Genomic DNA, 68,998 nt, shown 5'->3' with positions numbered 1-68,998 from the left:
TCGACTTGCGCAACTGCCATTGCTCAAAGGCAGCATGCATTCCGCAGGTTTAACCGACATAAGTCCAGTTCAAACAGACAAAAGTACATAGAAGCTAGAAGTAACGTTAAGAAAGAAATAGCGACAGCTAAGAGGGAATTTACGGAAACCACTAAAAAACGCATCGAAGCACAAAAATTAGGAACTCGTGACTTCTGGAAAATCTACAACAGTGTAGTAAATAATGGGCAATCAACAATTCCCCCACTAACCAACAATCACGAGGTTCTTTGCTCAGCAACCGAGAAGGCTAACATGCTTGCCAGTCGGTTTGCCTCCAACTCTACACTGGACCCTCTAAACCACCCCCTACCTGACTTTCCTATGCGGACAGACGCCACGCTAGACGATCTGGAAATCACCCCTGCTCAGGTGCATGCTATCATAAAAAACCTTGACACTTCCAAAGCATGTGGACCCGACCTCATCCCAGCTGTGCTATTAAAAAAGTGCTCAGCCGAAGTAGCTCCAGTTCTCTCCAAACTCTACAACAAATGCCTTAATGAAGCTTGCTTTCCGAGCTGTTGGAAAACTGCTTCTGTGGTACCAGTATTCAAGAATTCTGGCGAAAGAACTGACCCATTAAATTATCGCCCTATTAGCCTCCTCCCACTTTTTGCCAAAATATTTGAGACCTTAATTAACCATGCTCTAGTCCAGCACCTTACAGATGCTAAACTTCTGACCGACCATCAATATGGATTTAGACAAGCCCGTTCCACGGCAGACATCCTCACTGTAATCTCTGAACGCATATACCTTTCACTGGACAAAGCGGGAGAGGGCAGAGCGGTAGCTCTAGATATATCTAAGGCTTTTGACAGGGTATGGCATGAGGGTCTCCTCAGGAAGATTAGATCTTGCGGTATCACTGGTAGAATACTTAACATAATTAAATCCTTCTTAGATAAGAGAAAAATCCAGGTTGTCCTCGACGGTCGTACGTCTAAACAATATAATATAAATGCGGGAGTGCCCCAGGGATCTATCCTTGGTCCTCTGCTGTTCCTGATATTCATAAATGACCTCCCCGACAAAATTGCCTCTGAGATGGGTATATATGCTGATGACACCACACTCTATAGCAGGCACGACAGGAAAACAAATGAACATATATCTAAAGTAATGGCAGAAACACTAGAGGATGACCTCAAATCAGTAGTGGAATGGGGACAAAAATGGATGGTAACGTTCAATGCCACCAAGACAAAACTGGTTTCATTCAATAATTACAAGAAACCTTCTCTACCACCTATAGCAATGGCCAACAACTCTTTAGCTGAGAGTACGTCTTTCAAGCTCCTTGGCCTAACGTTCACAGGAAACATGAGCTGGAACAATTACATCGAGGGCATTGCCAGGGCCGCTGCGAGGAAGGTGGGCTCTCTCTACCGTGCTAGAAAACTTCTAACACCCGAAAGTATCCTGTACCTCTATAAGGCCACTATTCGCCCATGTATGGAGTATTGCTGTCATATTTGGGCCGGTGCATTGGCTACTAGTCTCTCGCTCCTTGACAGGGTTCAAAAGAGAGTCGCAAATCTGATAGGCCCTAAACTGGCATCAAAACTTCAGCCTCTGTCCCATCGTCGAAACGTTGCATCCCTCTGCCTGTTCTACAAGTATTATAATGGTGAATGCTCTGAAGAACTGCAAGCACTTGTGCCCCCACGACGTGAACACCCTCGACAGACCCGACAAGCTACAAAATCCCACCCCCACACTGTAGAGATCCCTAGATGTAAAAGATCTTTCTACTCCAGTAGTTTCTTCCCCAGAACTGCTAGACTTTGGAATTCCATTCCAGGTCACTGCTTCCCCAACTGTACTGACATGCATAAGTTCAAGTGCAACGTGAACCAACATCTCGCTGCCCTAATCCCTACATAGTACCCCAGTAGATGTTTCCCCTGATAGTAGCCCCCTACATTAAAGTGGCAATGTGCCTTGTTTGGGGTGAAAATGTAATAAAAAAAAATTTAAAAAAAATAAAAATTTTGTCTAGTTTATTATTTATAACACCTTTTCCCGAACTTACCGTGTTTAAGAGAGAGTCAGCCGCCATTTTGAATTTTCTAATACATCGGTAAACACTGCATGTTTTTCGAGCTGAATAAACATGTTAAATTGAATAAAAACACGAGAATTATATCCAGTTTGGTAGAAAAGTAACTTATCTTGCCTTTGATAACATTTATTTGTTATATATTTGTTTTTTAACTACTTTTTCGAATCTATGTGTACAGCAATACAAACCCAAATTTTAATATTTTTTAAAATATAATTAAGAGATGGGGGGGGGGGGTTAAAACTATATCTCCCTCCGAAAAACAACAACAAAAAATGAAATTAAAAAGATTCTTGATAAACGATAGCGGAGTTTTCAATAAAATTGATGAATAAATTTATTTAGTGATTACTTTTTCTCTGAATGATTGATTTTAGAATTTTGAAGTAAAAATTTAAAAAATTAAAAATGAGTTAACGAGAGATTGTTAGCACGCCACATGGCATCTCTCGCGCCAAAAAAATATTTCGCTTTTAATTTATTAGTTAATTTTTACAAAATTTGACAGGACGACAATAAATGTGGATAATTGATAAAATTATTATTTTAAATAACGCATGAGTGCATTTGGTATGAGAGAAAACGAAAACATAACAACAAAAAACTATCATAATTAAAAAACCAAAACAAAAAAGTAACGCTCCCAGTTTTTAAATTTTTTGTTTTGTTTTTTATTATTGTTTTTATGACTCCAAAAAACATCGTTAAAATAAGAACCAAAAAAATTGTAATTAACTTTGTATGAACATAATAAACGCTTTAAAATAAGTGAAACCACTAAGAACTTAGCCAGTTAGGTAGAAAAAAAAAACAAAAAAAACATTAAACAAATAAAAATATTTTTTTTTTAAATATTATGGGGGGGGGCTATAGTCTATTTAAAAAAAAACAATATCTCCTTCAAGAACGATCATAAAATGTGTTTTCAATCGATATTTATTCAATACGGGCCCAGTTTTCCTACCTAGCGTAAGGGGACGAGTTTTCCCGAGACGAGTTTTCCCGGGACGAGTTTTCCGGGCACCTCCCAAATCATATCATGTGTGTGCTTATTTTTATTTTTTTTAATTTTTTATAAACAATAAAATAAATTTGTAAACATAAAATGTTATAAAAGATCGTTTGTTTAATTTTATTTCATTGGCTTGGGTGGGGAAAAAAGTCCAAAAAATAGAATCAAAATGTTAGTAAAACGCTCCCAAACCTCTCTAGGTGATAGAATACCCACTGTTTTCCGGCTCGGTGTTGACCGAAAACAAACAAGTTCATCCCTATATGGGGTGAAATTCTAGGCAGGAGCAAAGAAACTGGGGGTGGGAGGTATGTTTTTTTTTTTATATGGGGGGTCACCACTTATCAAGGCCCGAAGGCCACTCAGGGATAAGGGTTATTGCGTGTACAGTAATCAGTGAGATAGTATTGTAGTAATCATTAGTATTGGGGGTTTTGATAGAGTGTCTTACTTAAGGGGGCGGTTTGTCAGGAGTTTGTTTATGTTGGACTTGAAGACGTCCAAGTTGTAGTCAGATGGGAAACAGGCAAGCGGCAGAGAGTTCCACTGGCGTGCAGTTCTAAGAAAGAAACTTTGCTCATGGAATCTACATTTGGATTTAGGCACAGATACAGAGTGGGTAAAATTATTGACAGTAGTTTCAGCCAGACGGGTGTTTCTCGTGAAAGATTGGTGAGGGGGGACGAGGTATTGGAGCTCAGACGAGCACCTGCCATGGAAATAGCGATAAAACAAAGACAGGCTCGCAGCGTCTCTTCTGTGGGAGAGAGGTTGCAGGGAAGAGAAAAGGGCATCCTCCACTAAACCCCGAAGTCTATTTTGTACTCTGTCAAGGCAGGATAGGCTGTTTTTAGCAGCTCCTGCCCAGATGTGGCAGCAGTACTCCATCCTTGGATGTACTTGGCTTTTATACAGATAGAGAATTGCATCAGTAGTGAGATATCTTCTGGAGCGGTAGAAGGATCCCACCATTTTCCCAGCGTCCCTGGCAACAGATTTGAAGTACGTGTTCCATTTTAGGTCAGGAGTAAAGGTCAAACCCAGAAACTTGTCAAAACATGGAGCCTCCCCAAGACGAGAGCCATCCATTTCAATTGATGCCAGATGGGGATCAGAGCGTTGATGATGTAAAGATAGAAGCTTGGTTTTGGATGCATTAAAAGTAACCAGCTACCTCTTCCCCCATTGTACCACGTGCTCAAGATCAGAGGAGAGAGAATTAGAGAGAACTTTGTCATTTATGGCCTTTGATGTGTTGCCGTAGATGGTCGTGTCATCAGCATAGATGTCAACGAATGATTTAAGTATGTGTTTTGGGAGATCATTGATGTAGATCAGGAAGAGAGTTGGGCCCAGGATAGACCCCTGGGGGACTCCAGCATTAATACTGTGGGCCTCTGATTTCTGCCCATCAACCACTACTCTTATGAACCTATCAGAGAGAAATGATTTAATGATTGAGAAAACATTTCTAGTAATACCGTAGCTGGAAATCTTGTGAAGTAGACCCTTATGCCATACCTTATTGAAGGCCTTTGATATGTCAAGAGCAATTGCCCTAGAAAGGAAGCCTTTGTCAAGAGATTCACTAATCCTATGTGATATAACCGTTAGCACATCTGCTGTAGATCTTGCAGAGCGGAAACCATATTGCATGTCATGACTTTTCACCTGAATTCTTAAATACAGGGCATACTGATGAGGTTTTCCAGGGTGTTGGAAAGCACTTCTCTTTAAGGCAACGCTTAAACAGTTTTGTAAGTATGGAGGAAAGTTCTGGTTGGAGCTTTTTCAGCACTATAACTGGAATGACGTCAGAGTCAGTTGCTTTACTGGAATCAAGGTTCTTGATTAGCTTGGTGACCTCACACACAGATATTTGTATGTTGCATAGCATGTTGTCTGTTACAGGAGGAAATACAGGGAGTTGATGGTCATTGTCACATAGGGTAGAATTAGCTGCAAAGTTCTTGGCAAATAGTCTGGCCTTGTCTGATGCTGATGAGATGACCTCTGGTCCATTGATAATAGTTGGGATAGAACGCATGCTTCTGTTCAAGATCCTGTTTGCTATTTGCCAGAACTGGTGGGAACCAAGCCGCTGTTCAGCTACTTTGGATTTAAGACTGAGTATATAGCTCTCTTGCATGTTTTATTACTCTTTTACAGTGGTTGCTGGCAGTCCTAAAAGCAGCTTTAGTCTCAGTATGTCTATTACGTTGGTAGTTATGGAAAAAGTGATTTCTGTGCATGATGGCAGCAGCACATTCTGGGGAGAACCATGGCTGGCTGTTAGGTTTTTGTTGGAATTTTTTGGATGGTATGAATCGGCCTATGACTACAATTAACCATTCAGTCAGGTCTGATACTATAGAGGACACATCCTTTTTAAACATGGAATGCAGAGGTAGGTCAGATATGAATGTACGGAAGCTATCCCAGTCAGCCATAGAGTATAGATATACAGTAAGGTGGAGAGGTACGTCTGAAGACTTATTACATTTCATTTTTATCTTAACTGATACAACAGAGTGGTCAGAGGATCCCAGAGGAGATAGAACGGAACATGAACACAGCTCAGGGGAAGTTGTGGTCTAGAAGGCTTGCATATTGACCAGGTGTATCGGGTACATGGGTGGGTTCGTGAACAATCTGAGTGAGGTCATAGGCAAAGTCATGACAAAACCTCCCCCTCGTCATCGGTTTTATTTGAGTGTTTCTCCAAGATTGCTTATTATGGTAGCAAAGAGACAAAAAAGAAAGGATCGGGGTGTGGTATCTCGGAGGTTTCCTATTGGAGATGAAGTGGGGGGAGGAGGCCCCTCACTCAGCTAGCTTAGAACCTAATCTAAATGCTTGTTTTAGGAGTCTTTGGTCCGGCAGGATCTGGAGCCATGTACGCCATGCTTAGGCGGGGAACACAATCTCCAACTTGACACCTCCACACCCACACAGACTCACTATCTTTATCCATCTTCGGTCAAAGGCCTCGGAGTATAATCTTTTCCTGTTACATCTGATCTTTACCTTCAGCTGGTGCTTAAAGACAGGGGCCAGATCCTGATCAGCAAAAGATGCAACCTCACGCTTGTCTCGCACTCTTGAACTCCATATCACCATTCTGGCCATGGCCAGGATCGCAAGAAACGCCATAGGCCTCTCTCTGTCCAACGGCGGCCTGTGTAGGACATTGTCAGCGGGCAAGGTTGCTCGGATCAATGCGAGCTGTCACCTCATTGCCCAGTACCATCTTAGTTCGCTGCAATCGAACAATTTGTGTTTCGGTATTTTCTCGACTGGGGTGCTGCAATGGTGACACCCTGACGACCTCACTAGTCCGGCACTTTTCAGTATGGTATTGAGGAGCAATGCATTTAAGGCCAATCGCTAGGTCAAGGAAAACTTGGAGTTGTTTAGATGACTTAAACCTGGATCCCAGCTCCACGAGGAGCAGATCTCCTCCCTTGACCCACTCCCCAAATGCTCGGCAAGTGAGTCGGCAGCAGCTCCTCTCACTAGTTCCTTATATAGTTTCTTTCTAGTCAACTGTGAAAGGTTGCTGGACCTTGGGAGGTTCCTTAGTGTGGCCCTACACTCTCTCAAGAACTGCGTGTCACTCCATGGGTTTCGATGTGCCTCAACCTTGTGTTAGAGGATGAGGCCAAGAAAACAGCCTCAACCATACTCTTCTGTCGAGGTTCGGCTCAGGAAGGCCAGCCTACTCAGCCTCTCGATAACACCTCAAGTCAGGCATTCCCAAACCTCTTTCATATGGACATTGAACACAGACCTGTCTGCGAACCCAATGTTTCCCTTTGCCCCAAAGAAGCGAGGACAACTTGCTCTGTAGGGATGTTAGATAGTTCTCAGGCAGGAGAAGTACAGCCAGTCGGTAAAGGATGAGGGGAAAGATGTAGGTGGCGCATGGCTCCACCCTGCCCTTCAAGGATACTTTCCTTCAAACCCACGAGTTGAATGCAGCCTTGACCTTTGACTTTATTTCCAACCAATTCTTTTCCAGCTGGAGGTATGGTCAGAACCACACACCGAGGATCCAAACTGGGCCCTCAGTCTTACTGAAGAGAGCAGAAAGGGAGTCAGTGCTCCTCCTGGCTCCCAACCGCAGACCGGTGGACTTACTGCAGTTGATTTTGGTCCCCTTGGTCTTTTCGTAACATGTGAGTGCCTCTGTCACTGCCTCAATATCTCAGAAGCTCAACACAAAGACTATGATGTCATCGGCAAATGCAGAAACTTTGGCTCTCGATCCACCAGGCAGAGTGATCCTGCAAAGGATCAGACTTGCCTCCTCCTGCCTCAGCTTGTAAAGTAGCGGCTCCAATGCAAGGATATAAAGCAGTGGCAATCTCGGACAGCCCTGACACACAGACCGGGAGATAGCAAAGAATTTTGAATGCTTTCTGTTTACCTATACCACTGCCATTGGTGCACGGTACAGTATGGAGAGCCAATTGCGGAAGCCCGGTTGGAATCTGGCGACCTTCAGAACAGATGCCAGGAAGCAATGGTTAACTCTATCGAAAGCTTTGGACTGATCCAAATTGACCAGCCAGGCTCCTGTATCATCTTCTATCCCTCCCTCTAAGATCGTACAGATCAGGTTCAAGTTGTTTTGAATCGATCTCCCCTTCATTGTATACTTCTTTTCTGGTTTGATCAATTCATTGATAATGACCTGCAGCCAGTCCGATAGGACCTTTAGTTCTTCCCTGCCATGCCTATCCATTTTCCTCAGAAATGTGATCACTCCCTTGGTGACTTGACCCGAGATGGAACCTTCATCAAACCAGTAGTTGAACACATCTGTCAGAATCGGCATCAACATGGGCGACAGTCTCAAATACAATTTGTAAGGCAGACCATTGAGTCCCGGTGATCTGTTGCAGCTGACCTGCTTCAATGCAGTCCAGACCTCCTACTTAATTACCCTGCCCTTGCAACTAGCCACCTTGAGGCTGGGAGAGTCAGCCAAATAGTCGCCATAATTATGGACAGGGAGATCAGGCTGTTGTGTGAAACGCTCTTCAAAATGTTCTCGAAATACCTTGCAGATCTCCCCAGTCGACCTCAGAATGCGTCCATCCGGGTGCTTGACGCTAGCTATATACTTGTCTGAGCCACACATGGTGACCTCCCTATGTGTGTCTGCATCAGAGTTCACAGCTTCGTTGGCTACTTTCCTAAGCTTAGCTCTAACTGCTTGGCCCTTGTAATGCTCGCTAGCCTCGTGTTGAAGGTCCTGCTTAGCTAGTTCCTCACCTATACTATCCCTCAAACCCGTGGCCCTAGCTAATTTTTCCTCTACCTGCTTCTTCGTCCTGGCTTATCTGCTGCGAGGCGTTGAGAGTATGTGACGGAGAACTTCCTAATTTAGTTTGTAGACTACCTCCCCCATCATCTACTCCTAATAACTGTCCTCACTAAAACCTCTTGTATGAGCCTAGTTTTACCATTCAACTTCTGATACCTTGCTAGTTCATTGCACATATTGTATCAATGTCCGTTTTAATTACAGCATTGAACAGCTTTAAGAAATTTAATGAATGGCTCTCGCCTTGGGGAGACTTCATGTTTTGACAAGCTTCTGGGTCTGACATTTATCTCCTGATCTTAGATGAAACGTATACATCAAATCTGTTGCCAAGTCTGCTGGAAAAATTGTGGGGTCATTCTACCGCTCCAGTAGATGTCTCATTGCTGATGCAATTCTGTATCTGTATAAGAGCCAGGTACGTCCAAGGATGAAGTACTGTTGCCACATCTGGGCCGGAGCAGCTAGAAGAACTTTATCCTGCCTTGACAGAGGTCAGCATTATTATCCTGTCACGGTTTGCCACCTGTAGACGGTCAGAGGAATAGTTGGCCGAAACGTGTTGAAATAACAAGTACAAAGAAGAGAATAACAGTCCGCAAATAAATAAATATCCGTGTTGTTGCAGTTTACTGATTTACTTTGCTGTCTGGTCTTCTTTTTTTATTTCTGTATTTCAGTTAGAACAGAAAATAATCATGGCAGGGTCAATCACTAAAAAATCAAAAACTAAACAAAAATACTGTGAGAAATCCACCCAATACATGCCAATGTGGCATTTATTCGGTGGATTTTCTATCAGTATTTTGTTTAATTTTCGATTTTTGAACGATTATCAAGAAGTCAGAGCGGACTTCAAGGCGACCCCTCCTTGTAGAAAAGTGCCTAGTTGAGGGTGAGGGAATTAATATTTTTAGCCAATTTTTTAATATTTCTCGTCCGAAGGGTTGGGCTTCAAAATGATACCAATATTGTGAAAATCCGTCGCCTCTGTCGAAAATTTTAGGCAACCATACAAACATACATACATACACACATACATTTAAACAGACAGGTGAGATTTCTATTATAGATATAGAAATCCCATGTCGAAATTCAAAAATCCAAAATTTAATGTTCTTTTTTAAGGAGCTATGGAAGTCTTTACAAGACATAATTCACAATTTTGAAAAAAGAGGGGGGGAGTAACAACTGTTTTTAAATACAGACAACTATTTTAGCACGTCTAGGCGACCATAGGTAAATTGATATGAAGTAACAAGAAATTGCCAAAAGAAATTATCGTATTTTAAGCAAAATGCAGTTATTTATCGATTTTTTTTTCTTTTATTGGTATAAATTCTTCAAATTAATTTAATGGTATATTGGACTCTAATTCTAAATATTGTTTTTAATTTATTTTAATAAATATTATTCTAAATATTGTTTTTAATTTATTTTAATAAATATTATTCTAAATATTGTTTTTAATTTATTTTAATAAATATTATTCTAAATATTTTTTTTAATTTATTTTAATAAATATTATTCTAAATATTGTTTTTAATTTATTTTAATAAATATTATTCTAAATATTGTTTTTAATTTACTTTAATAAATATTATTCTAAATATTTTTTAAATTTATTTTAATAAATATTATTCTAAATATTGTTTTTAATTTATTTTAATAAATATTATTCTAAATACTGTTTTTAATTTATTTTAATAAATATTATTCTAAATGCTGTTTTTAATCTGTGGTCTTGTCTTTACGTTATTTCCTTTCGATCAAGATTTCTTGACATTTACCCCTTCCCCCTGCAGTAAACCTTTTTTTTTTATGCCAATGCCAGTGGTGAGGAGGGGGTGGGATTTCAGTTACAGTGGCATATTTAGCTTCTTTTTGGCGTTTTTTCGTTATTGGAAAACAAGATGGCCACCAGCAAAAACAATAGTGATTACGTTGGATACTGAATGTCTTCAAATATGGATAACTGCGTATTTGCGCAAAAAATAAATGTGATATTCGTTCTCAGCATACCTGAAAACTAGGCAACTGGGGGGGGGCAGGTCAGTACTTTTTGATGGACTGTCTTTTTAAAAATCTACCAAAAATCAGGTAATTATCCGATCAATACGAAATTTTCAGCGATTATTAAGAGAAGAATGAACTTTATAACGGTGTACTTATTTTTCATAAACGGTATTTATATATATATATTTTTTTGCTTACAAAACCCCCCTTGTTTTGAAGTGGGAACAAATATGCTTAAAATAATCATCTGAAACCGAACAAAACATATTGTGTTGTTGTAAGGGACAGAATTATAGATTAAAAAAAAAAAAAAAATATTGTTTGCATACCTTATTTTGACGTCTGAATATCAGAACTTCGATTGTGTTTAATTATCCCGCTTTTGAGTATTGAAGTGTGAAATTCGGTGAATATGTTAAGTAAAATAATTAATTTAAGTTAAGCAAAACAAAAAAAAATTTTTTTTAATATTTATACGAAAAAAGCCATTTTAAAATCTTTGATAAATAAATTAACAATTTTTTTTTAGCGAGCCGAATAATGCATGACCATTATTAAACAGGGCATGCTTTGAAGAATCGATACAAAAAAAAATCGATAAATATTGTGCCCTTTGTGTTAAAAATAGCATCATTTTTTTTTTTTTATCCCGTTTGAAAACGTTTGCCGCCTTTCGACTACGGTGGACCAAATGCGCTGAAATAATTTTTTTTTTATTCTGCTTTAAATTGCCCCCCCCCCCCATTTTGGGGAGCCTGGCCCCACACACATACACATTAAAAACCAAACTCATACAAATGGTCACCCATCTGGTACTGGCCAGCCTCAGCTTAATAATACATTGAAATTTTCGTCACTGAAAAATAAGTTTTTTTGGCCTGTTTGGTCTTCCATAGTTTGTTTCTTATCAAACGCAAACGTAAACAGTGTCGATCTAGACTCTAGATTGACGCGAAATAACTGGTTACATATATGAATAAGTGGAATTATTTGAAATCCAGATACTTATATTATAATATTTTTGCATATTCTCTTAGAAAATCATCCTAAATCTTAGTTAGACAATAAATAAATAAATTAATTATTTAAAAAACCTTTTTTTTTTTTAAATATTTATGTACGTTTTTTGTGCAAGACAAAAAATGTCAATTGTTAACTTTTTGGGAAAATTTAACATTTTGAATTTAATTAAAAATAGTAGAAAAAGTTTTACATTATTCTGTTTTCTATATGATAAAATTCAGGGTTTTATCTTTCTGGAAAAAAAAAAGTTACTCAGAAATAATGGATTTTAATAAATGTAATTTCGTTTTAAAAAACAACAACAACTTGATTTTGCGGCCATTTTTGGCGGTGCCTACTGAAAACTTTTAAATGTCGACAAATTAAAGGTAAATGCCGAGGGGTCGGTAAACTAAAAATTTTCATTTAGTTTGATCGAGTAGTTTAAAAAATTTTTTTTTTTTTTTTTTTTTTTTTTTACAGCGGAAAAACACGTTCTTATGAGAACGCGTTGAAGTCAGCCATTATGAAATTTGTTGAACACGCCACGGGGAGATAACTCCATCTTTAATTCTAGCTTTACTTCCTAAAAATCGAACCTTTTGCTCGGTATCATAACAAATTTTTTTTTCGCTGTAAAAAAAAAAAAAATCTACTTGATGAAATTAAGTGAATTTTTTTTTTTTTTTTTGAGAACTTAGTTCCATAACGGATGCGTGTAATATAACCTTTTTTCAACATTTTCATTTTTTAATGTCTTGACTAAACTGTACAAGTACCCCCCCCCCCAAATAAAATATTTATCTTTTTTCTACCCATATTTTAAAATAATCTCGTTAAATTTTCACAAACTTCAAGCAGTGATTGAAGTTATCTCCCTTGGCGCCCATCTCCTCATCCGCGAAAAACAAGATGGTCGTAATACAATCGATCGCAGTAAAGTTTGATTTTCCTCTGTAAAAAAAAAAAAATCAAAGTTGATCAAATTAAGGGATTTTTTTTGTACGAAAATTTTATTCGATAACAAGTACATATATTTTTTTTTCAATGTTTGATTTTTTAATGTCTTGATTAAACTAAACAAGTACCCTCCTCTTTTTTTTAAATTAAATTGTTAGGTGAAAGTACAGATTAGTTACAACACATTCTCCTCTCTCCATGTTAAGAATGGATTTCTAAATAATAACGTTATTACTTCAGCACTGTTATTAAGTGCACACACAAGTACCAATTTTTTTTTCGTAAACTATTTTCATTAACAATTAATTTTCTACATTATCATTTTTCGCAATTTTTGGACATGTTAATAATTTCGACATGACGAGTTGATAGAGTTGGTTTTAATTGAAATTCATTATTTCAATTTTCGTTCTAATACCGAAGAAGAGCTAAAAGAAAAAGAAAAAGATAAAAACTACTTGATCAATTTATATGATTTTTAGAATATGACATCTTTTTTCTTGACGGGTACGTACATCATTTTTTTTTTTTTTTGTCTTTTTGTTTTGAAAATAGGTTTAATCTATCTATCTATCTATCTATCTATCTATCTATAAAAGGGAAAGTGTCTGTCTGTCTGTGTGTGTATCTGTGTGTCTCTGTGTGTACATTTCCCTACGCAATAACTCTGTCAATTTTTAGTCTACAGACTCGAAATTTGATATACAGGGTACTGAACTTTGGGAAAATCGATGTGATCGGTTTTCGGCCAGAAATTTGGCGATTAAGGGGTCAAAGTTCAACGATTTGACCATTGAGAACTCTAGCAAATTCCTCCGAGAATTTTGGGTCTAAACATTTGAAATTTTAGATATAGGTTCATTGGACATAGATCTAACTTAATAACTTGATTTGAGCCCAAAACAATAAATTTTAAGGGGTCATAATAGGGGTCAAAGTTAAAACAATTGACCACTTTTTTTTTTTTGCTCAACATACATCTGCAAATACCCGGGCAACGCCGGCCACCCATGCTAGTATATCTATAAAAGTGAAAATGTGTGTGTGTGTGTGTGTGTGTGTGTGTGCGCGCGCGCACGCGCGTGTGTGTACATTTTCCTTCGAAATAACTCTGTCAATTTTCGGTCTAGAGACTCGAGATTTGACATAAAGGGTATTGAGATTTTGGAAAATCTTTTAAATCAATTTTCGGATAGAAATTTGGCTGTCACGGGGTCAAAGTTCAACGATTTGATCTTTGAAAACTCTACCAAACTCCTCCGCCAGTTTTGGGTCTAAACACTTGAAATTTTAGATATAGGTTCCTTGGACATGGATCTAACTTAATAACTTTATTTGAGTCCAAAACAATAAATTTTAAAGTGTCATCAATGGGGGTCAAAGTTTAAAAAACTGACCGTTTTTTGTTTTTTTTCTCAGAATACACCGCCAAACACCCGGGCAACGCCGGGCACCCGTGCTAGTATATCTATAAAAGTGAAAATGTGTGTGTGTGTGTGTGTGTGTGTGTGATTGTGTGTGATTGTGTGTGTGTGTGTGTGTGTGTACATTTTCCTTCGAAATAACTGTCAATTTTCGGTCTAGAGACTCAAGATTTTACATAAAGTGTATTGAGATTTTGGAAAATCTTTTAAATCAATTTTCGGATAGAAATTTGGCTGTCAACGATTTGACCTTTGAAAACTCTGCCAAACTCCTCTGCCAATTTTGGGTCTAAACACTTGAAATTTTAGACGTAGGTTACTTGGACATGGATCAAACATTATAATTTGAGTTAAGCCCCAAAAAATAAATTTTAAGGGGTCAAAATTAGGGTCAAAGTTAAAAAAATTTGACCTCTCTGGTCTCTACCAAATTACTCAGCCCATTTCTGGTCTAAACATTTGAAATTTTACATGAAGGGTATTCAGAGATAGGGCAAGCTTTTTAATCGGTTTGGTCCGAAAATTTGATCTGCCAATGGGTCAAAGTTCCAAAGATTTGACTTTTGCGGTTTCTAGCAAACTACTCAGCCGATTTTGGGTCTAAACATTTTAAATTTATACATAACATGTATTCAGACATGTGGCAAGCATTTTCATCAGTTTTGGGGTGAAAATTTGGCTGCCAAAAGGTCAAAGTTGAAAGAGTTGACCGTTGCAGATTCTACCAAATTCCTCCGCCAATTTTGGGTCTAAAGATTTGAAATTTTAGATGTAGGTAACTTGGACATGGTTAAAACTTTGTACTTTGATTTGAGACTAAAATAATAAATGTTAAGGGTCAAATTAAAAAAAAATTGACCTCTACGAAATTACTCAGACAAATTTTGATCTAAACATTAGGAATCTATTAAAGTGTATTCACACGTAGGGCAAATTATGAACAGTACATAAGGCCTGAGCAAAGCCGGGCTGAACTGCTGATATATATATATATAAATATAGATATAGATATATATATATACTACATAAGTTTTGGTTTTGGTTTCAAGTCAAGCTGATTCACCGAAATCATATGGATATATTTTTTAATTTTTGAAATCACAACTTTATAATATATAAGAATCGATAGAAAATTGACTCTTATAAAAATATATACGAAACCTGCATTAATTAAAATATACTTAAGCATATTTTACGACCGGGCTATGCCGGGCACCTCGCTAACTTAGATAAATACTTTTGCAGTTTTAACAAAAGAGCTACAGTAATATTAGGGCATCTCCATTTACGCTAAACATCCACAGAATGCTAACATCAATATATTACATATGAAAGAGACCGCTGTGGAATTTCCACAGGTCCTGCTAGTATATCTATAAAAGTGAAAATGTCTCTGTGTGTGTCTGTCTGTGTGTATACAATTCCCTACCAAATAACTTTGACATGAAGGGTATTGAGATTTGAGAAGATCTTTTTAATCAGTTTTCGGCCAGAAATTTGGCTGTCAAGGGGTTAAAGTTCAATGATTTGAACTTTGAAAAGTCTACCAAACTCCTCCGCCAATTTTGGGTCTAAACACTTAAAATTTTAGATGTAGGTTCCTTGGACGTGGATCAAAATTTTTCATTTGATCTGAGCCCAAAACAATAAATGTTAAGGGATCAAAATTATGGTCAAAGTTCCAAACAATTTGACATCTGCAGTCTCTACCAAATTCATCATCATCATCATCATCATCATCATCATGACGGGCTCCTTGCCCGGACCAATGTGACTCTTCCTCTCCAGAGTTTCCTGTCTTCCATCAGTTGCCTCAGATCTTCAGGTTCACAGTTGGCGTCGTGTGCTATTTGTTGGATGTACGTGGATGTAGGTCGTCCTTTGCTCGCGCGTCCGTGTTGTGGAGTCCATAGCAATACATCACTCACCAATTCATGCTTGCTCCTCAGACAATGACCGGCAAATGGTAGGCGTCTTTCTCTGATGGTATTAGATATGGCAGGTAGATTGCCATAAAGTTGCTGCTTCGTGGGATGATTTTGCCAAGATATATTTAATATTGTTCTGAGCATACGGGTGTAGGTGCCGTCTAGTTTTCTTTCCAATCTTTTGGTGAGTGTTCAGGTTGTAGCACCGTAAACAAGGACAGACTCTACCACTGCCCTGAAGAACTGCCTTTTCAGTTTGTCAGCCAGTCTCGAAGTCCATACTGAATGTAGCCCATCCCATGCGGTTCATGCTTTTGAGAAGCGAATTCCGATATCTCTCTCTGTGGAAACTATGTTGCTGCCCAGATACGTAAACTCAGCGACTTCTTCCAAAGCCCTGATCTCTCCCTTCACATTGAAAGTCATAAACTTTGTCTTATCTGCATTCATGTGGAGACCAATGTCATTTGCAGACTTTTCTAGCTTACATAACAGTGTTTGCGCATCAGCAGTGTTGTTCGCGAACAAAGCAATATCGTTTGCGTAATCTGCATCGGTTATGTGTGCTGATTGATGATGTCTGTTTCTGGATTCATTTAAGGTGAAGCCTAGCATGTTGTGTATATCAACAGAGGTGCGAAGTACAAAGTCAAAACAGACAATGAAAAGAAAAGGGGCAAGAGTATCTCCTTGTAGAACCTCAGTGCGGATGTCAAAAAATTCAGTGTCCCCATCTGGGGATCTGACCATTGCTCGAGTGTGCTCATATAGCATCATGATAGCATTAATGACTTCATTTGGAATGCCATATGCTTTTAATATGCTGGCCATTTTTCCTCTATGTACGGAGTCGAATGCTTTGGAGAAATCTACAAAGAGCATGACTGCCTCAATGTTTTTGGCTTTGACTCCTTCAATCAGTCTCCTAACAGTAAGTATTTGACTAGTAGTAAAGCGATTCTTTCTAAATCCATTTTGGTTCTTCCTGAGCACTTCTTTGATCTTTGGTTGGATACGATTGAGAAGCATGGTATTGTAGATTTTTGCTGCAATTGGAGTGAGTGTTATTCCTCTATAGTTGCTTGGTATGCTTAGGTCACCCTTCTTGGGGAAGGGAAGTATGCATCCTTCCCTCCATATATTAATAATTTTTTGATTATATACAGAATTGCATGAATTAAGAAGTATGTCATTGAAACCACCTGTCTTCCATACTTCAGGAGGTATGTTATCTTAGCCTGCAGCTTTACGGTTCTTGGTCTTCTTTAGTACATTTAGAAGTTCCTCCATTGTAAAATCACCCTTCTCAATATCGAATTCCTGTACAACAATCGGCTGAATTGGTTGGTCTGTTACTTCTGGTTTGTTTCTGAGTAGCTTTTCAAAATGTGCTTTCCATTTCGTACATGCATTTTCCAGAGTGTTTGCCTTTAACTTAACTTTGGCAGGTCGTTTGTGCTCAGATATCTCATTTACTACTTGCAAGCCATTGTTTGTTATCTGCTACATTCTGGATTCGGTCTATTTGTTCTTGAACTTCTGTTGTTCTGATAGGTACATCATACTAAGCTCTTGAAGCGACTGATTTCTTAATTTTGTATTCTGTCGAGTGGGGTATTTATGTTGCTTTTTGATTATGTTTTTTAACTTTTCTCGTTTTAATATTATTTTATCATTTTCCCACGGTACTTTTCACTACCAAATTACTCAGCCAATTTTTGGTCTAAACATTTGAAATTTTACATAAAGTTTATTCAAACATAGGGCAAGCTTTTAATTGGTTTTTGGCTGAAAATTTGGCTGCCAAGGAGTCAAAGTTGAAACGATTTTACTTTTACGGTCTCTAGCAAACTATTTTTTTTTTTACAAGGTGGTCACCCCTTATCAAGGCCCAGAAGCCACTCAGGGATAAGGGTTATTGCAAGTACAGTAAATTAGTGTGGAGATTTAATAAAGTGTCTACTTAAGGGGGCGGTTCATCAGGAATTTGTTTACGTTGGACTTGAAGACATCCAGATTGTAGTCAGGTGGGAAGCAGGCAAACGGAACAGAGTTCAACCGGCGTGCAGTTCTAAGAAAGAAGCTTTGTTCATGGAATCTACGTTTTGATTTAGGCATAGATAAAGAGTGGGGAAAGTTTTTGACTGTAGATTCAGCTAGACGGGTGTTTTTCGTAAAAGATTGGTGAGGGGGGGGGCAGAGATTGGAGTTCAGACGAGCACCTGCCATGGAAATAACAATAAAACAAAGATAGGCTTGCAACATCTCGTCTGTGGGGGAGAGGTTGCAGGGAAGAGAAAAGGGCACCCCCCACTAAGCCACAAAGTCTATTTTGTACTCTGTCAAGACAAGATAGGCTGTTTTTAGCAGCTCCTCCCCAGATATGGCAGCAGTAGTCCATCCTTGGACGTATTTGGCTTTTATATAGATAGAGAATTGCATCAGTAGTGAGATATCTTCTGGAGCGGTAGAAGGATCCCATCATCTTTCCAGCGACCTTGGCAACAGACTTGATGTACGTGTTCCATTTCAGATCAGGAGTGAAGGTCAAGCCCAGAAACTTGTCAAAACATGAGGCTTCTCCTAGACAAGAGCCATGCATTTCAATTGATGCTAGATGGGGATCAGAGCGTTGATGATGTAAAGATAGGAGCTTGGTTTTAGATGCATTAAAGGTAATCAGTCACGTCTTCCCCCACTGAACAACGCCTTCGAGATCAGAGGAGAGAAAATCAGAGAGAGCTTTGTCATTTACAGCCTTTGATGTGTTGCCGTAGATAGTCGTGTCATCAGCATAGATGTCAACGAATGATTTAAGTATGTGTTTAGGGAGATCATTGATGTAGATCAGGAAGAGAGTTGGGCCCAGGATGGACCCTTGAGGAACTCCAGCATTAATACTCTGGGCCTCTGATTTTTGTCCATCAACCACTACTCTTATGAGCCTATCAGAGAGAAATGATTTAATGATAGAGAGAACATTTCCAGTAATACCGTAGCTGGAAATCTTGTGAAGTAGGCCTTTATGCCATACCTTGTCGAAGGCCTTTGATATGTCAAGAGCAATTGCCCTAGAAAGGAAGCCTTTGTCAAGAGATTCACTAATCCTATGAGATATAACCGTTAGCACATCTGCGGTAGATCTTGCAGAGCGGAAACCATATTGTGTGTCACTAAGAAGGGTATTTCAGCTAATTTTCGATTTAAATATTTGAAATTTTACATAAAGGATATTTTTTTTTTTTTTTTTACACAGTGATCACCACTTATCAAGGCCCGGAAGCCACTCAGGGATAAGGGTTATTGCAAGTACATTACGTTAGTGTGGAGATTTGATGAAGTGTTTACTTAAGGGGGTAGTTCGTTAGACATTTGTTAACATTGGACTTGAAGACATCCAAGTTGTAGTCCGGTGGGAAGCAGGCAGATGGAACAGAGTTCCACAGGCGTGCAGTTCTAAGAAAGAAGCTTTGTTCATGGAATCCACGTTTTGATTTAGGCACAGATATAGAGTGGGGGAAATTTTTCACAATGGATTCAGCTAGACGGGTGTTTTTCGTGAAAGATTGGCGAGGGGGGACCAGAGATTGGAGTTCAGATGAGCACCTGCCATGGAAATAACGATAAAACAAGGATAGGCTCGCAATGTCTCTTCTGTGAGAGAGAGGTTGCAGGGTAGAGAAAAGGGCATCCCCCACTAAGCCACAAAGTCTATTTTGTACTCTGTCAAGGCAGGATAGGCTGTTTTTATCAGCTCCTGCCCAGATATGGCAACAGTATTCCATCCTTGGATGTACTTGGCTTTTATATAGATAGAGAATTGCATCAGTAGTGAGATATTTTCTGGATCGGTAGAAGGATCACACCATCTTTCCAGTGACCATGGCAACAGACTTGATGTATGTGTTCCATTTCAGATCAGGAGTAAAGGTCAAACTCAGAAGCTTGTCAAAACACGGGGCCTCACCCAGACATGCAGCAAGCTTTTTAATCAGTTTTGGGTTGAAAATTTGGCTGCTAAAAGCTCAAAGTTAAAAAAGTTGACCTTTGCAGACTCTACCAAATTCCTCCGCCAATTTTGGGTCTAAGCGCTTTAAATTTTAGATGTAGGTTACCTGGACATGAGTCAAACTTTTTAATATATATATATATATACATATGCACATAAAGTTATGAACAGTACATAGGGCCCGAGTAAAGCAGGGCTGAATTGCTAGTATATATATAAGAACCACGTTCTCCTGTACAAGATGTTTCTCTGATTTCTACTTTCAATTTCAAAATTGTTGGAGCAGCGGGCCGACATTAATTGACTTTATTTTTTCTACCAAAACGGTCATTAACAATGATTTTTTTTATGTTTAATATATTTCAAACAGATATAAATGATTACACAATAAAAATTAAATAAAAACAAAAAATCATTTTCTTATTTCGAATTCTTTAATCAAGTACAAATGCAATTACTGTTAGAAAACCGACTCAATACATGTTACCGTGACATTTGAATGAGTTTTTAACAGTACTTTGTATAATTTTTTAGTTTGAACTCATTTTCCCAAACTTAACGTATTCAGCAGAGAATTTGCCACCACTTGTCTTTTTCAAATATATTGCTAAACACTGTATGATTTTTTTTTTTAACCGAATAAGCATTTTACATTAAATAAAAACACTAAAAAATTATCCAGTGAGGTAGAAAGGTAACTTATCTTGCCTTTGATAACATTTATTTGTTATATATTTGTTTTTTTTTAGGGGGGGGGGTGTATTACTATACGCACAGATTCGAAAAAGTTGTCAAAAAACAAATATATAACAAATAAATGTTATCAAAGGAAAAATAAGCTACTTTTCTACCTAACTAGATATGTTTTTAGTGTTTTTATTTAATGTAAAATGTTTATTCAGCTCGAAAAACATAGTGTTTACCGATGTATTTGAAAATTACAAATGGCGCCCGACTCTCTTTTGAACAAGGTAAGTTTGAGAAAATGAGTTAAAACTAAAAAACTATACAAAATACTGTTAGAAATTCGCTGAATATATGTTACCGTGACATAGGCTGCCATATATTCGGTGGATTTTTAGCAGTATTTTGCATAATTTTTAGTTTTAACTCATTTCCCCAAACTTACTGTGTTTAAAAGAGAGTCGGGCGCGGGCGCCTGGGCGCTTTTTGTAATTTTCCAATACATCGGTAAACACTGGGGTTTGTATTACTGTACACATAGATTCGAAAAAGTTGTCAAAAAACAAATATATAACAAATAAATGTTATCAAAGGCAAGATAAGTTACTTTTCTACCTAACTGGATATGTTTTCAGTGTTTTTATTTAATGTAACATGTTTATTCAGCTCGAAAAACATACTGTATTTACTGATATATTGGAAAATTCAAGATGGCGCCCGACTCTCTCTTTAACACGGTAAGTTCGGGAAAAGGTGCTATAAATATAAAACTAGACAAAATACTGTTAGAAACTCGCTCAATATATATTACCGTGACATAGGTTGACATATTTTCGGTGGGTTTTTAATAGTATTTTGTCTAGTTTATTATTTATAACACCTTTTCCCGAACTTACCGTGTTAAAGAGAGAGTCGGGCGCCATTTTGAATTTTCCAATACATCGGTAAACACTGCATGTTTTTCGAGCTGAATAAACATGTTACAGTGAATAAAAACACGAAAAATATATCCAGTTTGGTAGAAAAGTAACTTATCTTGCTTTTGATAAGATTTATTTGTTATATATTTGTTTTTTTGACAACTTTTTCGAATCTATTTGTACAGTAATACAAACCCGAAAAGTAACTTATCTTGCCTTTGATAACATTTATTTGTTATATAATTTTTTTGACACCAACTAAAAAAAGAAAAAAGTTAAAAAAAAATTAAGACACAATTAATGAAATAGCCGAGTTGACATATTAATACTAATATCCCACGTGGATTTCAATGAGGAATCCTAGGATGAAAAAAAAAAAAATACAACAAAAAAAAACAGCACGACATTAAAAAAATCGAAGCAAATTAACATATGAAGAAAGGTAAGATTATTATTATTATTATTATTATTATTATTATTATTATTATTATTATTATTGGTACTGGTCGCGGTAAGAGTTCCCTGCCGAACACCCTCAAAAAACAATGATTTCTCCCACGCAGCCGCAAAGGACATGTTTTAGTTGCCATAGTAACAACACTTTTTATCGACATTGTTTTACTGTTTATGAATATTGAAATAAAAGACATTACTACACATTTATTAATAATATCTCACTTTTAATCACTTTTATCGACTTTTTAAAACTTTTTTTACTCTTTTTAAATGACAACGTTTATGAATATTGAAATAAAACATTACTACACATTTATTAATATCTTTTTTTTTCTTTACTGTTTATGTGTCAATTTGAATTTAGGAAAACTCGTCTCCGGAAAACTCGTCCCCTTTCGCTAGGTAGGAAAACTGGTCACTTATTGAATAAATGTCGATTGAAAACACATTTTATGATCGTTCTTAAAGGAGATATTGTTTTTTTAAAATAGACTATAACCCCATAATATTTTTTAAAAAATATTTTTACTTGTTTAATGTTTTTTGGGTTTGTATTACTGTACACATAGATTCGAAAAAGTTGTCAAAAAACAAATATATAACAAATAAATGTTATCAAAGGCAAGATAAATTACTTTTCTACCAAAATGGATATAATTTTCGTGTTTTTATTCAATTTACCATGTTTATTCAGCTCGAAAAGCATACAGTGTTCACCGATGTATTGGAAAATTTAAAATGGCGGCCAACTCTCTCTTTAACACGGTAAGTTCGGAAAAGTGTAATAAATAATAAACTCGACAAAATACTGTTAGAAATTCGCTCAATATATGTTACCGTGACATAACTTGACATATATTCGGTGTTTTTTTAATAATATTTTGTCTAATTTATTATGTATAACACCTTTTCCCGAACTTACCGTGTTAAAGAGAGAGTCGGCCGCCATTTTTAATTTTCCAATACATCGGTAAACACTATGCTTTTTGAGCTGAATAAACATGCTAAATTGAATAAAAACACGAAAATTATATCTAGTTTGGTAGGGAAGTAATTTATCTTGCCTTTGATAACATTTATTTGTTATATATTTGTTTTTTGACAACTTTTTCGAATCTGTGTACAGTAATACAAACCCGAACGGGAAATAATGTCCGATGTATCACATCTTAGGGTCTTGATAATCGCTAAAAAATAGAAAATTGAAGAAATTACTAAGGGAGATTTGGTTTTAAAAAGAAAATAATAAATTTTAATATTTTTTAAAATATAATTTAGAGAGAGAGAGAGCGGGGGGGGGGGGGTAAAAACTATATCTCCGAAAAACAACCAACAAAAAATGAAATTAAAAGATTCTTGATAAACGATATCGGGGTTTTCAATAAAATGGATTAATAAATTTATTTAGTGATTACTTTCTCTCTTAATGATTGATTTTAGAATTTTGAAGTAAAAATTAAAAAAAATTAAAAATTAGTTAACGAGAGATTCATGGGTGGCATCTCTCGCGCCAAAAAAAATATTTCGCTTTTAATTTTTTAGTTAATTTTTGCAAAATTTGATAGGACGACAATAAATATTGATAATTGATAATATCATAATTTTAAATAACGCATGAGTGCATTTGGTATGAGAGAAAACAAAAACAGAACAACAACAAAAAACTATCATAATTAAAAAAACAAAACAAAAAAGTAACGAAAAATCGAATCGCTCCCTGTTTTTTAATTTTTTGGTTTGTTTTTAATTATTGTTTTTATGACTCCAAAAAACATCGTTAAAATAAGAACAAAAAAAAAATTTGTAATTAACTTTGTATGAACGCTTTAAAATAAGTGAAACCACTAAGAGCTTAGGTAGAAAACGGACACTTAGAAAATCGATTTTATTTAAAAAAAAAAAAAAAACATTAAACAAGTAAAAATATTTTAAAAAAATATTGGGGGGGGGGCTATAGTCTATTATACAAAATATCTCCTTCAAGAATGATCATAAAATGTGTTTTCAATCGATATTTATTCAATAAGGGACCAGTTTTCCTACCTAGCGAAAGGGGACGAGTTTTCCCGGAGACGAGTTTTCCCGGAGACGAGTTTTCCGGGCACCGTCAATTTTATCGACTTTTTTTTTTTTTTACTGTTTATGTGTCAATTTTATCGACTTTTTCTTTTCTTATATTGAATATTGAAATAGAAGACATTACTACACATTTATTAATAATATCTTTTTTTTTTTTTTTACTGTTTTACTGTTTGTGTCACTTTTATCGACTTTTTCTTTTATGAAACTTATCGGCGGTTCTTGAAATTATGATAGAATAATAAATTTACTTACGTTTAATCAATGTTATTTTCTTTTTAAATGACGACGTTTTTACTGTTTATGAATATTAAAAGAAAAATAATTACTAAACATTTATTAATAAAAAAATGGGTGCTAGTGCACTTATGATCCGCGCTATATTTTAAATCGTATTTCTAAGCTTAAAGTTTAATGTTTTTTTATTCAATTGTAAGGTTAAAGTAGAGAATAGGTACAAAACCGCCGATAAGTTTAATAAAAGAAAAAGTCGATAAAAGTGACACAAACAGTAAAACAGTAAAAAAAAAAGATATTATTAATAAATGTGTAGTAATGTTTTTTATTTCAATATTCAATATAAGAAAAGAAAGTCGATAAAATTGACACATAAACAGTAAAAAAAAAAAGTCGATAAAATTGACACAAACAGTAAAGAAAAAAAAAGATATTAATAAATGTGTAGTAATGTCTTTTATTTCAATATTCATAAACAGTAAAACAATGTCGATAAAAAGTGTTGTTACTATGGCAACTAAAACATGTCCTTTGCGGCTGCGCGGGGAGAAGTTATTGTTTTTTTTAGGGTGTTCGGCAGGGAACTCTTATCGCGACCAGTACCTTATTATTTATTATTATTATTTTATTTATTATAGTCAACTAACGTCTTCCCTAATTTTCTGCGTAGCTGCTACCGGAACCGGTGAATAGGCAAAACAGTCCGTTAGCTATTTCTGTGTTATTCATTTATTTGTATTTTTAAGCGATTTGTTGAAATAATAGGGTTATCCTGACGCTCCGCACTCCTTTGTTTACCACGGAAGTGACGTCACACAAATCTTATAATACGGATGGCTACAATTGTAAAAATAATTTGTTTTATTTTTCTTTCATTTTGAGCTCCTTTTATAATATAAAAGTTTGGTAAATATCCAGATCCGCTACTACAGAACACCGACCACAGCATTTTACGACCCACGCTATTTTATGGATAGTATTTTCAAGTTAAATTCAAGTTTCACGATATTTTTTTTAAATTTAATTGTTAGGTGAAAGTACAGAATAGTTACAATACACCCTCCCGTTCCCCCATGTTAAATAATAGGTTTTTAAATAATAGTGTTAAAAATAGCTCGGGTCGTAAAGTGCAGGAGTACCTATAAAAGGTAACGCCGGATCGGAAAAAGAGCTCAAAATAAAAATAAAATAAATTCTCCGCTCAAAATAAGAAATGGGAGAAGAAAACAAAAACAAACGGGAGAAAAAAAGGAGCTCAAAATGAAAGAAAAATAAAACAAATTATTTTTACAATTGTAGCCATCCGTATTATAAGATTTGTGTGACAAAGGAGTGCGGAGCGCCGGGGCGGAGCGGCGTCAGGATAACCAATAATAGGTGCTTATTTAGATTGGCGATAAACAAAAATGAAGAAAACTTTTTATTGTGTATCTATTTGTCACAGAATGAAGATGGCATATTCCAAAAATCACAGAAAATGATTAAGTTTTTGGGGGGGTTGTATTCAGGTACACATAGATTCGAAAAAGTTGTCAAAAAAAAACCAAACAAATATATAACAAATGTTATCAAAGGCAAGATAAGTTACTTTTCTACATAACTGGATATGTTTTTAGTGTTTTTGGTAAATGTTTCGTTTAGGTCCACCTCCACAATTTTCTTTAAAATGACGACATTTATAGGTTTTCGACTATGCTGAATACGAAAATCGCATTGAAATGTTGCAGAGATAAGTAGTTATCAAGATAGAAAAAAATGCATTATGCACGGTAATTTTGGCGGCCATTTTTTACGCGCATGCGCGCGCGCCCTAAGCAATCAGAATTTTACACGAAGGAAAAAAACCAAATGGCCGCCAAAATTACCGTGCATAATGCATTTTTTTCTATCTTGATAACTACTTATCTCTGCAACATTTCAATGCGATTTTCGTATTCAGCATAGTCGAAAACCTATAAATGTCGTCATTTTAAAGAAAATTGTGGAGGTGGACCTAAACGAAACATTTACCAAATGGAGGCCGACTCTCTCTTTGACACTGTAAGTTTGGGAAAAGGAATTATAAATAAAAAACTAGACAAAATACTGTTAACAACTCGCTCAATATATGTTAGCGTGACATAGGCTGACATATATTCGGTGGGTTTTTAACAGTATTTTACATATTTTTAATTCTTTTTCCCAACCTTACCGTGTCAAAGAGAGTCGGCCGTCATTTTAAATTTTTCAATACATCGGTAAACATTGTATGTTTTTCGAGCTGAATAAACATGTTACATTGAATAAAAACACTAAAAACATAACCAGTTAGGTAGAAAAGTAACTTATCTTGCCTTTGATAACATATATTTGTTTTTTGACAACTTTTTCAAATCTATGTGTACAGTAATACAAAACGTTTTTTTTTTTAATTTTCGAAAATGCAAAATTACCGTTTCTTACCGATAAATGAAGGCGGAAGCATTTTTATATTAAATTTTTTAAAACTTTTATAAAATGACCTTTTTTTAAAATAATTATGTACGTGCATGTGCTTCCATACGTCTATTGACGGACGCAGGCTTCATCTGCCAGCGTGTTTGAAAGTTAGCGTCTGGCTTTAATGCGCAATTACCATATTCTCTTTACTTAAAAATTCACCAAAAATCAGGAAATTAACCTTTTTTTTTTCTCGAAATTTTAGTATTTATCAAATAATGACCACGAAATCTAATGAACACTAGGTACCTCCACAGCGATGTGTAAAACGTCAGTATTACACACATTAATAGTGACGTCATCATTTCGTGTGTTTGTGTCAATTTCTATGGATGGGCATTCGCGTTATAATTGTTAACGGAAGTAACGTTTTTTTTTTTTTTTTATGCTATCGATAAAAAACAATATAGAACTTACCTTTTTGTAAAACAAATACATTTTTATTAACGAACTACACAGACTAGAGTTAATAAAATTAATTTTAACGTCCTCCGTTGACACATGTATTTAAAGATAATGTTTCTTACAAGCCTCCGTACATTTTGGAAAAAAAAAAGCGCAAAACATAAGGACTACCCTCTATCAATTTAAATAATAAAATCAAAACAAATTTTTTTAAGGTTGATTTTGGATTTACAATTTTTATTATCTCAATAGTCTTTTCTTTTATATGAATATATTTTTTATTATTGGAAACCTGTTATTAAAAAAATCCATTTAAACTTCATATCGCGTAATATTTGAATTTAATATCATTTAAAGCTTTTTAAAAATAATTATTTTTTTAGAATTGTTTTTCTTGTTGGGGTTGAATGACTGGACTCGAACAGGGAGGTCAGTGGTGGAGGTTTGGTTATATGTAACATCTCCCCTCGGTCAGGAAGTGTGTTTGTTTATTTTGTTTTCTTCTTAGGTGGAAGTGGTTAGGAACAGGGTTTTAAATGGAAACATGGGGGAGGGTGGATTGTTCATTCATTGTAGCGTGTAGGTTTTCGAATAACGCATCCTGAATGCAAAGTCAGCTGTTAGCTATCATCCTTTCATAAATGCTTTCTTCAGCCGACTTGTTTTCCTGTGCAATCCTTTCTCTTTGTAGTATGGGGTTGCCAGGCTGTATTTGGGGTTGAGGGTGAGCAATTGTATGTGTAGTCTGATGGTGTCCTGGGAAGGAGTGTTTTGACTTGGGCGTTTTGCTCAGGAATCACCTGTTTTAGCGATATAGTTGTCCACTTGCTTTTGTTTCATAGGACCTACTAGTCATTCGTTTTCACACTGTTGCTTCCCTCCACACTCTTGGATGGCTAAACTTGAACATTGTCACTGATGTTGAGACCTTTCAGCTCTTTTCATGGTGTCTGAGCCTCCTTTCTTGTTTTCTCCATGCTTCATCAGTTGAGTGTGTGTAGAGGGGCTTAAGTTTTAATTTGACAACTGGCACTGTTAACCGTGCCCTTCTACCAGTTTTTGTGCTCGGCTGGTGATTAGTCCTTTGGTTGGTGTGTTGATTAGTTTTTTTGGTTGGTGTGTTGATTAGTTTTTTTGGTTGGTGTGTTGATTAGTTTTTTGGTTGGTGTGTTGATTAGTTTTTTGGTTGGTGTGTTGATTAGTTTTTTGGTTGGTGTGTTGATTAGTTTTTTTGGTTGGTGTGTTGATTAGTTTTTTTGGTTGGTGTGTTGATTAGTTTTTTTGGTTGGTGTGTTGATTAGTTTTTTTGGTTGGTGTGTTGATTAGTTTTTTTGGTTGGTGTGTTGATTAGTTTTTTTTGGTTGGTGTATTGATTAGTTTTTTGGTTGGTGTGTTGATTAGTTTTTTGGTTGGTGTGTTACATAAGTTCAACAACCCTAAGAATGGATTTTCTCCCAACGTTTTGCATTTGGTGATTTTTTTACTGCTGCTTCGGTAATACCATTTGCTTGGCTGTTGCCTGGTGATATTGTTTCGTGTTTTAGTATCAGAATGAAGATGACACAGAACTAAGTGTAATTGCAGCTTTATTGTGTGGCCATGTTATAGTGATCAGTCCTCCTCTTTTTATAGGAGAGTTATGTAGAAAGGAGATATGGCTAGGGAGGGGAGTAGTGGAGGTTTGGTTTACATAACATCATCCCCCTCCCCATCATGAGGGTTTTCATTTTGTTTTCTTCTAAGGTGAAAGGGGTAGGCACAGGGTTTTGAATGGTAAGATGGGGGAGGCTGGATTGTTCCTTTGTTGTAGCGTGCAGGTTTTCAAATAATGTGTCCTGAACGCATAGTCAGCTGTTGGCTGTCATTCCTTTCGTAAACGCTTTCTTCAGCCGACTTGTTTTCCTGTGCAATCCTTTCTCTTTGTAGGCTGTATTTGGAACTGAAGGTGAGTATCAGCTGAGCGTGTAGTGTGATGGTATCCAGGAAAGGAGTGTTTTGACTTGAGCGTTTTGCGCAGTAATCGCATGTTTCTGCGATATAGTTGTCTCTCTTGCTTCTACTTCATAGGACCTACTAGTGATGTTGGGAATAATTTACCCCTGAAATAAAGCTCAATTCTCACACGTGAGAATGCAACAACAATTCGGTAGTTAAGTTCTTATCAGAAATGTGACGACAGGTTGTAAGAAGGGAACACAACCAAGCAATCGATATTCAAGCAATTTTACTGGGTGAGCAATATAATGAAAAACAGACAATATACAGAATGAAGAAAGTTTGTGAAAACGTGCTTCGCTAGAACTTATCTTGAGTTCGATTAGCAATGTGTTCATCACTCAATTCCGGTTCTTTTCATGTGGACGGTTAACTGTTCTATTTCGTCGTATAATTGGTTTACTTCGCACGACCGTCTTGGGATGGAAAGAATAAAATATTCAATTGGGAACGTGAAGTAGAAGGGGGGGTGGGCTTCAGTGACTCCCTTCGGGGGCTATGCACGAAGAACCACTGTCCAGTTAGGGTTGAAACAAAAAGGTGAAAAGAGACTAGCGCCTAATCTCCCACGGTTTTTATAGGTTAGTTCATGTGACCCCTAAGGGGGTGGGGAAGGAGATCAATGCCAGCCGGTCCACAGAGCCTTTTAAGCAGGAGCAGCAACATACATAAATTCCAATAGTGATTCATTTTCGGACTGTTGCTTCCCTCCACTTTCTTATGTAAGGATTGGATGGCTGGACTCGAGCATCAACGTCAGTGACAATGTTTTTTAGCTTTTTCCCCGTTTCATGGTGTCTGGGCCTCCTTGCTTGTTTTCTCCATGCTTCATCAGTTGAATGTCTGTAGAGGGGCTTAAGTTTTAATTTGATAGCAGGCACTGTTAACCTTGTCCTTCTACGAAAGAGGCTTTGTGCTGGGCTCGTGCTTACTCCCTTGTGCATTGCGTACATTCAACAGCCCTAAAACAGGATCTTCTGATGCTTTGCATTTGCAGACGAGGCATTTGATGATTTTTACTGCTGCTTCGGCAGCACGATTTGCTTGGCTGTTGTCTGGTGATATTATTTTGGGTTTGTTTTACTATACACATTGTTAAGTGTTGAGACATTTTGTTGAAACAAAGATGGCGGCGTAGTTCAGATCAGATCGTGAGTGTAATTGGCAGTAACCAAGATGGCGGCCAAGAATCAAATGCGGTCCGTGACGTAGTTAACAGCGAACTGATTGAATCCAAAATTCGACAATTTTTATAGTAACTTTGGAAGGTTTTCATTGGTTGTTTAGCACAGCCGTTGGTTATAAAAATGATTGGCGAATCCATTTGTCTCATACCCCCATTAGGAGTGAAAAACATTTTACACTCATAGATTCGAAAAAGTTGTCAAAAAGCAAATATATGACAAATAAATGTTACCAAAGGCAAGATAAGTTACTTTTTTACCTAACTGAATAAATTTTTAGTGTTTTTTATTTAATGTAAAATGTTTATTCGCTTCGAAAAACGAGTAATGTTGAAGGTTGCCAGCGAACAAGAAAAGATAGCTGCGAGGTGTTTGAAGATTTGGTAATCACTTCAAAATAAGAAATAAAACAAAACGGTGGTAGAAACCTACCCAATTAATGTCAGGATAACATCTACTTTTTTTTTTTTTTTTTTTTTTTTTGACAACTTTTTCGTACCTCTGTATATAAACCTATTTTGGGTTTTAACAGCCATTATCTTGCAAACTTTGTGAATGTGCATGACGAAAATTGAGGACCATTATTGAAGGTGAGTACGTATGGAATTCCATGGCATGCAAAATGTGCCTTTGTGCGTTAAATCATTGTATGTGATGTGGGCATATCCAATTTGTCGATTGCTTTTTCTGTCGCCTGTGATTCAATGGCTGTTCCTTCCCAACGATAGGAGGTCCACTGCTACTTACTGTCACAGTTTTCCAAGTACAGGTACTATGATTTGTGTCTCTGCTGGCTGCTAATTTGCATAGTTTTTTTTTTTTTTTTTTTTTACACAGAAATCACCACTTATCAAGGCCAGGAAGCCACTCAAGTATAAGGATTAATGGGTATACATTATTCAATGTGATTATAGCTTAGTAAACATAAGTAGTGGGAATTTTGTAAATTGGATTACTTAGGGGGACGGTTCATCAAGAACTTGTTTACATTGAACTTGAAGACAATCAGATTATAGTCAGTTGGAAAGCAGGCAATCGGAAGAGAGTTCCACAGGCATGCAGTTCTAAGCTTTGTTCATGGAATCTACGTTTAGGTTTAGGCACAGATAAAGAGTGTGGGGAAATTATTGATAGTGGTTTTGGCTAGACGAGTGTTTTTCGTGAAAGTTTGGCGAGGGGGGGGGACCATAGATTGGAGCTCAGCTGAGCACTTGCCATGAAAATAACGATAAAACAGAGACAGGCTCGCAACGACTCTTCTGTGGGAAAGAGGTTGCAGGGAAGAGAAAAAGCCCCCCCCCCACTAAGCTACGAAATCTATTTTGAACTCTGTCAAGGCAGGATGAGCTGCTTCTAACAGTTCCTGCCCAGATGTGGTAATAGTACTCCATCGTTGGCCGTACCTGGTTTTTATATGGGTTAGGGTTAGGGTTTTTATATGGGTGTGGGTTGTGCAGATATTACAAGCTTCAATGTATTGTTTGATCTCTTTACACATTCTTGGCCAAAATATGAGGTCTGTCCTCTTCGCAGACATGTATTTATGGTAGCTGGTATGTGCTTTTTTGTTTCATCTTGGTCCGCATAGCATGCGGTATGACTATTCTGTTCGTGCAGTATTGATCCATCTTGTACTGTGAGTTGTGAGTTCGTCTCTGTAATCAAAAACAGTTTGATCGAGTTAGGCAGACTTTTCTTATTATCTGGCCACACTTTAGCAATTACTTCTACCAGACGCTGAACAAAGATATGCACGAATTGAAAAAGAGATGCTAGCAGATTTATATGGCCTAGCAGGGTTCTACAGACAAACTTATCTTTAGTTGATTTTTGACAACTAAATATTTTCGTTTACTAGCCAAATAGAAAATCTACTAGCCAAATCCACATGATTTTTAGAATATGACATGTTCGTTCTGTGAGGAATATATACAGCAAAGATTTTTGTGTTTTTTTTTTTTGTAATTCTAAATATACAACAAATTTTATGTTGATACTTGAAGGTATAAATATTCTAATTTCTTCACGTTTTTTTAAACAGTCCTCGTTAAAAAAAAAAAAGAAAAAAAGTATATTTTCCTATTCGACATTTAATTTTTAGATAATTTAACTTTGTTTTATTAAAACAAAAAAAAAAGTTGAAAAGATATTTTTCACTCAATAATGAGCTTCGGAAGATTGTCAGTGAAAGAAATACAATCGCTAAAAGATAAGCGTTTCATTATTTCTAGTTGCCACTTTGAAAAATCACTTGCAAATGCGACTGTTTCAATCGCAATGTAAAGCCCTGCCTAGAAAAATTGTCACCACTATACCCACGGAAGAGAAGTGGTAGTCTTGACTGACCACAAACCCCTGCAACCTCTTTCCCACAGAAGAGACGTTGTAAACCTTTCTCTGCTTCATCGTTATTTCCATGGCATGTGCTCGTCTGAGCTCCAATCTATGGTCCCCCCTCGCCAAACTTTCACAAAAACACTTGTCTATCTGAAACCACTGTCAGTAATTTCCCCCTGCCTCTTTATCTGTGCCTCAACCAAAACGTAGATTCCATGAACAAAGTTTCTTTCTTAGAACTGTACGCCTGTGGAACTCTCTTCCATTTGTCTGTTTTCCAGCTGACTACAATTTGGTTGTCTTCAAGTCCGATATAAACAAATTTTTGACGAACCGTCCCCTTAAATAATCCAATTTACCAAATCTCCACTACTAACGATTACTACGAAATTATCCCATTGATTACTGTACACTCAATAATCCTTATCCTCAAGTGGCCTCCAGGCCTTGATAAGTGGTGACCCCTATGTACAAAAAAAACCCCACTATATACTATTCCCCCGTTCCCTAATTGTGCTTCGATCAGATTCCATGAACAAAGCTTATATCCCAGAACTGACCTCTTGTGGAACACTGTTCCACTGGTCTGCTTCCTGGTTGAATACAACACGGAAGCCTTCAAATCCAATGTAAACAAGTTCTTATTGAGCCGTCTTCATAAATAATCAAATTCTACCTAATTTACACCATTAGCGGTTACTACACGACCACCTTGCTTTCATGAACCCTTATCCTCGAGTGGCCTTTGAACCTTGATAAGTGGTGACTCTCAAGTAAAAAAAAAAATATTTGTTGTATATTTTTATGTTGATATGATCTGCTTGTGTTTTTTGTTATTTTGGCATATGTATTGTATTTCCAGTATGTTTCAACTATTTTCCTAGTTTCTAGGAACGTTTCTTTTTATTTCTTTTTTTTTTTTTATTTATTTTTTTTTACATTGAACCACTTATCAAGGCCCAGGGGCCACTCGAGGATAAAGGTTAAGAGTCTACAATAGTCAGTTGGATAATAAAGTAATTGTTAGTAATGGAAATTCGGTAAATTTGTTAACAAGTGGAATGACTCATCAAGAACTTGTTTATATTGGACTTGAAGACAACCATATTGTAGTCAGCTGGAAAACGGAAGACAATCCATAGGCATGTAGTTCTAAGAAAGAAACTTTGTTCATGGAATCTACGTTTAGATTTCGGCACAGATAAAGAGTGGGGGGGAATTATTGATTGTGTTTTCAGCTAGATGAGTGTTTCTTGTGAAAGTTTGGCAAGGGGGGGGCCATAAATTGAAGCTCAGTCGAACACTTTCCATGAAAATAATGATAAAGCAAACTCGCAACATCTCTTCTGTGAGATAGAGGTTGCAGGGAAGAGAAAAGGACATCTCCTACGAGGCTACGGAGTCTATTTTGAAGTCTATCAAGGCAGGATACGTCCTTTCTAGCAGCTCCTGCCCAGATGTGGCAACAGTATTCTATCCTTTGACATACCTGGCTCTTATATAGATAGAGAATTGCATCAGCAGTGAGATATCTACTGGATCGCTAGAAGGATCCCACCATTTTTCCAGCAGCCTTGGCAACAGATTTGATGTACCGAATCTCCATTACTAACGGTTACTATATTGTCCAATTTCTACTGTCCACTCTTTAACCCTTATCCTCGAGTGGCCTCTTGGCCGTGATAAGTGGTGATGCCTATGTAAAAAAAAAAAAAAAAGTGTTCCATTTAAGATCGGGAGTAAAGGTCAAGCCCAGAAGCTTGTCAAAACTAGAGGCCTCTCCAAGACGAGAGCCATTCATTTTAATTGATGCCAGATGGGGATCAGAACGTTGATGATGTAAAGAGATTATGCTTTTGTTTTAACGGTTAATTTAAAAAAAAAAAATAAAAAAAAAAATAAAAAAAAAAATAAAAAAAAAAATAAGAGCCTTTGCAATGCTGATGTTTTTAAAGCCAAAATTCTGATTGTTTTATTTAATGATAGCATTTTCTCGTCCATAAATGTTGTTTATTATATCTACCAAGTTGATCTTAAGGATAGCATAGACTCGACCATTATATTTTCTTATCATCAATCCATCAAGGCCGCTGGAAAAATGGTGAGATCTTTCTATCGATCCGGTAAATATCTCACTGCTGATGCAATTCTCTATCTATATAAGAGCCAGGTACGTCCAAGGATGGAATACTGTTGCCACATATGGGCAGGAGTTGCTAGAAAGGACTTGTCCTGCCTTGATAAAGTTCAAAATAGACTTTGTAGCCTCGTAGGAGATGTCCTTTTCTCTTCCTTGCAACCTCTATCTCACAGAAGAGATGTTGCGAGTTTGTCTCTGATGTATCGTTATTTTCATGGAAAGTGTTCGACTGAGCTTCAATCTATGGTCCCCCTTCGCCAAACTTTCACAAGAAACACTCGTCTAGCTGTAAACACTATCAATAATTTCCCCCACTCTTTATCTGTGCCTAAACCTAAATGTAGATTCTATGAACAAAGCTTCTTAGAACTGCACGCCTGTGGAATTATCTTCCGTTTTCCTGCTTTCTGGCTGACTACAATATGGTTGTGTTCAAGTCTAACGTAAATAAGTTCTTGATGAGCCGGTCCATATAAGTTATCAAATTTACCAAATTTTCATTACTAATGATTACTATATTGTCCAATTTCTACTGTACACTCTTTAACCCTTATTCTTGAGTGGCCTCTTGATGCCTATGTAAAAAAAAAAAAATTATCTGTTATTTCTTTTTTCTTTTATGTATATTTTACAATTTTTGGAGTATGCTGGATGGTTTTCTCTGCAGTTTGTGCATTTCAACACATTGATGCATTCATCTTTTGTGTGGTCTGGCGCTTACTCACCACACTTTCTACATGTATTTTTTTGCTTTTGTAGGTTTCTTGGTGGTGTCCGTATTTGTGGCAATTAAAACCTCTTAGAAGGGCTGGTATGTATCGTTCAACTTTTACGTATCGGATGTTAATTTCTTTTGGTATTGTTGAGGTATTAAAAGTTAATATGTATTTGTTGTAATTAGTGTGTTGTACCTTTTCTATATATATATAAAAGCGAAAATGTATGTATGTGTGTTCACTTTTTCTGTGTGTCTACAAAAGGCTTTTTTCAGGGAAGCGGTCGCTCGCTTCACAACATTTTAAAACTTTTTATATCACATACAAATCGTAATATCTCACAGTTAACAACGAAGCTCGCCTGTCTATTTAATTTGCTCGATTTTGGGAAGATAAATATTCAATATTTGTCGCTCGCCGCATGTGGGTTAGTCTTTTTCCTATAACATCTTGGGGGACAGGGGGGAAGCGTTCAGCAGTAAATGAATACTATCCTGCAGTCAAACTTGACCTCATTAACTCATTAAAACGGGCACCTGCTAAATCCAAGTAATTAAATAAATTCAAACATTAATTATCTGTATTTTTGAGATGAGGTGTTTTCATTGATTGAGATTGTCGGACTAGTGACATATGGCCGAGTGGTCCTAGACGTTGTATCAAAGTTTACAGTTACCCAAAGGTGCTGAGTTCAATCCTGAACGAAGGCAGTGAAAAAGTAACATTGAAAACAGAATCAGCAACTATGTCCCAAAGCCTAGCTGGAGTCCGAACATGGTACCCCCGTAATAATAATAAAGGGTTGGGTTTGAGACTCCTAACAAACGGTTCACCTGACGAAGGCCGGAGGGCAAAACGGCCGAAACGTTGTGACAATAACAACCAAGATGAGGAAGTCAGTCCGACAATCTCAATCAAATTCAAACATGTTTCCGTTAGCATCTTGTGGTTGGGCAATTGTTAACGTCGCACGTTTTTTTGTCTTTTTTTCACACTTTAATTTACAACTTTGCCTCAACGGTTCGGGTTCAATCCTCATACTTACTTTTTTTTTTACCCCCCCCCCACACACACCTCCAAACACCCGGGCAACGCCGGGTATCCCTCGCTAGTATTATATAAATCTCACCTGTCTGTTTAAATGTATGTATGTTTGTATGTCTGCCTAAAACTTTCGACAGAGGCGACGGATTTTCACGAGAATGGTATGATTTTGAAACTCGACCCTTCGGACGACAAATATTGAAAAATTGGCTAAAAACATTAATTCCTTCACCCTCAACTAAGCCCTTTTCTACAGGGGGGCTGGTCACTTTTTGTGCCGATATTTTCGAAAGTTTCCCCCTCTTTTCGGTTGACTAGCCTTAATTTAAACCATCGTCACTTCCGGTTTGGCGATGGGCACAACAGCAAAGACGTCACATTTTTTTTTTTTCTCATTCTTTTCCTCCTTCGTAGTATGAGTTTGAGGCTGCCTACTACCATTTTTTTTTTTTTTTTTTTTTTTCTCAACACACATCTCCAGGCACCCAGGCTAGTTTTATATAATTTGCGTATCTGATTTTAATTTCTTTTGGTATTGTTGGGGTATTAAAAGTGATGTGTATGGGGTTAGGTTGTATTTGCATACTGGAAATGGTATGAATAACCCTTAAACACCGAATGCATTTGAAATACATTATTTATTTGAACATATCGAATAAATGGAAATGTTTATAACGGACGGAAGAGTAAACGATATTTGGCAGTGGCCATATTGTCCAGCATCTCTCCCTTTGTTCTGTCTGGCTGCCAGACACAACTAATGACTTTCGATGGAAGGGAGATAACTCTGCATTTATTCATTTATGAGTTATCTCTCTTTGATCATCTAATGCCTCCCCTTTGAATATGATGCCTGCAAGATGTGTGATGTGGGTCAACTTGTAGGACTGAGGTTGGTTTGCACCTTCGTTGTGATCTTCGCATTCGACCTTCCTTTTCAGCCTTAATTTGTTTCCTGCATGCTGCGGGAACACTCTGAGGTAATGCAAATGTGTCCAGTAGAATGTTCAATGGAATGTCATTTGATTGTCACTTTGGAAGGTATGAATGACGCAGTTGATTTGCATGTCTGACCCAAATAGATGATTGCACATCCATATCATACATGACTTTCCCAGAGCGATGTACTATCTGATCCTGTGTCCATTTTTCTTTACCATTTCGGTAATATTTTGCCCATACGGCTTGTCCTGGTAGGAATGTACGTGATTTTGCTCCATGATGACGATTGAATTGATTTTCCATCGTCCTGTTTCTCCTGGGATGATTCTTTGATGATGGATGAATTACATCCATTGGTAAGCGCATCTTTCTGTTCATCAGTGCTTCAGCGGGAGACTTACCCTCCGGGCAATTTGGGTTTGGTGTAGCTCTGTAGCTACTTAGAAATGTTTCTATGATCTTTCGAGTAGTTCCTTCCCCTTTGAACTTCAAGAGTGCTCTCTTAAAAGTGTCGACAAAGCGTTCGGCTTGACCGTTAGATTGTGGGTGGAAAGGTGGAGATCGTAAATGCTGGATACCGTTTTGTTTACAGAAATTCGTAACTTCTGTTGAGGTAAACGCAGTACCGTTGTCGGAAACTAAAATTTCAGGAACACCCAACCTGCTGAAAATTTCTTGAAGTCTCTTCACCGTTTCATTGGAAGTAGTATGATTCATTTGAAAGACTTCTGGCCACTTGCTGTATGCGTCAACCAATATTAAATAGTTTTGTCCATTAATTGGTCCTGCGAAGTCTATGTGTAGTCGTGACTATGGAATTTCTGGAGTAGGCCATGCCTGCAGTGTTGTTTTCCGAGGAGATTTTGCAACCATTTGGCATTTTTCACAAGTTTTTACTAGTTCTTCTAGTTGCTTGTCCATGTTTGGCCAATACACATAGCCACGTGCCAGAGCTTTCATCCGGTTTATTCCTTCGTGTCCATAGCAGGGTTGGATCAAATACTGACTTTTAACAATTGAAATACAAATACAAATACTTTCGTTAAGGTTACCAGAAATACAAATACAAATACTTTTATTCCTAACTCTAAAAATACAAATACTAACGCTAAAAATACAAATACTTTTATTCCTCAATCTCAAAATACAAATAAAAATACAATAACTGATTTAAACAATCTGAAAATATGCGAAGAAAAGAAGAAAAAAGAAGAAATATTTCCTTCCAAATTTGACATCTACATTACACTCTATATCATGTCCTCATTGCATTTTATCATCATTAGAGCTCTGAAAGTTTCCGGGCCAAGTTTGGCTCGCTCTGGGGTATAAAAATTACCAGCCTTGCTGAAAACTCTTTCAGATGGTGCCGATGTTGCACAGCACCCTAGAATATTTCTGGCGAAAGGCTTCAAAATCTTGAAGCTCTTGTTTTCCCGCCAGTACCTCAGTGGGTTGACGTCAAAAGCCAGAACACATTCTTCTAAGTAGGAATCGAGTTCTGCCTTTACCGCTGTAGTGTCGCTTATTGATGGACTTTTTGTTTAAAGATTAGGATATTTATTGAGTGGATTTTTAATTATTTTATCATAGTTTTATGATTTGCAAATACGTAAAATTGGGGAGATAAGCTTTTTGGTGTAGAACATATTTTTGCCTACTGCATAATTATATCAAAGAGTTTTCTTGTTAATTTATTTGGAAGTGATATTTTCACCTGTGTACTTTTAGGGACAAGCACCAGGATAACATTAAGAAGTTTGTCAAATTAAAATGAAATTATATCTATATTTTAAAGTAGATGAGAACCCTCAACTATCCCTCCTAAAAATGTAATTCTACTTTTTTTCAAAAGATTACTTGTGAACATCTAGAAAAAGGAATATTTTATAATTTAAATTAAGTAATTAGTTTCGCATATAAATTATACATAAAATGATCTTTCATTTTCGGGCCATCATAACTTTTTAGGGTAGTTAACTTTTTTCTATCTCTAAGTCTGACTGGCAAAATTGTAAAACCAAATGAAATTGCCTTAAAAAGTAAAAGGCACAGAATTTATCTCCCATAGCCAAAAATATATACCCCAATTTAGAAGAATTTTTCTTTCATCGACCAAGGACAGACTAGATAAAGTTAGGTCATCAGAGCAGGTACTACACTTTAATGTAAGCATTGATTGACAACGGGGACAGATTACATAAAAGAGATGTTTATAAATGTTTTTTTTACGATTGTGATATTAGTAACCATTTGGAGTTACAATCTATTTAGTATTACACATGAAATCTGAAGAAAACACTTACAATGAGTAAACATGCGAGTATAATCGATAGATTTCTAAGATGACAGCATAATTGAAAAGTAGTTGGTTATTATCTTAGACTCCACATCTACTTACCATTTTTACTAGTGCCATTTTTTCCATACCATATTTATTGGTACAATTTGTAAATAAGTTTCTATTTGTCAATCATATTCTTAAAAGAATTATGTCAGTTGTCAGAAGACCAAATTTACTCAGGGGATTGGAGGTATCAACTTAAAATATCTCTAAAATATTGATAAATTTAATTTTAGTCATAACTCTAAAGCTAGACTTTGTTTCCAAGAACAATCTATGCGTCATTATTAAGGCAAATGTGTCTATTAATCCAAGATAGTTAGAAAATCTATAATTATTGACTTTTAATTAAACTTTTGGGACTACTCAGGAAAAAGTATATGAATACTTAAAAATATTCATTTTAAATACAACTTTAAATAGCTATAGTTATAAGTTTTCAAATTTCTATAAATTGAAAATAAATTAATTCAATTAATTTCAAAACACTACTTTTAAAGAATTTCAAACGAAAAATACAAGAATTAATTATTTCAGAGGAAATATACTCAGTGACCTAATTGGCAGGGACAAGGCGCCAGCACTAAAAAATGTCCCCAAAATTGTTTCATACTCAACTGTGAACTCTTTGAAAGGGTCCATATAGACATTTAGTAAGTAACTGTGAAACCAGATTAAACATTTAGGTGTGAGATTCGCTTAGTGCAGAGGGTGTAAATCCATGAATGGGAGTGGGAGGTCAAAAGATTTTTTTTTAAATCTACAAGTTTAGACATCCAAACAACTGTTTAAATTACTTTATTATAACTTTTTCTTTAATAATCCATATTTAATAAATATTTATATAAAATTATCCGAAAAAGGCCAAATTTGAAGCATAAATTTGAAAAAAAACAAACAAAAATTTTGAAAGCCAAACTGCTTCAAAAAAAGCCAAATTCGCGAAATTTGGCCTTAAAAAAGCCAAGCTGGCAACCCTGAATTGAAGCTACTTGACTCACAGACTTATCGTCACTCAACTAGCAGCAGCGTGTGTGAATGGAAGTGGACAGGGCTGGTAGACTGGTACATGTACGCAACATGTATGTGAACAGGGATCAAATACTGACTTTTAACAATTGAAATGCAAATACTTTCGTTTAGGTTACCAGAAATACAAATACAAATACTTTTACTCCTAAGTCTAAAAATACAAATACAAATACATTTATTCCTAAATCTAAAAATACAAATACAAATACAGTTACATTAAAATTGTATTTAAATACAATTGAAATACAAATACAATTGTATTTGATCCAACCCTAGTTGTGAATGACCGGTAATTTTCCAATATCACCAAATCAATCTTTGTATCTTCCTATTATGGCTCCTATATCAGTCTTATTTATCGCATACATTCTTATCAAATCCCAGATTTTCCGATGTGTTTGCATTAATTACTGCATTTGCATTGGTATCTGCTACGATAAACTGGGTATTTATTTTTATGTCTTTGTTTTGTAGCCGTATCATGCAGCTTCCTATTATCGGAATTTTTGTACTATTGTATGCAGTTAGTGTTATCGTTGTTATCGTGAATTTAAGTTTAGGTTTTATTGTGTTGTAAATCTTTACTGGTATTACATTCACTTCAGTTCCTGTATCAATTTTAAAATTAATAAATGTTTCATTACTTTGTAGTTTTATTTTCCACTTGCCAGTTTGCTATATGATTGTCCGACATTGTATTTTTTCTTTTTTGTTTGACACCTTCGTGCATAATGCCCTTTGTTTCCACAGTTTGTACAGGTTTTGTTGTATGCGGGACCGTTGTTTTTCTGCTGTGATAGGTACATTTTTTTATCCAATACTGTGTTCTGGCGGGCTTTTTTTTTTTTTTTTTTTTTTTTTTTACATAGGGTCACCACTTATCAAGGCCGACAGGCCACTCAAGGATAAGGGTTAAAGAGTGTAGAGTAGTCAAAAGGACAATATAGTAATCGATAGTAATGGAAGTTCGGTAAATTTGTTAACTTAAGTGGAACGGCTCATCAGAAACTTGTTCACGTTGGACTTGAAGACAACCATATTATAGACAGCTTAGGGCATATCTGATTTGTATGGGTAGAGGAGGATTGCATCAGAAGTCACGTACTTTCTGAAATGGAGTAGAAAGAGACAAGCAATGTCTCTTTTCTGAGAAAGGGGCTGTACAGTTTCCGGATATTAAGCAATGTAATTCCTTATGTTATCAGTGGTAGTCATATCTGATTTGTATGGGTAGAGGAGGATTGCATCAGAAGTCACGTACTTTCTGAAATGGAGTAGAAAGAGACAAGCAATGTCTCTTTTCTGAGAAAGGGGCTGTACAAAACAGAATGGCAAAGTCGATTTTGTACTCAGTTTTGGAATAAAAATCATCCAACAATGGTTGACATGCTGTAAAACCTAAGAATCAACTAAACTTACATATGTATTTGATATATTTTTTTTATCATGAGTTACTTCTTTACATTTTGACAGTCAATGAAAAAAATTGAAAGAACAATGAAATCTTTCAGAATTTCTTTGTTTACAAGAGTTTAAAAATTAGTTTTCACTGAAATTTAAGTTTTAGGTGACAGGCTTTCATTACTTTGACTGAGGTAAGGGGTAATTCAACCTAATTTTTTTTTGTCTTGTTTAAAGATTGCATGGGCAGACATCTTGTTTTTTGTTATTCTGTTTTTCTTCATGTCTCGAATTAGCGATATATTCTCTGTGTCTGACGTGGCCATTATTTTAGAGTGTCTATTCGTTTCTTCGGCACTGAGCCCTGCTTGGATTGCTTTTTCTAAATCTCTCGGCATTCTTTCTTGAAGCATGTTGCCATTAATGCCACAGATGAGGATGTCTTTTATTAGTCTCCCGGTAAGTTCTCCAAATTCACTTTTGCTTGCTTTTTTCCGCAGTTCGGTGATATAGTCATCAAATCTCTGCATTTATTTTTGTTTGCAAGTCAAGAATTTGTATGTGAGAAAAATTAAGTTTTTTTCTTGGTTGGCAATGCAAATCAAATTTTTCTATCACATTTTTCAAATTGTATTTCTGTTCTTCGTTCTCAAAATTGAAGGTGTAGTAAATTTTTCTTTATCGCAACTTTAACCTAGTAACAGTCAAAGCCGATCACGTAAGTCTTCTTTAAGTAGCAGCTTAACACATTAGGAAAAAAAGAAATAGAAAACAATGCAATTATTTAAGTAACACACAAATTACATTTATTAACAGAGAAGGAAAAAAAAAATGAAAACGAAATGTTCTTTTTTTGAGTCCTAATATTCAAAGTTCATTCTTATAACATCGACTGAAAACTCCTGGGTGTAGAACCCATAAAAGGAGGGGGGGAGCTGCATAATAATGTCCCATTATGCCGCTCTTAACAAGCCATTTAACAGTTAGAGAGAGCATCAATAATTAAAGGAAAGACTTACTTTGTAGAATATATTTTTTGAAGGATAGGAAAGAAAGAAAAAAGAGTCCACCATCCAATGTTGTCGAATCGCGATTACTTCCCTTGTATCTTTACGATTTTCTTACTGCAAATGTTTCTTTTGTAGAAGACATAATTTCCGTAGATAGGATCCTTTTCTTGGTTTTCCATTCAACACAATTTTATCTTAGCTAGCAGCATCCGTCTAGCTCTCCGTTGATTACTCGTGATTCTCGAGATCTTGCCTGATCGTTCATGCCTTTGTGCTTTAGGCATAGTTACTCTTCTTCGGCACTTGTTCTACAGTCTTTTAGAACAGTTCCTGTTCGAGACGTGACACATCCGTATATTCTCGGCTTCTTGTCTGCGTCTCCATTAATTATCCTTTTTTAGGGCTTATCTGCCCGACCTGAAACATGTCCCATTCCTAGGACTGTTGTTTCAAATTCCTGAGTCTACAGACACGTCTGCTCATTACAAAATCTTGCCTGCAACTAATTAAATTGGCGGTTAATTCGTATTTTGGCGGCAAAATCCTCTTTCCAACCGTCAACTGAAATTCAACACGCGCGGCATCAGCAGCAGCTGTTACAGTTTCATAGGAAGTGAGGGGGTGGAAAGGAAAGAGAAAGAAATGAAAAGGGAAAGAAATGAAAAGGGAAAGAAATGAAAAGAGAAAGAAATGAAGAAAGAAAGAAATGAAAAGTGGAAGAAATGAAAAGAGAAAAATGAAAAGAGAAAGAAATGAAAAGGGAAAGAAATGAAAAGAGAAAGAAATGAAAAGGGAAAGAAATGAAAAGGGAAAGAAATGAAAAGGGAAAGAAATGAAGAAAGAAAGAAATGAAAAGAGAAAGAAATGAAAAGAGAAAGAAATGAAAAGGGAAAGAAATGAAAAGGGAAAGAAATGAAAAGAGAAAGAAATGAAAAGGGAAAGAAATGAAAAAGGAAAGAAATGAAAAGGGAAAGAAATGAAGAAAGAAAGAAATGAAAAGAAAGAAATGAAAAGAGAAAAATGAAAAGAGAAAGAAATGAAAAGGGAAAGAAATGAAAAGGGAAAGAAATGAAAAGAGAAAGAAATGAAAAGAGAAAGAAATGAAAAGGGAAAGAAATGAAAAGGGAAAGAAATGAAAAGAGAAAAATGAAAAGAGAAAGAAATGAAAAGAGAAAGAAATGAAAAGGGAAAGAAATGAAAAGGGAAAGAAATGAAGAAAGAAAGAAATGAAAAGGGAAAGAAATGAAAAGAGAAAAATGAAAAGAGAAAGAAATGAAGAGAGAAAGAAATGAAAAGAGAAAGAAATGAAGAAAGAAAGAAATGAAAAGAGAAAGAAATGAAAAGAGAAAAATGAAAAGAGAAAGAAATGAAAAGGGAAAGAAATGAAAAGGGAAAGAAATGAAAAGAGAAAGAAATGAAGAAAGAAAGAAATGAAGAAAGAAAGAAATGAAAAGAGAAAAATGAAAAGAGAAAGAAATGAAAAGGGAAAGAAATGAAGAAAGAAAGAAATGAAAAGAGAAAGAAATGAAAAGGGAAAGAAATGAAAAGGGAAAGAAATGAAAAGAGAAAGAAATGAAAAGAGAAAGAAATGAAAAGGGAAAGAAATGAAAAGAGAAAGAACTGAAGAAAGAAAGAAATGAAAAGAGAAAGAAAGGAAAAGAGAAAAATGAAAAGAGAAAGAAAGGAAAAGAGAAAGAAATGAAAAGGGAAAGAAATGAAAAGGGAAAGAAATGAAAAGGGAAAGAAAGAAAGAAATGAAAAGAGAAAGAAATGAAAAGAGAAAGAAATGAAGAAAGAAAGAAATGAAGAAAGAAAGAAAGGAAAAGAAAAAGAAAGAAAAGAGAAAGAAAGGAAAAGAGAAATGAAAAGAGAAAGAAAGAGAAAGAAATGAAAAGAGAAAGAAAGGGAAAGAAAGAGAAAGAAATGAAAAGAGAAAGAAAGAGAAAGAAATGAAAAGAGAAAGAAAGAGAAAGAAATGAAAAGAGAAAGAAAGAGAAAGAAATGAAAAGAGAAAGAAAGAGAAAGAAATGAAAAGAGAAAGAAATGAAAAGAGAAATGAAAAGAGAAAGAAAGAGAAAGAAATGAAAAGAGAAAGAAAGAGAAAGAAATGAAAAGAGAAAGAAATGAAAAGAGAAAGAAATGAAAAGAGAAAGAAATGAAAAGAGAAAGAAATGAAAAGAGAAAGAAATGAAAAGAGAAAGAAATGAAAAGAGAAAGAAAGAGAAAGAAATGAAAAGAGAAAGAAATGAAAAGAGAAAGAAAGGAAAAGAGAAAGAAAGAGAAAGAAATGAAAAGAGAAAGAAAGAGAAAGAAATGAAAAGAGAAAGAAATTAAAAGAGAAAGAAAGAGAAAGAAATGAAAAGAGAAAAATGAAAAGAAATGAAAAGAGAAATGAAAAGAGAAAGAAAGAGAAAGAAATGAAAAGAGAAAGAAATGAAAAGAGAAAGAAAGAAATGAAAAGAGAAAGAAAGAGAAAGAAATGAAAAGAGAAAGAAATGAAAAGAGAAAGAAATGAAAAGAGAGAGAAATGAAAAGAGAAAGAAATGAAAAGGGAAAGAAATGAAAAGGGAAAGAAATGAAAAGAGAAAGAAAGAAAGAAATGAAAAGAGAAAGAAATGAAAAGAGAAAGAAATGAAAAGAGAAATGAAAAGAGAAAGAAAAGAGAAAGAAATGAAAAGAGAAAGAAATGAAAAGAGAAAGAAATGAAAAGAGAAAGAAATGAAAAGAGAAAGAAAAGAGAAAGAAATGAAAAGAGAAAGAAAAGAGAAAGAAATGAAAAGAGAAAGAAATGAAAAGAGAAAGAAATGAAAAGAGAAAGAAATGAGAAAGAAATGAAAAGAGAAAGAAATGAAAAGAGAAAGAACTGTTCAGCCTAAAATTAATTTCTGACATCTTTATTTCCTATACAGGTCAATACTATCGATGGTTTAACCTTCTCTGGTTTTTAATTTGACTCTGTTGCTTGTAAAAATAACTGGAATTGGTTTTTCCATGATTCCCATTCTTGTCCGAGATTGTTGGATGAAAAGTTAAGTTCTATGAGGTGTGGCAGAAATTCCATAGTTTTTTTTTTTGTCGTTTGTGGTTGTTAATGTTCGTAGTTATTTCCTGACACCATGTTGTCTTATGTGGATACAGGTGTGGCTGAATTAGTAAAGGATTAGTGAGAACATCAAGAGAAGAGAGACACATGTGTGAACGAAACAGAAACTTTATTAACGCTGAAAAAGGTTTTTGCTACTACAATATACCACGTGATTCTGTGGTGGGAGGTTGCAGGCGATGGTGATGGTGAGAGTAATTTCGATCAAGGGGAAATAACTTGTATTATTCGATGTATACAACAGATGGGGCACAAGTGCAATGAGTTCATCAGAGCATTAAAATGTGTGTAAAACAGACACAGGGATGCAACTTCGCAACGATGATGCGAATAATCCCAATCAAGGGGAAATAACTTGTATCATTCGATGTATACAACAGGTATGAGGGTGGTATAACCTTTTAATAGACATGTTGGTGTGGCCTCCTCACCCTCCATCAGTCTGGTGAAGCAGCTACCATAATGAATATGGAGTGCTGTAAGTTTTTCTTGAAATCAGAAATTCGATAAATTGTCAATTCCAGGTTTTTTGTTATTCTGGAATCTGTCCACCTTTTGTTTTACCATCATCTTTGGTTTCGGCATTTTTGTAGATGTTAGCTTTGCTTTTGGTTCTGGCATTTCTTGCTTGTTTTGATTTGTTCTACCCTCCGGAGTCCTCCAATACTTTTCCAGGATCCAATTGGCGTCTAAGTGCCTAAACCTAAGCGTAGATTCCATGAACAAAGCTTCTTTCTTAGAACTGCACGCCTATGGAATTGTCTTCCGTTTTTCTGCTTTCCAGCTAACTACAATATGGTTGTCTTCAAGTCTAACGTAAACAAGTTTTTGATGAGCCGTTCCATATAAGTTAAGAAATTTACCGAATCTCTATTACTAATGGTTACTATATTGTCCAATTTCTACTGTACACTCTTTAAGCCTTATCCTCGAGTGGCCTCTTGGCCGTTATAAGTGGTGATGCCTATGTAGAAAAAAGTTGCTAGATCTCTCATCCTCAAACAAAGGCCTCCGATACTCCCAGGTCTTTTTTGGTGGCTCTTCCACACTGATTTTGTCTTTTACAAGGTTTCTGTAGAATTGCCTTGCATCATTCCTGGAGAGTTTATTACCATATTTTGCCTTCAGTTTGTTCTCCTTTGCTTTGATCCTTTTGGCATCCTTTTGCTGGTACCTTGCATTCTAGTTCTTTTGCAGCTTTTTCCATCTCCTCTATTTTCATTTGGTATTGGAAACTGAATCTGTATATGGTATTCTTTAATCGCCCCCCCCCCCCCATCGCATTTTAGGGACAATAAGGAATTGAATTATCTGAGATAATTCTTTTCTTCATTTGTTCAGTGGTTTATGGAGCTTCCTTTTCCATGCTGATGTAATTTTTTTTTTTTTTTTTTTGTTTCTTTGGACTTGTATTGTTTTTGGAATTGAGGCAGTGTTTTTCTCACAATATACAATCCTGCAGCATATGTGAATTGATTCAGCTCCGTGAAGGATATGTCTCTTGAGAGCGACCTTTACGTTTTTAATTACTGCGTTGATCGCTCTTGAAGCTTGGATTTTTGTCAGTCTTGGTCTTTCTTCTATGTTCATCGATTATACTTCCTCTATGGCGTTACAAAGTTCTTCCGATGTAAGTTGTTCATCACCTGCCTCTTGCAATTCTTGAGGTGATAGCATTGTTCCATGTGTTGATAGTTGTGAGGAAGAACCAAGTTTTATTGATGTGGTATTTGGTTGCATTGAATGCTCAGCTGATGGTTAGGCCACAGATGTTTAGAATATCCCGAGGTCCACCAAAAGAAATAGTGATACCTTGATATAGTTTTAAAAAAAAGGCATTCCGAGTATAATATCCATACAAGAATCAGGAAGCACTGTAAAATCAATTTCTTTATATTCGCAACCATTGAAGGAAATGTTCTCCGTGCAATAATCCGATAGTTTGAGGGAAACGGCGGATAATGCCACAGAAATTATGGAATTACGTTTTGAAGTAGACAGCTTCATTATTTATACAATACGAGCACTGATAAAATGATTAGAACTGCTGGTGTCTATGAGGGCAGGTAATTTTTTTCTTTTTAATTCAACAATTATAGTAATGGGGCGGGGTGCATCTAACACCACTTTTAGCATGAGTTACCATAATAGCAGAATTAGAACGTGAAGGTGTCGGCATAGTAGAACGGCAAACTTTGGAGAAATTACCAAGTTTACCAGTTTCGACATACCTTATCGCGGGCAGGACAATGACGGCGATCATCCTTAAAGTGATGTTCCCTCCACAGTTGTAACACTTGCCATAAGCAGGAAGGGCAGCCTCACAATTCATTTTTTGTATGAATATTCAAAGTGGAATGTGGCACTAATTCTTGTGCCACGGCTATTTTTTTTTTTTTTTTTTGCGTATTAAACGTTGGAAATTAGGTTGAAGAGACTTGAGGAATTCTTTTTGTTGTTCAGTAAGAAGTGAATGTTTTTGACCAATTTTTCGATATTTGTCATCCAAGACATTGAGCTTCAAAACAATACTGATCTCGTGAGTGTCAAAAGTTTTTGGTAGACACACATACACATACACACACACATACACATACACACACATGCACAAACATACATGCACATGCATACACACATACACATACACATACACACATACACATACACACATACACATACACACACATGAACAAACATACATGCACATGCATACACACACATACACACACACATACACAAACATACACACACACACATACACATACACACATACACATGCACACACACATACATACACATGCACACACATACATACACATACACACACATACACACATATACACACACATACACACATACACACACACATACACACACACACACATACACACACACACATACACACACACATACACACACCTACACATACACACACCTACACATGCACACACACACGCACATACACACACATGCACAAACATACATGCACATGCATACACACATACACATACACACATATACATATACATACACACATATACACATACATACACATACACACATACATATACATACATAATACACATACATTCATATGCACACACATACACACACATGCACATACATCCATGCAAATACACACATATATATACATACACATACACACACACACGCACATTTTGTCTTTTATATAATAGAAGACGCGTGGTGATTTTTTTTTTTTTCTTTTTCTTTCTTAATTCTCTAAGGTAACAAAGTTTTCATAAGTTCTATTTCAGCTATTTACTAAAATAGGTGGAAATTAGGTCGGTGTTTGAGAAATTCTTATTGCTGTTCGGTAATTTCTTGATCGGAAAGATTAATGTTATGTTTGTGCAGGAAGCAAAGTAAGGCGTTTAAATTTTTTTCTATCATTGTGTGCACAAGTTCGAAATTGTTGGATGACGTGGAATTAACCGTCAGCGATCATATTCTTAAGTTCGTTTGTTAGATAAAAGGTCTCAGTCAAGTCTAATTTTGTAAAAAACAATTATTTTGGGCCACTGCTGTTGTGTCCTGAATGTGTAGTACTATGGAATTACGTTTTGAAGTAGACAGCTTCATTGTTTTTACAATACAAGCACGGATAAAGTTATCAGAACTGCTGGTGTCTATGAGGGCAGTTAATTTTTTTTCCTTTTAATTCAACAATTTTAGTAATGGGGGGGGGCACCTGTCACCACCTTTAGCATCGGCTACCATAATAGCAGAAGTAGAATGTGAAGGTGTTGGCATAGAATGGCAAACTTTGGAGAAATGACTGAGTTTACCACAGTTTCGACATACCATGTAAATACACACACACACACACACACACACACACACACACACACACACACGGTTTCTGGTTTGATAACAGCATTCAGTGCTCTGTAGTCCCCACATGCACGCCATGTGTTAGGGCCTTCGCTGACTAGATGAAGCGGAGAACCCCCTTTGGTCTTGTTTTTATCTTATGTTCCTGCACTTTTTCAGGAAGTGAAGTGTCGGGTTTTTTTATTTTTGTTGGTAGTTGTATTTTGCATACATTTTTGCTTGTTTGCAATGTAACGTTTCAAACGGTCTATTGAAACCTGTGTATGCATGTTTGCGTTTCTTTCTATTAGGAAATATTTCGGTGTTCGTTCGAGTACAATGTAAGGACATGAATAGGATGCTTCTAATGGTTTTCGAACGCGGTTTGAAGTTGATTAGGTACGTATGCTTTCTTTGTTGATTTTTCTCTGTCAGATCAAATTTTGCCATAGTTTTGTGTAGTTCTCTTGTAAAATTTTATTTAATTGTTTCTGTATTTTCTGTACCAATCATTAGTTGTTGTAATAACATTTGTGTACCTGTGACCGCATAAAATGGGGGAAAAATTGGAGCAGTTGAGCATACTTCGAATTCCCAAGAGGACTATTGGTAGAGCTGAAATCCAAGATTCTTTTCGGGCCATTATAGCTGCTTTAATAGTTCTATGGGCCCTTTCTATAAGTCCGTTGCATTGTGGATGATAAGATGTTGTTCGTAGCCTATAGAATCCAATAATTTTTGACAATTCAAGGAGTAGTTCGCTTTCTGTCAGTTATGACATGTATTGGGACACCAAAGCGAGTAATTCACATATTAACAAAAGCTTCTGCTACAGTTTGTGCTGTAATATTTGCTATGGGTTGTGCTTCTATCCATCGACTGGTTCGATCTATACATGTTAAAACATATCGACATGGATTTGTATAAGGATTGTTGGCACATTTTGCTGGGGGGTAATGGTCCGATTATATCAATGTGTACGGTATGGAATCTTGATGATCGTATTTCCAACGTTTGAATTGGTGATTTTGTATGTCTGTATATTTTTGCTTGTTGACAAGATGTGCATGATGCACATAATTCTTTGATTGTTTTATCCATATGTGGCCAATAAAATCTAGCCTTAATCATTTTGATAGATGATTTTATTCCAGGATGTGATACTGAATGTAAGCTGTCGAAGATAGATTTCCGTAGTGTATATGGTACAAAAGGTCTAGGGTATGACGTTGATGTATCACATAACACAAATTGATCTTTTCCATATAATGTGAATTTCTTTAAGTCTGGATAGGACTGTATTTCGGTGTCTGTTTTCTGTGCATCTGCAAGTGCTGGGAGGTCGTACATATCTATTTGTACAGTAAATGTTGGGCGAGATAAACAATCTGCGACTATATTTTGGTCACCCTTCACATGGGCAATATCTGAGATTAATTCTGTGATAATGGCTAGTTGTCTTTGTTGCCTATCTGATTTTGCAGGTTTTAGACTGTGAAATGCACCGCATATTGGTTTATGGTCTGTCAGAAGCAATACTTCGCGACTTTCTATTATGTGGCGAAAGTGTAATACGGCCAAATATGCTGCTAAAAGTTCACGGTCGAAAGTGGAATATCTCGTCTGTGTTGCTGTGAGTTTTTTCGAGAAAAACTCTATTGGTACTGGGGTTCCATCTATGACTTGATGTAAGGCAGCACCTTCTGCATCTTTGCTGCTGTCTATGACCAGTTGATACTGTGTACAAGTTGGTTGAGGGTGGGGTAATTCTGTTAGGTTACCCAGTATTTTTGTCATAGTAGAGAAGGCTTCTTTTTCCGAGGTATTTAAGGTGATTAAACCTTTCGGTGTTAGTCTCATTCTCTCAGATAAGGGTAAGGCTAATTTTGCAAATCCTGGTATTAATTTTCTATAAAACCCTACCATACCAAGAAATCTGCGTAGGCTTTTTGCATCTTTAGGGCACGGAAAAGATTCTATTTCTTTATTTGCAGTTGGTGTGATTCCTTTTGAGTGGATTCTAAATCCTAGGAAGTCAAGAGATGTCACATTGAAGATGGATTTGGAAAGTGATATTTTTAGGCTGTTGTTTTCTAAGATTTGAAAAACTGTGTCGATATCTTGTTTATGAGATTGTTCATTGTCACTGAAGATCAATATGTCGTCTATATAAATGAAAACACAGTCGATATCTCAGAAAATTTTGTCCATATATCTTTGAAATGTAGCCGCTGAGATTTTAGTCCAAACGGCATGTATTTGTATTGATAGTCCCATCGGCGAGATTACGGCAGTTTTTGGAATATCATCGGGTGCATCTTAATCTGATGATATGCCAAAATAAAGTCAATTCACTCAGAATAGTCAACTTTTTTCGACTACACCATTCTTCTGTAGTCTTTTTAGTTCAATTTCAATAACTTCTTTTGAAGAAAAAGGCACATTTCTTTTTGATCTAAAAACAGGTTTCACATTCTGTTTTAATTCAAAATTTACTTCAGTTTTGGTGCACACTCCTAATCCCTCTGAAAAAACTTTGGGGAATTCACTTTTTAACACTGCCAGAAAATGGTCATTTTGTTTGGAATATCTCTTTCACCGAATATAACACAAAATTTTCACCGTTTCAGAAAAAGAGATCTCTTCCGTTTTTTTAGGCAATATCAAATTCGTGAATTTAGTATTTTCTTCTGTGCCCATTTTTTGTAGTAATAGTGTTATTTTTTTCCTCATCTGACCACTTCTCGCATCGTTTTGTAAATATCGTTTCAAACCTACGATAATAGGCTGGAAAAGTGTCACCTTTTTCTGGGTCATATTTAAACTCTGAAAGCGATACTCTCAGCCGAAAAAAAATCTGGATGCACCCTCCTTAGATTTTTCTGACAAAATCGTTTCACAAAATAAGCGATTATCCGTCGTTTGTTGTATTACAAGAGTTTCGAAATGTTCTTGTTGAATTAGCATTTGTTTTTGAAAATCCATTTGGGCTTTTTGTTGAGCGATTAAACTCTGTTAACGTTTTCGTCAACGTCGCTATTTGTTCCGATGTCATTTTCTTTTTAAATGTATCAATAGCAAGTTAACGTATACCATAGACAAGAAAAAAAAAATATTGTTCAAAAACAAGATGCTTATTTTCACAGAAAATTGTCAACACATAGGAAAGTTCCGAAAAAAAAAATCACCGTTAAAATAACACTTGACAAAATTTCAAGAGACTCTTTTTTCGTCTACTTCAGCAGACACACGTAAACTTCTTTTAAAAATTTTTCTTTATTAAATAAACACAGATTCCTCAGTATTGTTCATTTGTTGGTTTTTTATCGTATTAACCAAATACAAAAAACACGTCCGTTAATCATGAAGAAAGTCACAATTTACACACACACACACACACACACACACACACACACACACACACACACACGTTATATAACGTCAACTCTTTAGGAGTTTAAAAAGAGAAAAACGGAGTTTAACTCGTCAATAATATAAAAATTATTTTTTACTTGCGTAAATTTGTGGCAGACACCAGTCTTTCGCTTTCTAAGAAGCTTTTTCTTCAATTAAAAGTGAACTTTGTGAACAACAATTTTCAGAATGTTCTCGGTTACCACATGTGTTTTTTTTTTTTTTTTTTTTTTTTTTTTTTTTTAGATGAATTTACAGTTCGTATCTCATCTTCGTCGCCAGTATTCCTGCGGTGGGTGGCCGTAAATAAAGGATATTCAAGAAAGGTATTCCACCAGGAAAATAAATGGATAAAGAGGTTCTGAAGTTAATAAAGAAATAGTGAAGTTTATTGAGAATATTTACAGAGACAGCATGTTACGTTTTTAAGTGTTCCCGCCCAGGGAAGGCTCTCACAACTGGTAACCGGTGATAACGTTCTTTCGATAAAAAGTTCCGGCGGTGAATTGCTCATCTCGCCATAACAATCGGGTGCATCTTAATCTGATGATATGCCGAAATCAAGTCAATTTTCGAAAATCGCTGTTTATCAGCGAGTTTAGCCGTAAAGGAGTTTATATTGGGGATGGGGTATCTGTCACTTCTAGTGATGCTGTTTAAGGCGTGGTAGTCTCCACAGCAGCAGTAACTTCCTCTTTGTTTGGGTATCAGATGTAGTGGGCTTGACCACTCACTGTCTGAAGGGGTTATTACACCTTTTTTTTATTAAACGTTTAAATTTCTCTTTCATCGCCGCCAGCCTTTCAGCGGACAGTTGTTTGGATTTAGCGAAGATGGGGGAGTAGCTGCCTGTATCGATTCTGTGATAAACACCACAGTACTCACTGTTTTTGTTGGTGTGCATCGAGATAATTTCTGGGGGTTTATCCAGGCTTTTTCTAATGAATACCGGCAGTTCTATTTCATTTATGGTCACATTTACTGGTGCTGCAGCATTTAATAGTAACTTTTTTTTGGTGTTAGTAACTGCGTCGTAAATTGTTCTAATTTTACAGTCTATTGTAATGCCAAATTTATTTAAGAAATCATGTCCGAGGAAGGGATTGGTGACGTTTGCGATGACAAATGTCCAGGAAAATGACCTTCTCAAATGTGACACCGTTTATCATGGCTGCTGGTATTATCGAGATACTTGCACTCGTATCTACAATAAATTTCAATGTTTTTGTCGCTAGCCTTGCTTTGACTTGTAGTAGTGGCGAACTTGAGGGGACGGATATGGCTTGTGCTACTAGTTTTCCGATTTTGTTGGTGTGGGTGGGCGTTGTTATATTCTATGTATTGTGGGCGAGAAATGCGTATGGTTGCAAAACAAGAATACGATAACTGAGTAGATTGAAATATATTTATTTACCACAAATCAGATGAGGTAATGTTGAATCCTTCCCGGCATCTATAATAGCCACAGTAAAGTCTTGTTAAGTTGTAAGGGTCGTCTAGAGGCGAGAGCAGCGTTTAGAGACAGCTCGTCTCTTAAGACGTGGTTGTTCCGTGACGTGGGGTATAGGCGCAGCTCGTCTGATTGTGATGTTGTGGAGATGATGCGTGATACGGCAACTATCAAATAAACACAAAAGCACACAATAAAATACCTTTCACTTGTGAATGGAAGATCCCGCAGCGGCTGTGATATTTTTTCTGTCCGGCCTCGTGTTGCCTTTTTTTTTTTATCCCCTTCTTTTTTTCTTTTTTCCGGAAGTGCTGCCCGGACTACCCCGCAGATGTTCAAAATCCCCTTTCCTTTGCACTTGATATGACAAAAACTTCCGTTTCTCGCATCAGGGCAAGATCTCGTCTTGTAACAGCGTGAAATATGTGCTCTGCATATCTTTGTTTTTTGTTCAGGGAAAAATGATTTAACACCTATCGGTATCCGAACGTTGCTCTTGTTTTTGTCAGTATGCTGAGTGGTAAATGCTGTTGCATTTATATTATTCAACAGGAGTATTAGTTCGTCCGCTAGTTTTCCTAGTTGAGATGCGTTTAGCTCTTTCTGTGAGGCAATGACCGGGGAAATTGTTGTGGGTAAGGTTTGCAAAAATTTATGAAGAACAATCTTTGCCAATACCTATCCTTTTTGCAATAGACAGCATCTCTTGAAGATATGCGGAAGGACGGCCAGTTATAGTGTTAATTGACATTAGTTTGTCGAGCAATTCCGGCTTGGTCCTTTTGTGGGACTCAATGAAGGAGTATTTTAGTTCCTCATATTTCCTGCCTTCTAAAATATTTATTGGTATTTTAGCTACCACCTCTGCAGGCAGGGATGATATGACAGCGTAAAATTTGGTTGTTGACGTTATGTTGCGCAGGTGGAATTGGGCTTCAAGAATGGAAAACCAGCCATTTACTGCCGTTTCCATAAACTCAGGGTTTTTTAGGTTTATTTGTTGAACGCTGGATTCTTCCATTTTCTTTCTTTTTCTTTTTAAAAAGTATATATATGCGTATCTTTTCTTTTTTGTGTGTGTAGGCAAGGAAGGGGGGGGGAATATAATATTGTTGTACTTACGTCGAAGGTTCTTTTTGAAACGTTTGCAATGTGAAATTGAGTAGTCACTTGTATTTTCCTGAAGATTCATAAGTGTTTCATTTCTTTTCGGTCCGAGCCCAGTTTACGTTGTTCATTTCTTAGTGCAAAGTTTTTTTGACGAGGTGCAGTGTTCTTTAGGCGGGGTCACCATTGTAAATGTTTGCTGTTATCTCGTTTGAATAAGACACAACACAAATACTAATTTTAAGGATTGTTTTATTTTCTGTTAACACTGCGAACATTGTAAGATGACATGAGTATAGCAGTCGTCAAAACATGTGTGTATTGGACGTTGATTCAGTGAACTCTGCCTCGTTCTCGTTGAAAAGGCACCAGCGTGCTCTACTTGGATGGTAGCAGCAGGCTGGTAGTGGAGGAGTTAGTAAGCAGGAGGACTAGGTGTAAGGAAGGCTTAAGGAGTGAGAATTGTCTTTTACATTGTAGGGAAGAGGAAGGTTCATATAGTGCTGAAGAGGATGGTAGTAGTGGTTTTGGTTTTGTGACCTACATCTTTGGTCAGTACAGGTAAATGGTCTATACAAGCCCAAATTGAGGTCCATACACCTCTCCCAATATGTGTGTATTAATGACCCATTTATGGCTCGTAGTGTGAACTTACAGGGAGGAGATTTCTTGTTGGCTGCAGTCATGGTAATGAGAGACACCTGTGCTCTTCTGTCCACTAAAAATGATGTTCCCGAGTTTTATCTACCACATACAATAGGCGACCAGAACGAGATGCACCAACAGTTGATGCCGCAGTTTTCTGTTGATTTAGGTGTTTCCCAGACTCTTATAGCTACAAGGTGGGATACATGAATTTGCTTTGCCCCCAAACTTTTTGTGCTTCCAGCACATTGTCCTATCCTGCCCCCTTTCTCTGGAGTGGCTGCGAGCCCCACCACACTGTTGCTTCTCTTTTAAGGTAAGCCTTGCAATGTCCTCCGCCATTTTATTCATGCGAACTCCCAATCTCTTCTGCTCCTCCATTAATTTTGATAGCAGCTCGTCCTTCTCTGACGTCTTAACACCAGTCACCGTTGATGACTGTGTAGACATTATGTCACCTATGTGGTCGGCTATCTCAGCCAACTGTTCGACTGGTGCCATCTGTGGGGGTCATCAGGCCTTTTTAGGAACTAACTTCCTCCACAAATAAATAAAAATAAAAAGAAGACTTACATGCAAAACAAACGGAGGTTTATTAACAGAAACCAACCATTAACAAATAAAATATAATTCTCTTTATAATGAGTTCAGAAGTCCTTTTTAAGTGTTCGTATAAAAAAAAGGAGAATGTCTTTTTTTGTTGAACTGTTCATATGTTAAAACATGTTAAGAGAGGCAATAGGTAATGTTCGCCTGTGAAATTGCATGAAGCACGCGGAGCGGTGAAAATGGAAGAGTGATAGTAACACGCGTGGAACGTCCGAATGAAAATGCAGTTGAAAGAGAGATTTGATGTTTGTGTGTGCTTAAATACTATTTGGACCGGCTCCCAGCGAGCTTAAAAAGAAAACTTTAGAAAAATGTCCTTGGAGAAATCCCATTGAACGGAAACATCACGTAGGGTGCTCTGTACTACGTCCGCTCGTTTTGAGTCGATTTAATATATAAGGCCATGCCGGAATTTGCGTGGGAGTTATTTTTTATTTTTCATGCGCCATCATAATCATACTGCGCGCCTAAATTGTATTTATTTTTATAACAATTTTTAATCCGAATCTTAACCGTGTCAACTGGCACACATTGGAGGAATTTTTAGCGGGCAAAAGAGAAGCAACAATGTCCTTCGCCATTTTATTCATGCGAACTCCCAATCTCTTCTGCCCCTCCATTAATTTTGATAGCAGCTCGTCCTTCTCTGACGTCTTAACACCAGCCACTGTTGACGACTGTGTAGACATTATGTCACCTATGTGGTCGGCTATCTCAGCCAACTGTTCGACTGGTGTGCACTTATCCTGTGCAGCAATTGCCATCTGTGGGAGTCGTCAGGCCTTTTTAGGAACTAACTTCCTCCACAAATAAATAAAAATAAAAAGAAGACTTACATGCAAAACAAACGGAGGTTTATTAACAGAAACCAACCATTAACAAATAAAATATAATTCTCTTTATAATGAGTTCAGAAGCCCTTTTCAACTGTTCGACTGGTGTGCACTTATCCTGTGCAGCAATTGCCATCTTATATTCTGGTGGTATGCACTGAAGGAAGACATGCTTGACAATGTTTTTATCCATCGCGCCTTCAGCCAACTTCTGCAGGCATTCAGCAGGAGACTCTGCTCCAAAAACTGAAATCCACCTGTGTGCATGGAAACTGTCACAGCCGTTGTAACTGTCATAGAACATATTTTCTCCTATGATTGGATTAAGAAATATATAAATATTTCTTATAATATATAAAAATGTTTATTGATATATTAATTAAAACATAATGGCCATCTTGCTTAGTAGCAAAGGGATATCAGCGTCAACATCACTCATTATTTTAATGTTCATCTTTGCAATGACACATGGCAAAGTTACCTTTTGTAGAGATTTTATTTTCATACCATCTCCAAATTTAAAGTATTTTGTGCCCTCATCATAAAGAATGTCTTTTTTTGAGTCCTCGGACAAGGTTTCAAGAAAACAGTCCAACCATTTCTTTCCACATACCGTCGCTGACGCACCAGAGTCCAAAATAGCACAATTTATGGTTTCTCCGAAAAGTGAGTTCTCCGACTCCCGTCGATTAAGCAACACTATATTAGTGATGTCTTCACAACTGCCGGAAATATCGTTTTTATGTTCATTTAATAATACCATATTTTCTCTTGAATGGTGATTATTTTGGGAATAAGGACACTTTTTGGCATAGTGAAATTTGCATCCACAGACGTAACAAACGGGAGTCTGACTATTCGAAAAATTTCGATTTGGGTAGCGGTTATAATTGTGTGGCCGGCCTCAGCCATTATTTGTGCTGCTACTACGCATGAAGTGAGGGGGAGAGGCAGGCTTATACGCATGACGTCGTCTCGTGTATAGTATTTCACTGTTGTCCTGTGTCTGTGTGTCTGCCTCACTAAAAACGACGTTGTCAGTTTCATTTTTTATGGAAATGTTTTGTCGTCTAGCCGTGGTTAAGTTTTCACATGAAATTTTTTTTAATTGTTGAACCATATCTTTTAGAGTGAGGTTGTTTATTGTCGCGTGTATTAATCTCTCGTTTTCGGGGTTGAGATTGGCAGACTTTAACGCACGATAGGCTAATACGGGTTCTAGTAAAATTATTTTAAATTCCCTGAGTTTCGCTACGTGCCTGTCGAACTGGATTAAGTAGTCATTTATGGAAGCGTTAGGTTCACGCTGATAACTTTCAAAGTTCTCGTAGGATATGAAAGCAGACTGGTTTTTATCCTGAAGAAAAAGTGTATCCAGCTTTTCGACGAGATTGTCCATTCCTTCTTCGGCATTCAGTAATGAAATGTCCATTTCTAGTACAGCAGCGCGAGACTGTCCGGTGAGCGAAAGAAATACAGCGGGAGCTTGTTTTGAAGGCGGAATGTTCGTTGCTATCTTCCATAGTTCAATTTCTCGTTTCCATGAATCGTAAAATGCTGGGTTTAGTCGTGGTGGTTCAAATATTCTGGAACTCATTATGTTTTTTTTTTTTTTTTATCTTCGTACGCTCTGCTACCAGATGTTAAAGATGAAATAACCAAGGTCCAGACATGAATGTGTTATGAGATAAAACTTTATTATAGCAAGCGCTAACACGTGCGACTGGTCTCAAAGGGAAAATCTGACTTGTCGCATCCGGGGTTTTACCCTTGGCGGCCCTCTCCTCATATAAGGGGAGATAATCACTCTTTCCTGGGGCAGGATAAATGGGATGGGATGTTAACAGAATGGATATGTTATTTTGAAAGAACATGAATAATGTAAAGATCAAAGTGAGAGACTTAACGAACATGCAATACTTGTGCTGCCTTAACCAAATCATCTATGATTTTGATTTCTTCTGAAGTACTCGGATCCTTAATATTTTTACCGTCAGAGCTAGATGTTCGGAATTCTTGAATAAGATTGTCAACAATATCCTTATATTTGATGATTGTTGGAACACCTTTGTAATTATTCAGTGATGTTTCACCTCCTAGCTCAATGAGTAGTTTAACAGCTATATACGTAAAGGAAGGATAATTTGTTGCTTTTACTTCACCGAAATCCTTTTTGAAGCCATAATACTTATTGGATCCTACTAATTTTAGTGCTTTAAGTACCTTGAGATGCTCATCAGGAAATAATCTGATCATCGCACACGAATGGAATGTAGGAAATGTTTGGAATGCCCTTCCGATAGACTCAATACTAGTAAGACCTGCACCTGCTGCTTGCTCAATAGTCCACTTGAATCTTTTAGCCTCACTAGGTAATAGACTTACCCATCTTGCAAATAAATTTAATGCAATAGAATCATCTAATTTATCATAGAATGTGTTCCATATCAATCTGATGTTATCGAGATCCACTGCTGATGCTATACTGGGATTAGAGATCACAAGTTCGGATAATATTTTGTTGAGTGAGCGTTGAGTTACATTGCCCTGTTTTGAGAATGATATAATTAACTCAACTATAGGAACCTTTGTTTTCAGTAGCATGTTGTCAGGCAGTCCTTTTGCTGCTTCAATTAATATTGCTACTGCAACTTTGGCAGTCATTTCCTTGACAACTATTTTATCCAATCTTTCTTGGATAGTTTCAGATCCATTGCCTTTGTCCCCAAAGAATTTAAGATCGTCAGCTTTTTCCCAGGCTTTGGTTTGACAATTAATGATTGCACTTGTATATGTTGGGTCATTCTTTATGTCATTCCACTCCTCAGTGAATACATTGACTAACTCTTGTTGAGAGTCGTGATTATTAAGGAAATACGAATCGGGTAAGTTTGGAATTAATGTTTCCGATAAGTTAAGACATACTCTAAGAGGCTTTAACTTGCCACGTTTAGCTCGTAAATAATTGAACCGCATGATACCAGTGTATGAAGTAACATCATAGCTGTTGGAGTTATAATTAGTGGCAGAGTAAGGAGGAATATCCAGATTCCGAAAGATTAATCGAGACAAAATAGGACTGGCCCCCAAGAATTTGAAGTTGGCTAAATTGTCACAAGGTCTAAACTTGGTAGTAGTACCAGATGTAGTCATGGTTATTAAAAGACGAGATGAAGAATTGAGGAAAATGAGGGTAAAAATAGGGGAAATAGATTTTTAAAAGAGTACCGTATTTTTATGGTTTGTCTCTACTATTTCATTATTTAAATACAAAGAAGCAACTATTAGGATTATATATGTGATAAGAACTAGTACTAATATGTATAATAGTCATACGAACAGTTATACTATTTCTAATCAATTTATATTAGTTAATATCATGACCACCTTTCAATAAAGAATCCATTGTTGGTTTAACATCAGGTATATTTATATCAATATTACCTTCCTTGATAATCAATTTGGGGTATATGGGGGGAGCAGATGATGGTAAGTTATACTTCGGTGGTATAATTGCTCTGATATGGACTCTGTTACATCTTTTTGACGATCCATCTGGCAATTTGAGGATGTACGATCTAGGTTCTGTACATTTGCTGAGAATTGTTGCTGGTTTCCATTTTCCAGTTTGGTTATCCCACATACGTACGTGTTGTCCAGGGACAAGTGCTGGTAAGTCATGGGCTGTTTTATCGTGATAGGAATTTTGTATATCCTGTCTGTGCTTTAGTTCTTCGTGGATATGGTCACGGTTGGGAAATCTGTGATTCGTGATTTTTGCAATCAGGTTCGATTTCATGATGCGACTGTTTAGAAGTTCAGCTGGGCTTGGAAGTTTGTGGCTGATAGGCGTTGTTCTTAAACACAGCATTGCAAGGTTAATATCTCTTCCTGCTTGCTTTGCTTTGACTATTGTTCTTTGTTTTTTTAGTTTTGGGCAGCCATCAGTAGTTAGTTTCTCAGGAAACATTCTACGGAATGTAGAAATTGGTAATGTATTACCTTGGGCTCCAGTATCGACTTTAATTCGTAGTCTGTGAGTCCCGTTTCGATTAGGTAAATTTATATTTTTTCGATTAGGTAAATTTATATTTATATAAGCGAAGGCTTCATCTCTCTGTGTTTGAGAGGGTGTGTTAATGGTGGAAAAAGTTAAATTTTCGAATTGTTCATTTAGTTCCTGGCTGTTGTTCCTGGATAATATATCAGTTTGGATGAAGTGTTTTTTCTTGGTCTGGTTCATGTTTAATGGTTTTTGTTTTCCACGGTCTCTGTTTTGCGATCTTGACCTTGATCTTCTGTTATATAAACATACTGTTGCCCAGTGGTTATATTTCCCACACGTTTTGCATTTGGAACCAAATGCTGGGCATGCTTCACGTCGACGTTCGTGACTTTCTCTGCAATTAAGGCAGTTGTTTGTCTTTCTATTTTGTTTATATTTTTTAATTGCTTGTATGTCAGTATTGGCGCTATTGTCCTCCCCGTTATTGGTGTTTAACATCTCTCTAAGCTATTTAATATGTGCGTTTGTTGCCTCATACGTTTTACCAATTCGGATGGTTTCATCCAGTGTTAGCGTATTATCTTTTCGTAATAGTTCTTTCTGGAATTCGACAATTGGGGTACTCGCAATAATTAGTTCTATAATTCGCATTATTTGTGGAATCGGATTCAGCTGTTTTTATGTTCTCTCAAAAATAATTAAGTAAGACAATTCTGTTTTTACGACACTGTCTCATTGTAGCAGGAATAGGGAAATTTTTGATGGACTTGACTGTCTCTGGGGATGGGGAAATTGCCCTCTCTGAAATATGGTGCCCCAAAAATATAACCTCGGATTGACCAAAAGTACACTTTGATTGATTTAAAACAACACCATATTGGTTCAGGCGATCGAATACTTGGTGCACGGGAGGGTTACTTGGTTGATGAACGTCTTGGGAATTCGTCGATTTTAAGACGTCATGTTTTTAAAATGCGTGTGTGCAGGTAGAAATATGTCGCTATTTAATTTCTATTAAACGCGATGTTTTTCGGAGAAAAAGTTTAAATAACTTTCCCCTTTATGAGAAATGATCTCATCCTCGTCGTCATGTGGTGTTTCTCACTGAGAACGCAAACGCCGAGTTTGTTTTAAGACTTTATTCAGCCGAGAGCCGACCGCAAGTATCTACATGCTGTCTCTTTCTGCCCCGCCCGTTTGCCGGTGTTCCCCCTGTTATCGTCCCCTGTGTACCTACGTACATTACAGCGTTAACTTTTTCTTTTATTGTTACACTGTCTACCTGCCCATAGTCTGAAGAACTACTACTGTCATCTTGATCCTCGTATTGTTGCGTTTTGACAGTCTGCACCTTCTTTTTCCTTGCTAGTCTGCATTTCGCAGAAAAATGATTTTTTTCCATTACAGTTGTAGCATGTCTTGCCAAATGCAGGACATACTTCCTTGTTCGGTCCATGTTGCAGTGTACACGCTCTGCATTCTCTCACAGTTTTTTCCCCTGGCTTTTTCTTGTGTCTGAACTCCACTCGATTCACTCTCTCAGGCCTTAGAATACTGGCTTGTAACGTAGCATTTTCAGACAGCTTACAAATGTCTATACATCTTTGTAAATCCAGCTGTCTTATTTTAAGTAACTCAGTTTGTGTCTGAGGGTTACGTATTCCCAGCACTACTTGATCTCTGAGTACTGAGGAAACGCAATTGTCACAAAAATTGCACGTTTTTACTAATGTCCGAAGTGCCGTAATAAAAGATTCCACGGTCTCCGTTTCTCCTTGCTTTCTTGTGTGAAAAACATAACGCTCGTAAGTTTCATTTGTTTCCCCTATAGCATATTTATCAAACGCCTGAATAATTTCCTTAGGCGTTCTTTTATCTTCGGGTGTTGAAAAGTGAAACCCGTAGTACACTTTCAAAGCATCATCCCCTAACGTATGAAGCAAAAGTGTAGTTTGATATTGTATCGACTGGGTTGTCAGATACGTAATAATAGCATAATTATGCCATTTCAGCTTAAGTAGCTTCCAATTCTCTGTCAAATTCTGCTCCATACAAAGGGGTGGTGGTGGTCTTATGCCAGCTACCGGTCTGTTTATTGCACTCATGTCTCCTTCCGACATTTTTTTTTTTTCCTCACCACCTCGTGGCGTCGTAATTTTCACACTGAAAAATTAAACGTTACTTATCTGTTTTTTTTTTTTTTCTTTTTCTGCTACCTTTCCACCGTTTTGCTTTTCGTCTCTTTATTGTACATCCCACCGCTGCCACCATGTTTCATAAATAAAATATAACATAAAATCAGTCGTCGTGTTTACTCAGCAACCATCTTTATTTAATACTCTTCTTACACCGGTCACCTCCAAGGGGCGTTACTCCAAATGCAACATTTTATCTCACGAGGTGTACATCAGTTAAGCTTAAAAAAAACACAAAGGAAATAGCATGCAATACTAACAAGACTTAAATGAATAACAAAGAGATACTTTAAGAACATGAAAGCATTAACAAAGTAATAAAGCTGCAAAGTTCAATTATCAAAATATACTCAAGTTCAAATGTTCACCTGTTCGACTGTAAAGTTGCTGCCTAGAATTGTCCTTCAGGCAAGCGCAAAGCTTAATTTAACAAACGAGAAATTAGAGGTTTTGAAAGGTATAGAAACTTACTACTAATAATCATCTTTTTTTTCTTTAAATGTGTATCTTATATACATATATCCTCTTCGCTCTTTCCGAAGATGCGTAATTCTTTAACTCTTTCAAAGTTCATTTTCGATGAAGGAATTAATCCGAGTACAAGCACTGATTAAGTAAAATCCTTAGTCTGCAAAAAAACTCTTCAGTAGGTATATCCTTTATAGCGCTATGACGACCATAATTCAGCTTTCATCTCGACTGCTTCGTAGATGATATTTAAATTTCCGCATGTGCGTCGCTTTCCACAATCAGATTTTTAGTTGAAAAAGATCGATTTTCTCTTTCTCTTCGCCTTACTACAGCTTGGTCACCTTTTCGGGGCATCTTCCTTGAACACTCCAGCATACCTTCATTATTCGTTCATCTGAATAATGAAATGCATTTCCATTTTAAAGATTGATATTGTCCGAGGTCCTCGAGACATCCGTAACGACGTGTTACGTGCATCAATTCTTGTCTGAAACTGCTTGTTCGCTCTTCAATTTCTTGTCAAAAAAAGGCGGTAAAAACCCTTAGCCAATCAAACGTCATGACGGATGGCATGATCTTAAGTCATCAGCAGCAGCTTCTTAATGCAACACAAAAAAAAAAACAAGAAAGGGAAGGAAAGAGATAAAGAAGAACAGAAATTAAATTTCTGACACATGTGCTTGCCAGCTGCCTCGGCTCTGCCATTGCTTTGTGGATAATATGCCGACAAGACTCGAAGGGATATGTCCCATGTTTTGAGAAATGTCCTCCACTCATCAGAGTTGTATGGGGGTCCACCATCATGAGCAATTTCCTCTGGCACACCATAATCCACTTATGTATGATATGAAACGAAATTGGAAATTAAAAGACGTTTCAATTATACCAGTCATCATAGGAGCAACTGGGCTTATGAAAAAGAACTTTAAAAAGTACATAGCAAGCATACCCGGTGAACCAAGTGCAAGTGAAATACAAACGATTGCACTGAAAGGGACGGCTAGAATCCTGAAAAGATCTCTTGGTTGGACTCACTAAAATAGGGGTAAATGTCAGACATCTGGTTGGATGTCCCATCCCCTAGAAGAAAAAGTTTAAGAAAAATGAAAAAAAAAAAGAGAATACCTGTGCAAGATGTTGCATACTGTGGAGATCCTGGCGTATTGTTGCATTGAGGATACGTCTGTCCAACCTGAATATCTGTCAGCATATATCATATATTTCCGTCTAGCCATGTTGAAAATATCTGTTACTGTCGACTGGAAATGGTAGTCTGGGTGGGCAGCCTCTATTGCGGGTTCGGGTTATGGTTTGATGGGGCAATTTCGTTACAGCGCTTGCACTGATTGTGCTTTTTCTGCAATTGTGCTCCCCTTCAATTGGTGCATACCGGTTTTCAGCAGGTCTAGTGAATCGGGAGCCAGCATATACAACTTTCCAATGTCCTGACCCACAACGTTCTTTTTATTACCCTAGAGCACTCACCCCACCAAAAAAAAAATACGGAGTACCTGAAAAATGAGCCTTATGTTTAATTTTATTTACATAGACACAACATTTTTAAAATGTGCCGGCCATCTGACCTGTCTACCTGACCGTGTCTTTTTTTTTTTCGGCCACCTGCCATAGCGTTTTTGGGTGATGTTTTCAGTTATGTCTCTTCTGTTTTCTACTGAAATGTTCTGCTCCTCATTCTTGATAAGAACCTTGAAAAACTTATTTTGTTTCTCCACAACCTTAAAGGAACCCCAATACGGTAGTTGCAGGGAATGCGTCCTTGCTGTATCGCGGATAAAGACGTGCGTGCAAGTCTCTAAATCCTTAGGTACATATGAGACCATATTCCTATTCGAGCCTGAGGGAGAATATGCCATCTTGGCCATTTTTGTTGTTAGTCGGTCGACAAATGCTGTCATGTCCCAAACGTTTTTTGGCGCGTCGAAAAAATATTGCGCTGGCAACCGCAATGTGGTCCCATATAGAGCCTCCTGTAATGTTTGTCGGTGATGGGAAGTTTCTAATGCCCTCAAGTAATTTTTGAGATGGTTTGTACTGTAAAAGATAGGGGAGGTGCGAATGAACTGGAATTGGATGACCTGGTCCAATGATGCAAGTCGGTTTATGGGTCAGACGTTGAATGGAGCAAAGTTCGGATGAACTTAAACCCTGACCGACAAAAATGAAACCCGGGAATAATATTGTAGAAGCAAATAAACACAGATAACGGGAGTAGGGTTGAGGAGGGTTTATTCAACACGTGCGTACAGGTCGCGCCATATTTTTCGAAAAGTCCCGTTTACACCGTCGCCGGTAGGGAAGTTAACTCTCTGTTGTGAAGAGTGTTCAAGGGACACAACTGGGTAGAGTTAACATGCATGATTTCAGCATCGACATCAGCCTCGAGAGCCTGGGCGATTGGGTGTTGCTTCTGACAGCGGGATTGGCCATTGGTTGGTATTCGAACTGGTCTGATGAAGGTACCCTTTTCTCCCTTTTCGGTACCCATGATGTCGGCGAAGCGGATGATTAAGTCTGCTGTGGCCTCCAGTTCGTCGCGGTTTGGATGGTTGGGCAATGCCACACCCACATTATTCTGTAGCCAGTGTAGTTTTTCATTTAGTGTCTTGAGGCTGGGCTGTGTGAGTCTAGTGGGATGATCGATGGTGTGGGCTCCAAATGTGGTATCATCAGCTGGTATCTTCTGTGTAAGAGCTGGTATATCGCTGCCGCGTGAGTTATCGGAGTGGACGCGAGCGTGCGTCTGAATTCGATCGTTGATTTTTGGTGGTCGATTGTGTAGGAGTCTAATGTGCTGTGACCAAGGATGCTTTGGCCGATCAGGATTGGAGATATAGCGGATGTTATCAGCATGTTAATCCCGTCGAACCTGGGTGAATCGTTGTTGCCGATGGTGATGCCACAATTAAGTTCGCCAAGGATATGGATGCTGCCGTTTATGCCTCTCACATGCACGTTGGATGGCGTTATTCGACGTCTGATCTCTTCAGGTATTCGAGATACTGGCATAATACAAGTGGAGCAGCCTGAGTCCAACATAGATATGTCCGAGAACGTAGCTCCCTCGATCATGAAATGTGCGTTGACGAAAGGTGACTTCTGCGCCGAGTGTTGAAAGTTAAATACGTGATGGTGAGTCGGTTGAACCACGGGGTGAGCCATCACATCTCGCCCGGTCCGTATTGAAAGTCCTCGGCCATGGTAGTGGGGAGAGTATCTTCCGGTGGCATATCCTTGTCGTCTGTTGCGATATATGCCTGGGCACGGGGTGGGTGCCGGTACCGACAGTTGCGTCCCTGGAAGCATGCATAGCCTTTCATGTAGTTTTGGCAGATCTCAGCATCCTGATTTTGTTCATCGTCCCTGCGCGTCTGAAAATGGCCGCGAGTGCCAGTGGGTTTGGTGTTGCGCGGTGTTGTGGTATCTTTCCTTGCCTGTGGGTGGAGTGTTTGCCTGTTCACATTGTGTTCAGTTCGCCTGGTCCTTTGATCAGATTGTTGTGGCCTGTTTGCGTAGTACGCGATGGGACTATCATTAATTTCATCGTCCGTTTTGACACCACAGTCAATGTAGCGCTGTGCATCACTAGCTATCCCACCCGCCGTATAATGCTTATCCATTGTTTTGACGCTGTGTGGGTATAAGCTCGGTGTCCAGGCTTTCACCTTCTCGCTCATTAGCATTGCACCCATGAGAGAGAAGACAGTATCTGCAGGTATTTCCCGTGAGTGGTCCGACTTAAATTTTGCCTTTATGTGTACTGCAGCCTCTCTAATCGTGTTTTCCAGTCGGCCGGCGAAATCTGTCAATCTCTCCCCATCTCGACGCTGCAAATCCCAAGCCCGGCTGAGGTGCTGGAAGTTCGTCATTTGGCTGCCGTGGGTCGTTATGAGGTATGCTTTGAGTTGCTCGAAGGTAGATGTGTCGTGTTGGGAGTCCGTCATTTGCTGGAATATCCCTTCGTTCAGAAGCTGTTTGCAGATTCTGACAAACTCTTTTTCGATACTAGGGTGTGTACTGATTTCCGGCTTGACGTGTATCATGTATGTTTTGTTTACATCCGTGATGAAGCGGTTAACATCGTTCCCGGCGTTGAACTTTTTTATATCCTTTACCGAA

General features: G+C 37.0%; 1 long non-coding RNA gene across 1 annotated transcript; it reads left to right on the top strand.

The window, feature by feature from the left end:
- The first annotated feature begins 21,662 nt into the window (after nt 1–21,662).
- Nucleotides 21,663–58,405, top strand: LOC145269659 (uncharacterized). The gene is made up of 3 exons (XR_013865161.1): nt 21,663–21,836; nt 35,465–35,516; nt 53,792–58,405. It is a non-coding gene; the product is annotated as an uncharacterized LOC145269659 (long non-coding RNA).
- The last annotated feature ends 10,593 nt before the right edge of the window (nt 58,406–68,998 follow it).

This window comes from Euprymna scolopes, chromosome 45, assembly GCF_053919585.1.
Source record: "Euprymna scolopes isolate OS-2025 chromosome 45, ASM5391958v1, whole genome shotgun sequence".
Lineage (NCBI taxonomy): Eukaryota > Metazoa > Mollusca > Cephalopoda > Sepiida > Sepiolidae > Euprymna > Euprymna scolopes.
Note: the sequence above shows the minus strand (reverse complement) of the source record. Positions and strands in the feature narration are given on the sequence as shown.